The sequence below is a fragment of the Mus musculus genome, chromosome 4 (assembly GCF_000001635.26).
Source record: "Mus musculus strain C57BL/6J chromosome 4, GRCm38.p6 C57BL/6J".
NCBI lineage: Eukaryota > Metazoa > Chordata > Mammalia > Rodentia > Muridae > Mus > Mus musculus.
In genome coordinates, this window is record NC_000070.6 from 106,025,783 (window position 1) to 106,097,871 (window position 72,089).

The 72,089-nt window shown below is 45.1% G+C and overlaps 2 long non-coding RNA genes across 9 annotated transcripts; both read right to left on the reverse strand.

The window, feature by feature from the left end:
- Positions 1-11,532: 11,532 nt before the first annotated feature.
- Gm30266 lies at positions 11,533-23,014 on the reverse strand. 8 transcript variants are annotated; one of them, XR_867976.1, is made up of 7 exons: positions 22,815-23,014; positions 21,005-21,313; positions 18,780-20,054; positions 17,559-17,697; positions 16,759-16,954; positions 15,312-15,409; positions 14,154-14,291 (listed from the first exon to the last, which is right to left on the reverse strand). It is a non-coding gene; the product is annotated as a predicted gene, 30266 (long non-coding RNA). The 8 variants fall into 8 exon arrangements; XR_001784382.1 differs by lacking the exons at positions 14,154-14,291; positions 15,312-15,409 and adding an exon at positions 11,533-11,651; XR_001784383.1 differs by lacking the exon at positions 15,312-15,409.
- A 5,198-nt stretch (positions 23,015-28,212) lies between these two features.
- Positions 28,213-32,021, reverse strand: Gm30199. Its single transcript, XR_376494.2, has 2 exons — positions 29,121-32,021; positions 28,213-28,526 (listed from the first exon to the last, which is right to left on the reverse strand). It is a non-coding gene; the product is annotated as a predicted gene, 30199 (long non-coding RNA).
- Positions 32,022-72,089: the final 40,068 nt, after the last annotated feature.

Consider the following 72,089-nt stretch of genomic DNA (forward strand, 5'->3'; position numbering starts at 1 on the left):
TGTTGGAGATATTCGCTAGCAGGGTTTCAGTGCTCACACCCTATAAACAAAAGGTATCTGCCTAAGGTCAGTGGATGTGTGAGCTTGCTTGACGATAGCAACCACTTCTCTGTCACATCTGTGTATCAGAACATGCTGTCCACCCTAAATGTGAATAGCAAACGAGGATTTAGTAGCAAGTAGCCCCCGCCCCTGGTTTCTGGGGACAGGCTTGTTTATGAATCTTGGCACCTGGTTCGGTGTGCCGCAGCCTGAGTGTGTTCTCACAGCCCCTGCCTTGGAGTTGCTTTGAAATGAGTACTGTGCCGAGATGCAGAGACAGAGGAAGAGACAGGAGCGCAGCTGGAGGGGTGGGCCAAGAGGACAACATCTGCTTTCTATTCCCCAGGCTCAGGGCCAGGCGCCCTCTTGGTGTAGCGTTTCTCCATTCTGTATAAACAGAAAGGATGATTCTCATAATCTCGGCAACAGAATACGCAAGCATAAAAACGGGTCATATTTTACTTTAATGAGAGAAATGAGGGACGATTTCCTTCACACAGAGAAGCCTGGGTTGCTATAATTAACACCAAATGGTCCCGAGGCCAGTTGCAAACATGATGAAGAGGTTGTTGGGATTGGAAGAAACCTGGAGCTTCAGGAGCTGTTGAAACATTGCCAGCCTCCATTATACCATCCGCAGCCACCACTGCTCCAGCTGGCCAGTGCTAGCTCCCGAAAATAAGGGACAGGAATTAGCATTGTTAAGCACTTTCTATGTGTTTTACACACATACTTGTTCAACTAAGCGTCAGAACATGCATATACCACACAACACACTACACACACCATACCATACTCACACAATACACACATACCACACTCAGACACACACATGAGTCCCACATACACACATACTACATACAGTCACACACCACATGCACATATACATATATACCACACACACGCACACCATTATATATACCATATGCATACACACACAGTCACACTCACACACACACAGTGTCACAAAGAACATTTCAACTGGTTTTTCCAGGCCAGACACTAAGATTCAGAGAGAAAGAGTAACTTTAACAAAGATCCCACAGCCTGCAAGTTTCAGAGCCTTACCCACTGGCATGAATTTGACTTTCAAATCTCATCTGTGACCATAAGATATATATGTACAGTTTTCTAATTCAGTCACAGGGTACCTACCTATTCTCTCCCATTTACACTTGCCTCCATGTCTGTTCAGAGGCTGGCGTCTCAGGTTTAGACAGTCCACTCTAGCTATTTGGCTTGCCCTTCGAAACCCAGCTCACCAGTAAACAGCCATCTGGGAAGGAGCTCAGAGCACAGCCCTGAAGCCCAGGTGTGACTTTCCCAGGCCATATTCCAATCAAGTTTCCATCTGACTTGCCTTCTCTTTGAGCCGCAGTTGCCCATTTATGACATGAGAACCACTGAGGGCCAGGGAAAGAGAGGTGGAATGACCACACAATTCTTTTGTGTGCATTTGTATGGGGCTTGGCACAGAGTTTGCCTGTAGAAAAGCTGCATTGCCCATCATCAAGATCCAAACGTGAGTCTGCCCCCTCAGTCAGTGGTCCTCTCAGGAGATCACTGCCATCAGGAGCAGCTATCATGTGTCCCATTGTTCCCTCCCTGTGCCCCTGAAAACGTATTACCCCGGCATGTGTGTGTGTGCCTGCCAGTGATGGCAGACTTACAGTCAGCACCTGGGGCTAGCCTGCACTACTAAACTGAGATTTTTGGACCCTCCATTATAAGCACCACAAAAACCATGTTCAGCACCCATTCCACAAAATCCACTTTAAAGGAGGACTCAGGGAGACACCTGGGACCACAAATATTTCCAATTCTTTGCCTTCCAGCATGGGAGTAGCAGTGTTACTCCCCTTGCAGTTTTGTAGGGTCATATGACATCCTTTGGCCAATGTCACATGAATAAAGGCAAATGTATCACTTCAGAAATAGTTAAGGGTGGTAGCAGACTTTCTAGAACTTTCTCCTCTTGCTGTTGATTAGGAAGTTTGTGTTGACACACACAGTCAGTTTCACTAATGAGTCTGCTGAGACCAGTCACAAACTGTGCACACACAGAATGGAGCACTTGTATTTTGAAGCCCTTGACATTGCAAAGGGTGAAAGGTTGAGTCCTGCGAAGTAAATTGGCTGATTTCACAAACACAAAGCCAGAGGAAAAGTGTAGTCATTGTGAGAATAGGCTCTTGACGGTCCTGGCACATCCCCTTTGCCTGGAAAGAGAATCGGATACGACCTGCTGTTGCTGCTGCTGCTGCTGCTGCTGCTGCTGCTGAAGACAATGCTGAACCTTGTGAATGCAACGTGCATGTACCCATGCTCCAAACTAAGGAATTACAGGAAGAAGAACTCTTAAAAATGCAAACTAAATTAAAACAAGAGTCAAGGTGAGAAAGCTGGCGGGTATAAGAAAGAATCATGAGCAGTCAATCCTGTAGTGGTTTAGAGTTAAATGTAAGAGGCTGATGAATGCCGGGCTGGGAACGGTAATACAAGCGAAGTAAGGATTATGGAAACATGAGAGGTATATGGTAAGAAAACATCGGCTAATACGGCGACTGTTCTCTGTTTACTCAGCAAAACCCACGAGGCATATGTATGACGGAGAGAGATGTGAGTAGATTGTCAAGGGGAGATCCCACAAGAGAGTAGAAAAGTGAAGAAATTAAAACATTTAAATTCTTCATCACTGTGGAGAGCACAAAGCCAAACAAAACAAAACTGAGGGAGGAAAGCATTAGGAAGAGTTATTAAATTTTTATAGAGCAACAGAGAAGCATTTTACTGTAGAGATGGTTAACAGCTTCGATGATTGTGATATCCGCTGTTTATTAATAGATAGGTATTGGGGAGCAGGTCGTCCCAGGTATGTTTCAGAGAGCTGTAATTAGTTGCATCAGTGGGTAGGTCAGTGTGTAAAACTGATGGGTGCCTGCTCTCGCTTTCTAGAGGAAAACAGATGTGGGACAGATAAGCAAACCGGATGACTTCAGACACAATCGCCACCATTTCTGTTCCTTAGGAGAGACTAGAAATTAGCCATATTAAGATGAGGAGAGCATTCTAGGCACAAGTAAAAGCCACAAAATTCTAAGGTGGCCATAAACTTGGTATGTCTGAACATGGAAAAGAAGGTCAGAGTGGACAAGGATGCCTAAGGACCCACAAAACCCATTCATAGAGGTTTTATAGCTAAGAATGTGATATTCATGTCAGACGCCTTTGGGGGGGGGGTCTTGATTTTGTTTAGAGACCACAGAAGACATGTGGGAAAGGGGTATTAAGAGCAGAGAAAGGGTGAAGGTGGGACACCAACTGGAAGAGGAGGTGGCTGGAACAGGGGTAGAAGTGGGCATGGGGGCAGAGACAAGGTTGAGGTTCCTTCTCAAAGACAGTTTTGCTGATGGGTCCATGATCCTATATGAGGAGAAGGGATGGATCTGACTTGGATCTACTTAAGCAGTCGGGTAGATGTTAAACAAACACTGAGAGAAAATAAGGTGGAGGCTGGGAAGGCAGGTTATTATGAAATTACGTGTTGGGCAAGTTCAGATTGAGATAATTGAACATCTGGTGGAGAAATCAAGAGCATATTTGGACATATGAGCTGAGAAAGAAGTCATAGATGAACATAAACTTTCATTAAAGAAAAGGTTTCTAAAGCCAAGGGGGTTACTGAGCCTGCCATCCAAAGGGAGTACTAAGCTACAATAACAAAGCACCTGGTCTGAGTTTAACACCAGGTAAGTATCTAATTGCCTCCTTCCATTTGGGGGATGTCTGAAGGCGGTCTCCCAGTATGAACCTGGGCCAAGTTTCAAGACACTAGCTGTGATGGTCTGAATGAGAAAAGTCTCCCACCGTCTCACATTATTAAACACTTTGTCCCCAGTTGGTGACTCTATTTGGAAAGGTTATGGAAGAGACAGAACTCTTGCTAGAGGAAATGCATCTCTGTAGGAAAGGCTTTGAGGGACTATAGCTTCCCTCGCTTCCTGCTCACTGTCTCTGCTTCCTGTGTATGGATGGAAATGTGTTCAGCCAGTTCCCTACTCTGGCCACCTGCTTCCATGCCTCAATGCTGTTCTCCCTCTAGAACCGTAAGCCAAAATAAACGCTCTTTGGTAAATTGCTTTTGTTCATGGTACCACATCACAGTACAAAAATGTAACTAATGCTGAGTATCAGCCTTGACATGGGCAAGGCATAATACAGTCTTTTTGATCCCTAGTTTTACTATGAGAGAAAAAAAGCGGCAGATGAGTAGTGGTCACCTGGAAATGAGATGAGACTAGAAATGGAATGATTAGCCATGAAGCATGAGGAAACTTAGATGGAGATGGGCAGCCATTGTGTTGATAGCTCAAAGGTCATCTTAAACTGTCAAATTGTGTGCTTCAAGTAAATAGGTTCTTATATGTCAAGAATACCTCAGGAATGCTACTCACTATAAAAGGGATAATCTATTATTTTATTGGTGGTGGTGATTGGCAGGGGTTTTGTTTGATTGATTGGTTTCTTGGTCAGAATTTTTGAGTTTTGAAACAAAGTTCCTCTATACATCCTTGGCTGGTCTGGAACTCACTATGTAAACCAGGCTGGCCTCCTACTCACAGAGATATGCCAGCCTTTGCCTCCAGAGTACTAGGATTAAAAGTTTGCACTACAACACTAAGCTTATACTTCATTTATATGAGTAACTATACCCTTATGATTCAGATAATAATTAAGATACTTGAAACAGTAAAATTTAGACAATTAAATTGCATCCCATTTCCAGAGATGCTTGTTTCTCCTGAAATTGACACTGCCTTGAGAGTAAAATGGAAGGAAAATGTGAAAACTTTCCTTAAAATATAATAAGCCAGATAGGAAGAAGTCAATGCTAGCCAAGGTGATAGATAGATAGATAGATAGATAGATAGATAGATAGATAGATAGATAGATAGATAGACAGAAAAAATATGTTTTTCTACATAAATACAGACAGTGTGTGTGGAAGTTGCTCATCACTGTGAAAAAATGTCTTTCATAAATAATTTATAGGAGGAAGGATTTATTCTGCTCATGGTTTCAAAGGTTTCGGTCCATGGACACTTAGTCCCATGCACTTGAGTAGAACTGATGCAGGAGAAGAAAATAATGGAGTTCCTCCATCCAATGGTGGCAGGAAACAGGGAGAGAGCAGATGAAAACCAGATACAACCTTCAAAGGCATGCCCCAGTGACACACTTCCTCAATGAATCCCTACCTCCTAAACTTTCCACTACCTCCCAAAATAGTGCCACCAGCTCAGGACCAAGTGTTCAACACATGGGCTCATGGGAGACAACTCATATTCAGACTATTCAATAGACACAAAGAATCCAATCAATAGTTATTTAGTAAAGTAAAGGCTGAAATTTTTGGGGCTGACAAGTCTTATGCTCTGTTGTTGGCAGCCTAGAGACCAAGAGGAATGAATGGTGGTGTGGAGCCCGTGGTGTGTGATTCCAGTCCAAAGGCCTGGAGGCTCAAGAACCAGCTCAAGCCCAAGGGCAATAAAAGATAGTGATCAGATCAGGGAAACAAGAGGATCTCCTTCTTAGCCTCTTGTTCTACTGGGGCCTCCAAGCCAAGTGGCTTAGGCCCATACATATTGTAGAGGGACATTGGCTTGACTCTATCCACAGGCTCAAATGTTAACACCATCCATAGTCACACCAAGTACATGGTTGACCAATATCTAGGTACCTCATGATTCAGTCAAGCTGACACATCAATTAGTCATCATGGGGGCTATTGATTGGTGAACCTCAGATTATATCACAACCCAGTTGTTAGTAGTGTTTTACTGTGAGCACAAAAAGGTCAAGAAGGTCATATCATGTTCCCAGGAACAGAGAGCTGACAAAATGATAGAGAGCAACTTAAATTCCCTTTCATCGGAGAGTACTTTACTGAGCTTCTTGTCGTACTGTGAGTGAGAAATATCCCCCATAGGTTTGTGTACTTGGACAATTGGTCCCTAGCTAGTGGCCTTGTTTGGGAAGGAGGAGGATCCTTGCTAAAGGAAGTGAGTCACTATAGGTGAGGCTTGAGATTTTATGGGGGGTACTTCCTATAATCAGCTCGTCTCCTGCTCTTGGATCCATGCCATTCCATACTAGCAAGCATTCTCTGGAATTATAAGCCAGAACTTACTTCTTTCCTTAAGTTGGTTCTTGTCCAATATTTTGTTGCAGCAATAGAATTAGTGACTAACATATTCTCCTTAGAGTCTCAAACTGCAGAACAGAATGAGTCCCTTCCTTGGGGACTGTCACTAGAGACTGACAGCAATAAGGCCACATACTGAATGACTCAGGGTCCCCTTCCCTTCAGCCTAGTGCTCCCTCCTCCCCATTGCCCTGGGATTTTCTCTTTAATCGAAACCTAACCCATCTCTTACCATATTGGCTAGTACAAAAGCAGGTTGGAAAAGTCTACCCTAGGATCCTGTTCCAGTCTTAAGGTCTCAGAATGTGACCTTAAGGTTGACATAAAATAGAAGATTTCCATCCTGTCCTTTGGCCAGCTACAGTCTTTTCTGCCAGTTGCCGTGGTAAAATCTCAGCTAGTTCACAAGAACCAATGAACACCTTCTTCCTCTTCTCCTGGAAAAAAAATGATGCTCAGAGTTGAAATCAAAGGTGGGACCTGCCTGGCAGGGTCACTTCCTTGATAGAGAAAACTTGTTTCTTTAAGGCTATGAATACCTGGATGCTGGAATCCCCCTGAATGCCAGAGAAAATAAAAAGTAGAGAAGATAACAAGAGAGACACTTAAAGATGTCCTGACGAGGTAAAAACCTAGTGCAATGGAACTCATGGAATCTATGAAATTAACCCTAGTAATGGGGAACACAGAGACTGACCTGGCCATCTTCTGTAACCAGGCAAGATCTAAGGCCTCAAGTGGAGGGACTGGTTCACCAACACAGTCACAAAACATTTGACCCACGTCATCAAGAGCAGAGACACTACATCAGGCAACTGACGGGAGTAGATGCAGGTTCTTACAGCCAAACATTAGAAGAAGCTTGGGGAGTCCTGCAGAAGGAGGAGGGGAAGGGAGACTCAGAGGAAGCAGAGGGGTAGGGGACACCATGAGAGCATAGCCAGAGTCATCTGTCTGGTACTCACAGGCCTCACAGACATCAGGGAGCCTGTAGAGGGTCTAACCTAGGTCCTCTGCATGTATGTTATGCCTAAGTAGCTCATTGTTCTTATGGGATTTTTTGGTGATGTGAAGGAGGGATGTCTCTGGCTCTTTTGCCTGCATGTGGGACCCTTTTCCTTGTTTTGGGTTGCCTCATCCAGACCAACTCTAGGACTTGGGCATAGACATAAATTCAAACAGTAGGTTGCAATGTACATTTTCAAGCAATCTTATTAGAATTGCAAGATCAAGCTAAAGTTGACTATTTGCCTCGACTTCATGCTCTATAAGCAAGTTCAGTGGACAGAGACTCTAAATTATGTCTATCCAACAGATCAGTAGTAAACCAGAGAGATAATGGGTCTTTTTTTATTGGATATTTTCATTATTTACATTTCAAATCTTATCCCCTTTCCCAGGTTGCCTCCCTCCCAGAAACACCATCACATCCTCCTTCCCCCTGCTTCTATGAGGGTGTTCCTCTACCCACCCACACACTCCCACTCCCTGCCCTAAATTCCCCTACACTGTGGCATCTATTGAGCCTTCATAGGACCAAGGACCTCTTCTCCCATTGATGCATGACAAGGCCATCCTCTGCTACATATGCAGCTGGAGCCATGTGTACTCCTTTGTTGATGGCTTAGTCCCTGGGAGTTCTGGGGGTCTGGTTGGTTGATATTGTTGTTCTCCTACAGGGTTGCAAACCTCTTCAACTCCTTCAGTCCTTTCTCTAATTCAGTTGAAAATTATTTGTTTAGCTCTATACCCCATTTTTAATAAGGTTATTTGGTTCTCTGGAGTCTAACTTCTTGAGATCTTTGTATATGTTGGATATTAGCCCTCTATCAATGTAGGATTGGAAAAGATCTTTTTCCAATCTGTTGGTTGCCCTTTTGTCCTATTATTGTGTCCTTTGCCTTACAAAAGCTTTGCAATTTTATGAGGTCCCATTTGTCGAGTCTTGATCTTACAGCATAAGCCATTGGTGTTTTGTTCAGGAATTTTTCCCCTGTGCCCATGTGTTCAAGGCTCTTCCTCACTTTCTTCTCTATAAGTTTTAGCGTATCTGGTATGTGGTGGTCCTTGATCCACTTGGACTTGAGCTTTGTACATGGAGATAAGAATGGATTGATTTGCATTTTTCTACACGCTGACTGCCATTTGAACCAGCACCATTTGTTTAAAATGCTGTCTTTTTTTCCACTGGATAGTTTTAGCTCTTTTGTCAAAGATCAAGTGGCCATATGTGTGTGGGTTCATTTCTGGGTCTTCAATTCTATTCCATTGATCTTCCTTCCTGTCTCTCCACCAATACCATGCAGTTTTTATCATTATTGCTCTGTAGTACAGCTTGAGGTCAGGGATGGTGATTCCCCCAGAAGTTCTTTTATTGTTGAGAATAGTTTTCACTATCCTGGGTTTTCTTGATATTCCAAATGAATTTGCAAATTGCTCTAACTCTATGAAGAATTGATTTGGAATTTTGATGGGGATTGCATTTAATCTGTAGATTGCTTTCAGCAAGATGGCCATTTTTACTATATTACTCCTACCAACCCATGAGCATGGGAGATTTTTCCATCTTCTGAGATATTCTTCAATTTCTTTCTTCAGAGACTTGAAGTTCTGGTCATGTAGATCTTTCACTTGCTTGGTTAGAGTCATACCAAAGTATTTAATATTATTTGTGACTATTGTGAAAGGTGTTGTTTCCCTAATTTCTTTTTCAGCCTGTTTATCCTTTGATTAGAGGAAGGCTGCTGATTTGTTTGAGTTAATTTTATATCCAGCCACTTTGCTGAAGTTGTTTATCAGTTTTAGGAGTTCTCTGGTGGCATTTTTGGGATCACATAAGTATACTATCATATCATCTGCAAACAGTGATATTTTGACTTCTTCCTTTCCAATTGTATCCTTTTGATCTCCTTTTGTTGTCTAATTGCCCTAGCTAGAACTTCAAGTACTATGTTGAATAGATAGGGAGAGAGTGATCAGCCTTGTATAGTCCCCGATTTTGAGATAATGGTATCCTAACATCCCCCAAATATTTACTAACTAGTCACTTAAGGCAGGAATAATAACTATGTTAAGTTATAGCCTCCTGAATAACAAAAAACAAAAAACAAAAACAAGAAAACAACAACAACAGAAAGGTCACTGTCTTCTGTCATTGCCTATGTGCCCTGCTAACACAGAGCTTTCCCCTCCTGGAGGATGGGCCAACATTTTTGCCCTGTTCAGACCTTCAACTGATTGGAAAGACCCCACCCTACCCCCACCCATGTTAGACAGGGTGATATAAAGTTCTCATCTTATCAAACCAAAGTTAATCTAGTGCATAGCTATTGCCTCCAAATTGAAACATTCCTTCCTGAAGGGAGGAGGAAGTTCATAAGACTCAGGAAGCTAATGAACTTTACAAGGCAAACGTACAAGAGTCAGGAAGCTCAAAAAGTTACAAGACTCATGAGGCCCCTCCCCTCCATTAAAACCAGCAGTTACGAATTGCTCCAGGAGGGCAGACTCCAGTAGAGCTGCCTGAAAGGTGTTCAGAGGGCTCCGGGGAGGCAGCTTTCATTAGTGACCACCCATGCTGGATGGGATTTTCAGTGGTGCAGCGGTCTCTTGAGTCACCCATGGCCCTGTAAGTAGTCCCTAACCTGATACATTTATCGATTCACCAACACGCTGGCCTTGGATGGGATCACTTCTTTGGTCTGATATCACATAAGGGGAACAGACACTTTTATTCATATTGCTCTAGAAAAAGTTATATAAAATAATCTCATTAAGAACCCTCACAGACATACCCAAGACATTCGACATTATATATGAAATACTACAGACCAGCAAGACTCAGAGACAGCGACAATACAATCTGTTTTATTATTAATTTTAAATATTTATCATTTTTAACAACATAGTCAAGTATACAAAACCAAGTTACAGCACAATAAATGTTAAATATGGGTATATAGATGTGGTTATATGTAAGTAAAGGGGTAACTACCCTTTTAGTCGGGTTTAAACTACACCCTGCACCACAGAAGTCTCCCTAAAATCAGTGGTCACTATTATTCTGCCCTTCTTCACTGTGGATTCATTTTTCCAGGTTTAATCTTCACTTGAATAGAATGGTGTAATTTGTGGTTTTCTCTGTAAACAGTTGCCCAAGCTGCCTGCAGAAAAGCTTCAGATCAAGCCAAGGAATTAGCATCTCTGATACATGCAGGAGCCAACATGGCCTGCCTTAGTGGTCCTGAGAGAAACAGGCTCTTTGGGAAGGGCACCCTTAAGCAAAGTGGGTCATTGCAGCTAAGGACATTCTGGAAGGGGCTGACAGGCTGAAGGCTGTCTGTCAGGCAACACTCTTGCCAGTTTGAACAGCAGTTCCACCTTGAAAAGAATCAGGACAGCCTATTGATGACACCATCATCCGTTAGTGGGTTTATCTACTCCCCTGATGAGCATACAGGTGGATTCTAGTGTAGGTGATTAGCAACATTTCTGTGGACTTTTTTAAGGGTATATAATCATGGATATAACCACTCATCGCTGGTAGATATAGAATTCCATCATAGATTATATAGCAGTTCATATTCTCACTAACAGTACATGAGAATTTGGTTGTTTTAACTGAAAGGGACCTCAAAGTCAGCACAGAACACCCCAAGACCAAGGTTTTGACACAAAGAAGATTTATTTGCCCCAGAGGGACAAAAGGCAGGGGATAAGAACTAAAGTCAGAGTCAGGAGAAGGGAGAAGGGGAAAGGAACAGGGGAGAGGGGAATAGGGGTATCTGCCCCAGAAGGACAAAGGGCTTCCTATAGGGAGATGAATGCAACCTATAGGCAAATAGTGGTGTATAAAGGGGAAAGCCTGTGTTAGGACAAGTTGGTTTGTTTTAATTGGACATGTTAATTAGATGAGCTAAAGTGGGGCTTCGAATGCTGGACTTCAATACTTTGATAGCTGGATCCTGGAAGTCAGTTTCAGGAGGAAGAAGTCGCTAAATAAGGGAATGGATCTTGGTGGCTGGCTCAGAAGGAATGGAGGGAGGGCAAGGTTTGCCAGAGCCATGTTTGCTCTGCTTGGGCTGCCAGAGCCCTTTCCTCAACTTTTGAGGGTGAATATTTAGAGGCACTCATTAGATTTTCTATTTGTATTTATTTGACTGGTTAGACATCTGAGGGCAAATATCTGCCTAAACTCTTGTGTGTAGTCAAAGTGGAGCCAACGTTGAACTCAGGGTGGTCATTGCTGCTAAAGATGCTGTGCTTGCCCCTGTGCACCGTAGTTACTCCACGTTCCATGGTTCTGACAAGTGACTAATGAAAACTAACCTAAGAGCAGAAAGGTCTATTTTGGCTCAGCTTCAGAGAGTCGCTCTACTTTCAGCTGCCTCTGCTGCTTTTAGGCCTGTAGTGAGACAGAGAACATGTCAGAAAGGCATGTAGAAAGAAAGCAGCTCACCTCATGGTGGTCAGGAAGCAGAAAGACGGACCCCTGGTGACCTATTTCCTTCTAGCAAAGCCCTACTTCCAAATAGCCATTTAGCCCTAACCTCAACAGTGGGTGAATCTATTAGTGAAGCTAGTTACCACGTGATCTAAATCACCTCCCAACAGCCCCAGCAGCTGAGAATTCATCTTTGAACACCGGAGCCTTTGTGGGGACACAGACTTCATATCTAAACTACTAAGATCATGCTGTTCCTTGTGTACCAGAAGTGTCTGTAGCAAAGACTGAATTATTTCTGATACAGCCACTCATTGGGAACTAGTTCATCCCCATGGCCAGTGTTATGGCCAATGCAGAAACACAGCTGAGAATCCTGAGGCCAGTCCTCACTTCTTACTGTCACTCATATACTTTCCTGGTCACCTATGTAGTATCTACATCCTGGGAAGGAGGGTCCAGCACCAAAGGAAGCCAAGAAATGAGACGTGAGGATATGTTGGGGGCTGCTGAGAATCTTCTGGGGTTCTTTGATAACACTGAAAGCACTGAGCTAAAAGCCCTGGAACCTGCCTCAGTGACAAGTTGTGATAACTACTTTGATACAGCTCTTTCATCATTTAAGCGGTTTGAGTTCTAAACTTGTATTATTTACAGATAAAAATATCCTAACTCCCAAACTCTCCCAAACCTGAACTTGAACGGGCTGGAACTTTTGCTCCTAGCTCTTTGCTAGAAAATACAGAGATCTGGTGCTTAGATTGTTTCGATCTTATGCAAAGGAGAACTGGCTGCAGATGTGAGTGTTGGCTCCACCTTACAGACTGAAAATTCACGTGGTTGATCCTAAGACCTGTGGATGAAATGCTCTAAGTTCTACGCAGCAACCTCCTATTCAGAAACTCTCATCAAAACCTAGCAGAGGAAAGCATTCTGCTTGTGGTCGGATGCCAGTGCACTGAACTACTAAACGCTGGTGGACTCTGAAGTATGTACTCTTTTCTACAGATCTCTATGCAGATGGTTCTTGCCATAAGAAAAGAAAAATATTGCATTGTGCATTTTTAATAGGCTCATTGGAAAGCCACAGCACACCACTACCGCAGAATTTAACTGCTCTTTAAAGAGGACGATTTGCTCAAATGGATGCAAAACACCTCCCCCCCATGTCCCCATGTATCTTACAGAGGACAGATATGCTGACACCAAATAGAAAATAAAAGCAGCTCCTTGCCAAGACTCATAAAGTTAGCACCTTCACATCCATAGACAGTGTTTACTGAAGCTGAGAACTCACTGAAAGCTAGTAGGGCTGTGCAGAAGAAACGAGAGCTCTGCTCCCGCTCGCCTCCATCTCTCTGCCTCTAGGGCAGGTCAGATGAGACCAACTCCTTTGAAACAGCACATTTCAACAGTTCCATGGTCTCTGGAGAGCACCGAAGGGCCTTTCTCATGCTCTCAAGAGTCCAATTCTCCTGAAGTCCCTGTTCTTTTTTTTTTCCCAGAGTCCCAGAAACCAACCTGCTTCCGTCTCTTCTTTCAACACTACCAAGGTCCCCTCTCTCTGTGGGGTTCTGACCCTGCATCCTCCATGCTGCCTGCTAAGATGGCCTCAGCCTTCCAGGTCCACAGCTTCCTGCCAATTGCTGCCCTCAAGTGGAGTCTTTGGTTCTTCTGTTAGTTATTTAATGGAAAAGAGTTGGGATCTGAAATGTCCCCCAAAGGTTTATGTGTTAAAGGCTCAGCCACAGCTATCTCTGTGAGGTGACAGTATCATTAAGAGGGTCTAGTGGGAGGCCTCCTGGTCACTGGGAGTATTACTAAAGGAGATAGTGAGTGGCACTCTGCCACCACCTCATTCTCTTTGACTTCTCCCCCATGAAATGTATGTCTGCTCTGCCTCACACACCACACCATTGTGTGCTGGCTCACTGTGGGCCAAAATCTCCTAAACTGTGAGCTAAAGGAGCCATTCTTCTTCCCCACTGATTATCTTGGGTTTATCTTTGCAGCCATAGAAGGTCTGCATGGTGACTAAAGCAGCTTGACCTTAAAGAGAGAACAAGAAGAGAAGAGGCCGCTGCAGCTGAACAGAAATCAGGGGTAGGGACAGTCTGTGCACGGACCCACACAGCCCGTGCACGGACCCACACAGCCCGTGCACGGACCCACACAGCCCGTGCACCGACCCACACAGCCCGTGCACCGACCCACACAGCCCGTGCACGGACCCACACAGCCCGTGCACGGACCCACACAGCCCGTGCACGGACCCACACAGCCCGTGCACCGACCCACACAGCCCGTGCACGGACCCACACAGCCCGTGCACGGACCCACACAGCCAGTGCACCGACCCACACAGCCCGTGCATGGACCCACAAAGCTCGTGCATGGACCCACACAGCACCTTGCAGGTTCATGCAGAAGTGTGAAATTCTTATGAAAGCAAAGAAAAACCATTGAGTGATTTTATTTTTAAAGCAGAAATGCAAAAACATTCATGAAAGTCATTCTTAACGTCCAAATGGAAGATAAGTGAGGAGATTGAGAAACTGTGGCAATTATCTGGGCTGCTTTGTTAAGAAGGTAGCCCTGTCCCTGAAACAAGAAAACAGAGATAAAGATGCTGAGCAGAGGTGTCCCACAAAGACACAAAGTCAAAATAGTTCACTCCTGGGAGAGAATTTATCTGACCCAGAGTGATCTTCCCTCCTCTCAGGACTCCCAAGTCCAGGGCTTTGAAACAGAGGAGCATCAAGAACTAGAGGCCAGAGATGTGCATTCCCTGCATCCAAGCCTGACTGGGCTTCTGTCTCTGTGGCATGTTTGAGGTCCCCTGCTAGTGCTCTCCAGGGGGACAAGGGGCAGTTCCATTTTGTTGTGCAACAGCTCATAAATCCAGGAATCACAAACAAAAGGGATTCTGTTACAGGTAAATACAATTTGAAATCCAATCTCTGTGAGGACTTTATGTTTGTCATGAATTTATAAATTGTTGAAGTAATTAACAGGGCATAAAACAGGCTTCCTATCCCGTTGGGAAAGGCCTTCCTGAATGCCCCCATTGTCAGCTGTGCCCTGGGGATCTCGGGGCCGGTGCCCAGGGTGACGCTGGGTGTGGGAGAGGGCTGGGGGACTGAACGCTGGGGGAAAAACGCCTCCATTCATAGGAGGTCGTTTAATGGGCTTATTTTGGGTGGCTCAGAAAATGACACAAAGATTTACCTCCTTGGCCCTTCCCTCCATAAATTAGGCCCATGGCCTGGAGGACAATTAGGACCTTCCTCTGCCTTTAAAATCAGATGCTCTATGGGAACAGCTTTCTCATTTGCAGTAACTGCATGTGTTTGGGGCCCTTTCCCACTTGGTTTTTCCATTTGTTCTCTCTCTCTCTCTCTCTCTCTCTCTCTCTCTCTCTCTCTCTCTCTCTCTCTCTCTCTTTCTCTCTCTCTCTCTCTCATTCTCTCTCTCATTCTCTCTCTCTCTTTCTCTCTCAAACTTGTTGAACACCATATAGGAAATAAAGACCCCAATTCATGAACAGCAGTCTGCCTTCTTTCTGCCACATAATATTGTCTTGAAGTCTCACATGACTGTTGGAATTGATCTCTAACACACCAGTTCCTAGCACCCTGGGCAGGGTGCCTCCTTCCAGGGTTTGCAGGCCTCCCAGAGAGTCAATAAGCACCATTTCCTTGCTGCGTGCTTCTTCTGTGCTTTCAAATTAAGAAATACTTCAGGTGAGCAAAAATGTTTAACTAGTATAAATAATATACGGACCCACTCCCCAGCAGAAAAAGGCAGGACATTATAGGTCCAACTGAAGCTCCCCGCCGGCTCCCCTTCCAGTTTTGCAGACAGTAATGTGGTTAGAGCGAACTTTGACCTCTGTCTGGGCTGGAAGGACAAAAATCTGAACATGCAGGGCCCACAGTTGTAATCCTCCTGCTTCAGCCTCTCAGATGCTGGGATTCCAGCTACGTGTTAGCATGCCTGGCTAAGATGCACTTCTTCAGAAAGTCCCAGCTTCAGGCATTTTGAGCTATTACTAGTATTCTTGTCTTAGACCATGGATTAAGATAAGAAATGGAAGCAATAGTAATAAAAGAAGCATTTACTATGCAGATACTGTTTAAGTGCCAGGCACTGTTAAGATTATTTGTAAGTACTATCTCATTCTCATTGGCTTTCTCTACCACCCTATAAAAATTCAATTAACCCATTTTACTGTAAATTAAATCAAGGCCTACAGAAAATAATTAACTACTCCGCAGTTGTAGCTCTGGTAAATGATACAAGTAGAATATCAATTCCAAGGCCTGCGATCTTATTTTACACTTGACTCAAGATCAAATGTCCAAAAACTGAATAAATGTTGGCATTCAGTATTTTTAAATGATTTTTATTTTTTAAAATGATTTTTATTTTTAAATAATATTTATGAAAACTGCTTTTCATGGCCTAATAAAAAATAAAAAGTGAGCGGGGGTGGTGGCACACGCCTTTAATCCCAGCACTCTGGAGGCAGAGGCAGGCAGATTTCTGAGTTCGAGGCCAGCCTGGTATACAAAGTGAGTTCCAGGACAGCCCGGGCTATACAGAGAAACCCTGTCTCGAAAAACCAATAATAATAATAATAATAATAATAATAATAAATTAAAAAAATAAATAAAAAGTGGTTTAAAAGTATGACAACAATGATTATAAAAGTTATAAGCAGGTATACACACACTCCAAAAGAATATAAACTTACCTGTGTTTGCAATAACATAATTAGACCAGTGTCGTATTTTATTTTGGGTCTCTACTTTTCAGATGTTTTATAATTCTCATGGTAATTTTTAATATTAGGAGAAGTATATTTATTAAGAATAATTCTAGACTAAGAGCCTGTGTCCAGGGAGCTCATAGACCTGAGCCCCCACTCCTCATTATTTGGCTGAATGCATACAGCATCAAACTACCCTCAAAATAGATATCTCTCTACCCATAGGTTAGTGCATCTCTCAGACCACATCAGAGAAGCCTCCTTGTGCAGTGGGCAATGGTTAACTCAGAAACTTACCAGTGATCAAAGTGCAGAGGATAAGAGGATGTGGAGCACTCAGCCATAAATAAGACATCTGTATCACGTGCCTTCTCCCCAAGGCTCAGGGACCAATACAGAAGAGGAGGCAGGAAGAGGAAGGAGAGAAGTGTGTCATCTGGGTTTGACCTCTGCAACGATGAGTTCACAGCAGCTGCCGTGGCCCACACAGGACCTGCATAAGATCAAGCCAATCAGCATTCCCATGCAGAAGAGGGAGGGGCCTCAGGAGTCTCCACCCCCAAATGAGGAGCTATTGACAGTCAATGGCTGCTGAGGAAAGACAAGTCCTTTCTCTTTAAGGGTACTGTATTTGATAGACCCAGTAGATGGTCCCACACTCATGGGCAGCGCACTTTGGATTCAGTTGGAAAGGGTTGGGGGAGGAGGGAAGGATCCTGGAGCAGCTGGAGGGTGAATAGGATCAAAATACATTGTACATATATATGGAATTCTCAAAGGATTAATAAAGTATTTTGTTTAAAATAGCTCTAACAGGTATCCACCCTCAAATTAATCATCTGGACCATCTTCTAACAAAAACAGTCACCTGTGAGAACCGCAAAGAACTAATATTTCAGTCTTGCCGATAAAATCTCAGCCAAGAGAAAAGCACAATAGTGCGTTTACGGTTCATTCATTCTCATCGCTTGCCCTGTCTTGGCTTCAGCCTCTTCTCAAGATAAAACAGACCTGGAATCTCTGGTTTGGATGGATCCCTACAAATCTAACCAGTGCACTCAGTGCAGAAATCTCAGCCACATAGTCTTTGAGCCTACCTGGTGCTGGGAAGCAGTTGTCCAAGGCTCTCACACTTCTTGTAAACGGGCAGCCAGCACCTTTTCAATGGCAGAATAGTCAGTCTTGGGAGATAGCACCTTCCTTGAGAGCAGAGGGTTGTCTTGTTTGCAGCCATGTCTAGTAAAGATAGTGACTTTCCCTGGAGCCAAGGCCTTGTGGGTTAGCTTGCAATCAATTGTAAACTATCTGGGGTCTCTAAGCCAGATGTAGAGCAACCCCCTTACAAACAGCACCGACCTGGGCCACTTAATGTCACTTCATGGACTGGAAGGGCTGAGAAAAGCCAACATGAAATAAATGTGTGCTGTCTGCTCTGCATACGTGAGTAGAGAGCTGCTATCTGGGGGCAGAGTCACGCAGCCTCTTCCAGGAGCCTTGAAACTGTGTGGCTAACTTACTAGCTGGGGATCGGGGTGAACTCATGGAGTCTTCACAGCTCTTCCGTCCTTTGCTTTCCCATGTGTGCGTGTGCTATTTCTAGATGCCAAGCAAAGCTCCTTTCAACTCTGTATTATTGTTCTAAGAATAGATTTAAGCCAGAGGAGAGCACAAGTTTTAAGGACTTCCTTTGGCTGGATGGTGACCATATGAGCCGGAGTGCCCTGTACCACCGTTTCATTCGTGTCTGTTGTACCAACGCAACTATTAATAACACCCTTTTATTCTCAAAAGTGCCACATTTGAATAATGAGTTCTTACACGGGCATCCTAATTCAAGGGAGCTCTGGGGGCCTGTGTAGCAGCCGGAAGACAGGCCTAAGAGCTTGAGATTCTAGATCCCTGCAGTATTTTTCTGTCAGGACAATAGAGTACAAGGTAAGGCTTTATGGGCCAGTATGAAAACACTATGCCTTGGGCAAGTTATTCAAACAGTTATGTTTATTTCCTTATCTATAAAAGAGGAGACATGGATAGTATCTATATATATATATTAATTAAGTTATTATAAAGGTTAATGTAGTAATATGCATAAGTAATATGCATGCTATAACTGAACTCCAAGCTATCCAATGCTCTATCAAATGAACGATGACAACTCTTGGGTTGTCCTGGAGGGTGACTGAAGGACTTCCCACTACAGTTTCAGAGACCCATGCTATAGCAAGAATGAGTGTGTTAAAGCAAACTATTCCTACAACTTTGGAGCTGACTCACGTTCATGAACTGTCATCACTTTGTGTGAAGGTATATATACATACCTATGCTCCCTCAAGGGCTCTGTTCAAGCTTGCATAATAAATGGCTCTCCATAGCTCAGATGTTGAAGGCTTGGTCCCACCAGAACAGTGTTCAGAGTTGATGAGATGGCCTCACCAAGGGTTCATCCACTGGTAGATCCATAACTTAATGGTTACTGGGAGATAGTACAACCTGAGGAGGCAGGGCCTCATTTAAGGAAATTAATTCAGTGGGGTGTGCCCTTCAAGGCATCCTGAGAGCCTTGCTCCTTTTCCCCTTCTTGGACTCTTGGCCACCATAAATGGAGCAGAATTGCTTCAAACACAGCTCCCACCATAATATTCTGCCCCACCTCAGGCTCAGAAATTATGAGTATAAACCAAAATCTCTGAAATAGCTAAAGTCAAAACAACCATTTTTCTTTTGTTGTCTGGGGGATTTTTGGGGGGGGTGGTTTTGGGTGTTTTGGGGGTGCAAGTTGTCGCATGAATTCTCTTTTATCTGTTGAAGGATGAGTATTTGCACTCACAGGAAGAAGAAGAGGAGGAAGAGAAGGAAGAGGGTGAAGAGGAAGAAGAAAAGAAAAGAAGACATGAGCTAGATAGAAGCCTGAGTAGCAAATCAGGTCCCACAGCCATTACCCTACCCTTAACCTTGCTTTGAATGAAGCAAAAGCCAGCACTCAACTTGTCTGGTCTAACTTAAAGAATAAGAAAAAAAGCAATTTTAGAGCAATGCATTGTTCCACAAATCAGCTAGGACAAACACACAAGTCTGAGACCCTGAGCTAGCCTGAGCTAGCACACTTGTTCATACTGGTGTCTCAGCAGCCATATCTTCGGGGAGGGAGGAGATGCCCTCACTGCAACTTGCCAGGCCAAACAACTTCATAGCAGAGTTGCATTTTAGTTACAAATCAAGAGTACAAAACTTCACTGAGATCCTTTCCAACGCCAGTGAGTTGGTGGGCCCAGGAGTTCTGGGTCTGTGCTCTCTGTAAAAAGGAAGACATTTTTATGACCCTGGGGGATAATAAATGTTAAAACACCAAAGGTGGCAATATAACAAATATGCAAGCTATCCTGAAGGCTACTAAATCTCAGAGCAGGGCAGCTTGCATTTAGATCGTCTTCAAGTCCTGACAAATGTAATGAATTTTCCAATCTGCTCTGCACTCGGGCATCAGGAAAGATGTGCTGAGTAGAGCAGGCATGGAGTGTTGCTCTTCACGATGCTCTTGTTCCCCGGTGAAACTCAGCCTGCCTCCCTCATGCACTCCAAATGGGCAACTCCTACTGTGTAAAAAGGACAAGAACATTTGTAAACAGGGGTCAGCCCCTGGGGCCTTGATCTGCAGACCACAGTCACCTCAGAACATCTCTCCTCCCTGATAATTCTGGACAGATGAAAACTGATATTCTGTGAACATGTCATGTGGGGTTCCATTAACCATAGAGACTGCAGGCATTTCTCTCTCTCTCTCTCTCTCTCTCTCTCTCTCTCTCTCTCTCTCTCTCTCTCTTTCTAGTTTATTTATTTTACTTATATGAGTACACTGTAGCTGCCTTCAGACACACCAGAAGAGGACATCAGATCCCATCACAGATGGTTGTGAAGCCACCACGTGGTTGCTGGGATTTGAACTCAGGACCTCTGGAAGAGCAGTTAGTGCTCTCAACCAGTGAGCCGTCTCTCCAGCCCAGGCTTTTCTGAATCAGAAGCAGCACTGGCAGCAGTAATATCAGCATGGGAGAGCAGTTACTGGAAAGGCAACCACCCCGTGTGCCCCTCCTGTAGTTCCCCACTGCCTCTACCTGGCGGAGGTACCATGTGTTGGGAAGCAGTTGTAAATATGGCTTAAGGGCACAAGAAAGTGGGGAGGATGCTTGCGGAAGTTTAGAGGTCAAGTAGACAAAACAGGTCTCATAAACACAGGTAGACTGCTCTGATGCTTGGGGAAGCACCACGGGGAGAAAAAGGCGCTCCCTTGGAGCCTGTGAATAAGTCATCTCTTCCTGCTCCAATTCTCCCTTCATGATTTCCCCACTATTTGCTCAAAAAGCCATGGTCAAGGCAAATTCCTGGTGATACCCCCTGGTGCCTGTCACAATCTTGGTTTTCTGCTGACTCTCTGAGTACCTGAGCCCCCGAAATTTAGGTCTTCTTGTCATTCCAATATATGGTACCAATTCAGGACTCTTTCATTCCCCAGCCACTCAAGGAGGAAAATGAGCACAAGTCATACCTGTTATTTAAAGGTAAAGCTGAAAATGGGATCTAAGTAGGAGAGGTGGAGGCCGGGTGGGAGGAGTTCACTGTACTGGGGACAGAGAGGTGGAGGCAGGGGTGGGAGGAGTTCACTGTACTGGGGCCAGCACCGGCACAAGCTGGAGTTCCTCCATGAGCAAAGGCTCAGACCCCAGGTACCTCTGAGGCCTCCTTGGCTGCCGGTGACGAAGGATGGCATGCACTTGAGCGGTGGGTGATCTGCTCCACATGAGACTCTGGATACCCTCTGTCCTGATTCTGACGTCCGCACTGTGAGGCTCCCTGTCTGGGCAACAAAGAACAACCCAAGAGTATGACAGAGAATCATGCCATAGCAAGAATGAGTGTGTTAAAGCAAGCTATTCCTCCAACTTTGGAGCTGACTCACGTTCATGAGCTGTCACCACTTTGTGTGAAGGTATATATACACATTCTGACACACTCATTCTGACACACATGCTCTTACCCACTGACACTCTGATCCATTGACACTCTGACAGCTCCACTCTGACACACTCATGCTCTGACATACGGCACTTCCATCCACATCCTGTAAAGATACAGAAACATGAATGAATAGGGGATGTTAAACAGGCATAATTATTAATTAGTACAATGACATCAGGAAAACCAGTATATAGGGTGGGGTGCTAATCAGACTCCCATTATAACAAAATACCTGGGATAACTAACTTATAAAGAAAAAAAAACTGATTTTAAAAACTCATGGTTTTGGAGATTGCAGCCCATCACTGAACAGATCTGATGCTTTGGCCTTCTGTAGGCTTGCGCCAGACAGCACTGGTGGGAAGCATGGGATAGACCAAAAATGCTTATATCACAAACCGGGAAGCAGAATAAGAATAAATAGCTGGCATGCCTCCTTTGGTGGCATACCACAGTGACCTTAGAGGTCTCAGAGGTCCCACCACCTTCCATAGTGCCACTCTGAGACTTTAGAGAACATACAACATGCAAATCATAGCAAGAGGAAGGCATAGCAGAGGCATCGTGGGAAAGGTGCCCTGCGCTGGGCACTGTGCGAGGTTAGGAAGTCATTTGTCAATCACTGAGGTGCAGCTCCTGCTTTCACAGGGTTCAGTGTGTGGAGAAAATGACCCCATACTTTTGGAAGAGTTAAACTGACAGTCAAACGAAGTGGAGACCTTCATAATCTCCCAGGTTTCCTGCTTGAAGGAAACAGGCATACTGAATTCCCAAGCCATGCCAAGTGAATCAGGACTTCCTTAGACACATGCAAAACCAAAACACAAACACTACAGATATCCAGAATCAATGGGGTGGGCCCAAGAAAAGCCTTTGAAAACGCTAAGAAGAGTCTGCACTATCGCTGCATACTAACCAGATGGAGACCCTGGCTAAGCTTTCTGCGTGTATCCCTCCTTAATCCTCCCGCAGCTGATTTTCTTATCTGCACTTTAACTCCCCCGTGCCAACCATCTGGGGTCTTATTATCGTCTCTACTATACACGCCAGCAAAAATGAGGCAAGGAGCAGTTAAGCCACTTGCCAAAGTCACACAGTTAGGAAAGGAGTCCTCATTCAGCTGCCATGGTTTAGCTATCAAGTGTGTCCCCAACAACATTCTCGTGCTGAAGGAAGCTTGGTCTCCTGCTGTTGAGAGATGATTGGGTCATGTGGGCCTAACTTCACTAGCGTTTGAATCTATTGATGACTTCACAGCTAAGTGGGCAACTGGGAGGAGGGGACCGTTTGCAAGAGGCGGATGATGCCTTTGGAGGACATGTCTTGTCTCTGCTTCTTACCTATTACAAAGGGAGCTACCTTGCTCCTTCCTGTGCTCCTCACCGTGACTCTCCGCCTCAGCATTCACAAAGCCAGAAACAAGAGAGCCAAGTAGTGGCCGTGGAAGGAGACCTCCGGCACCATGAGCCGCAATAAGTCTTTCCTCCTCTATACTTGTCTTCTCCTATATCAGAGCAAGATGAATAAACTGCATGTGGGAAGGCCTTGGCCAGGAAAGAACTGGCCACTTAAGGGGAACATAAGACTAATAGAAGAAGTTCGATGATAAGGGCTTCAAGTCCAAATAAAAACAAAACAAATCTAACAGGCCATGCAATCGATCCAGTCCCAACAAGCTAACGCTTTGAACGCTAGCTCATCTGTTTTGACCTGCCTCGACACATGCCATTCTGTGTCCTGTGCCAAGGGAACTCAACCCTGCCTCAGCCAGTCACAACACGAAGATGGCTAAGAACTCAGCAAGAGGAAGTTGGCCATACTGCCAGAACTGCATCCCCCACCCCCTCCAGTCCCACAGACATCTAGCCTCCAGCCTCTGACGGCCAGCGCTTTGCCTAGCCTCCTCTTACAAACAGCAACCTGTGGTCAGAGCTCAGCTCGCTGTCTGCTCACCTGCCATCAAAATCCCTTTGTTCTGTGTCCTCATTCCTTTCACTGATCTATTGATGTGACTAATGAATTGTGCGACGAACTCACGTCTAGCAGTGGAAAATACATAATGAAATAGACCAAGCTTGTTTTGGGACAGAAAAAAAAAATGGAGTCAAGGTTTGGATCAGCTAATTTTTTTAAGCTCCTAGCCTTAGCTGTCCCATTTGAAAAATGAGATAAACCCTCGCCACCAGTATCTGAAGAAGTCAACTCCCCCATGCCTCTTTTGAGGGCAGAATTTTACTAAGTATCCCTAGCTAACCTGGAATTCTGTGTGTAGGCCACACTGGCCTTGAACTCACAGAGATCCACCTGCCTCTGCCTCTCAAGTGCTGGAATCAAATGTTTGTGCCACCCTTGTGTCACCATGCCTGGCACCTTCTTGTCATATGCTATCCATGGCTGTTAACACGTGCTTATTCTGTCTCCAGTAAGATGTTTACTTTTTTTTTTTTTTTTAAATCTGCTTCTGACGCTGATTCTACAGGTCTGTGGTTGAGGCTGAGATTCTGCCATTTGGCCAAGCTCCCTGTCGCTCCATCCTGAAGTCACACGACAAAGAGGGAGCTTACCCCACAGTACCCAGCTCTTTACAACCTGGGTTTTGTATATAGTTCCATCACCTTCTACTTCTTTTTGTTGTCAGTATCAAGCCATCAGGGAGCCCTTCCAGCAGGAAGCATTCCTTGACTGCTCAGGTCAGTCAGCCTTCGGCCTCAATTCTCACAAGCCTCTGTGAGTCCCTTTGTCACAAGGAAACAGGTGACTACACTACAGTGTGCTTTCTTCTCTGATCAACCTATGGGAGTCTGCTAATCTTATGCTCTTATCACACAATGTGAGGCGTGTAGAAGGTGCCTTAAAAAGTTGTATGGATAAGGTGTTGTGCAACCCACTTCCTTATTATAGTGGCCTGTTGGATGGGGAATGCAGAGTTCCCGGTGACCAGGAACAGTTAGAAAGACCCAGAACTGGATTCAAGTCCTTATCAGGAGGCATCCAGATGTAACTTTGGCTCTCTAAACCTGTTTGTAACTTTTCCTGTGAAATGAACTTTACAGTACATGCATCTTATATGTCCTCTGATTGTGGGATTAAGTCACGTGTCTGGCTCAGCAGCTGGCACACAGTAGGCAATGAATAAAAGATTTTTGCAGCTCACTGAGTGGCTTGTGGGGCCCTGGGCACTGCAAAGCTGTAAAAGAAACCAGGGCCTGGTTGGAAGAGGCCTTTGATCTGACAGACTAGAGTAGTTTATGACTCACTCAGCCTTCTGGCGAAGCCTTCAGCGTATCCTCCTCTGCTCACAGACTAGGCCTGACACAACATGAACACCAGTGGATGGCATTTGGCCTTCTCATTTCTGCCTCTCCTTTAGGCTAGTGCTATTTAGCTGTCCCTTTCCCAGCCTCCCCTCACCTGGCTGTGGAGGGTTTTTCTTCCTCCTCTTTTCCCATCCTGTCTTCCTGTATCCTTCAGCACTATCATCTGAGCCAAAGCTCCTCTTGATTCAATTGACGGGGTGTGTTAGAAAGAGCAGGGGAGTCAGATATGTGGATATCCGGTTCTTTCTGCCGCTCAGAATCTGCGTAGACTCAACTTACCCAAGCCTTGCTGTTCTTCACCTATTGCTAAATAACAAACAACTCCAAAGTTAGCAGCAATTTTTCAAACAAGCACTCACTGTCTCAGACTCCCTGAGCCCAGCAGAGCTATGCCAGGTGGGTCCAGCTCAGGATCGCTTGTGAGACTCCAGTTTTCAGAATCTTTGACTATGGCTGAAAGACCTGCCTTCCCAGTAGCTCTTAGCAGGAGACCTGTGGTCCTGGCAACATGAGTCTCCCAATATGGCAGCTGGCTTTCCCAAGAGGGAGTGTCTCACTGGGAAGCCAGGATAATGAGTGAGAAGCATAGACCTTCTGTAACCTCATGTTGGAAGTGACATACCACCACCATCCCTCCTGCTGTGCATTACTAGTCACACAGACCAGCTCTGGGACATTGCAGAAGGGACTGTACTTTGGAGTAAAGATCAGGAGACAGGATTATTGGTGTCTTCGTGAAGGCTACTTTCCTGCTATGTGCCCAGTCTCCAAAGTCATAGGTTGAAGATCTAATGTCTAGTACCTCCAAATGTGACCACACTTGAAGATTAGGCCTTTAAATGGGGTAAGATGAAGTCATCTGGGTGATTCCCAATCCAATGTGACTACCATTCTCCTAAGAACACACAGTTGGGTATATAGGGAAAAGACAGTCACTTATGAACAAAAGAGGAGAGTTTCAGAAGAAACTAACTCTGCCAATACCTTGATCTTGGGTATCTAACCTCCGGTACTGTGTGAAAACGTAATTTTAATTTTGATACTTCATTATAGCAACCAGAACAGGCATTCATTACCATTCATTACCATGTGGCTAACCACCATGTTAACCACAAGCAGCACTGTATCCTTGATGTATACAGCAAGGGCCTAGTACGTAGCTCAGACAACAGGTCTCCATGAATTGTCACATCCCATCTCCCTCTTTTCTTGCTTCTCCTCAACTATAAATGAGGTAGGATCCCACAACCTCAGAGGTCTCTGACTTGAGTAGATCTCATTTTGCCCCAATGGGATAATTCTAGTACTGGGCTTTGGAAGATAAGAATCAGGTCATAGGTAGCAGAGGACAGTCTTCTCTTAAGAGGCCATCTGGGCCTTCAGTCAGATCATGGGGTGAGACGTCCATTTTTTTTTTATGCTGGGGCAGAACAGAACTCCTTTTCTTAGGCTAACTCTTGGCAGGTGTTGTTGAGACCATTCACCCCCAATGAAGTTTAGGCATGACTGGCAATTTCTGTAACCTAAAAAAGGGCCAGATGCGACCTTGATTCTGTTAGGTCTCAAAGAAACCTGGGACAAATGGCAAACTGGGGTGTTTATTAAACATATCAAAGACAACGGGCACTGTCCACCAGCTTCTCTCAGTACCTGTTCTCTCAGTAATGGTTAGAGTCCTGGACACACACACACACACACACCAGCCCCCTACCCTAAACCTCTTCAGCCCCTGAACTTGACTTCCCTTCTCCAGCTTTTGATCCTTATATAACTGAGTCATTCCTGCCAAGTGCGCTCTCTCTCTCTCTCTCTCTCTCTCTCTCTCTCTCTCTCTCTCTCCTCTTGGCTTTCCTTGCCCTTAGTCCTTCTCCCACTCTTGGTCCCCTCTCTTGTCCCCCTCTCTTCTCTTCCTCTCTTGTCCCCCTCCCCATAGCCTGCTCCATTCTGCTGCCCAGGTTGAGTCTGAACCCTCCCAGTCATGCCCTCATTACCGTTCCCATTCCAGGTTTGCTTACTCTGGAGCATGACCTCTGACCCCAAAGCCATTGAAAGTGGGAGCAGCTTAGGCTGACTTGTGTTTGGAAGGATCATTCTGGCAAAGACCAGAGGTGTTTGGAAAAAGAAAAGCTAGAATAGTGGCTCCCAAAGCGTGGTCCCAGGGCAGGAGTCTCGGGTTCATCAGGAAGCTGTCACGTGCTTTCCAAAACCCAATTCAGAACCATTACTTTGAGAACACTAGGTGAGAGCGCAGAGATTTGCTTTAATAAGCCAGACCAGTGATGTCCCCACTGGACTGGAGTCCACATGACCAAGCTAGACTCTTGCTTACATACTCTGGAGAAAACAGCGTGAAAGCTTAAGCCAGAGCACAGCTCATACCTGAGTATTAGCCCTTACGTCCTATTTTTAAACTTTTATGTTAACCACGTACGATTATCAATCACAATCCTGCAGTCTACAGCCAAGGATTTCCGTTTTGAACGAGGTTTGAAGAAGAGCAGGTAATAAATCCACAAAATGATCTTCCAATTTTTTTATCCACATAGGGACATTTTGGGAAGAGGCAGCACTCACAAGTCACTACACAGGATCAGGTTAATAAGTCTGTACTTATTCACAAGACAAACAAGACAAGATATATATGTACTTATTATATGTACTTATTCACAAGACAAACCAGGACATATATGGCCAACCTTTATATCTAAAATGGGACAGAACTGGAGTCCAAATTCAGAAGCGGCGAATCTGCCTCTGCCCTCCTCGGAGCTACCTCCAGGAATCTGATTCCTTGCTCTAGCCTGGGGAACTGTGGAGAAAAGGTCTCTTCCAGATGAGGAGAAATAGTGTGCTCTTCCCTGTCTGTTTCTTGTCAGGGCTGGGCAGCTGATGTGTTTCTGCTTTGCCTCCAGTCCAGAGCATGGGTGACATGTCCTGGTTTTATTAGGACAGATTGCAAAAGCCAGAACCAAAAGGACCACATGAGGCTGCCTTGGGCTTCCTAGAACAGTCTTCCAGAGGTTCTGAGATCTTTTCTCCCACAGTGCACGGGCACCCAGAGCTCTCAAGACGCAGGTTGTTCCCACCCCCACTGGGCACTGTGAGCACACTGCAGAGTGCAAAACGCTTCCCTCAGCTGCTTCCTGTAGGCCTCACGCCCGCCCTGGAAGAAAGGACTGCAGGTAGCGCTGCTCACTGAACACATAAAGCGCTCGCGTTTGGAGCTGACAGGAACAGAGAAATTTACAGAGCCACCAGCCCAGCTTCTCTTTCTTGGCCCAGCCTCTCTTTCCTTTGTAACTACCCACTCTGCCATTTACAGATTTGGAAATAGAAAACCTTGCCAAATTGCTTCAAAAAAATCTGACCTCATAAAATCTCTTCTTCCATTTTTAAGAGAGGAAAATCGAGTCCTTAATGATTAGTTTAAGTCAATTTATTGAAGTACAAAAATGGAAAATCTGTCCAGTCCAGTTTTTTTTTCTGACTTCGAGGACATTGTTCAGCCTGGTGCTATGGCAGTGGTGGTGCTTAAGAAACCAGCAGTGGCATTGCTCGGGCATCTTCTGTGCTGCCTGATGACAGGTGACACCTCATCAGTCCCCAACTTCCAGATACAGAAACTGAAGCATTAAGGCGCAGTCGCTCTCCGGAGACGGCCCAAACTTCAAAGTCACTGTCAGAGAGTCCGTTTCAGCAGACACTTGTTCCTTCAGATTTCTTCTGTGCTGGGTCCTGTGCGAGGGATGAGAGGAAAACTGAGAATCGACCACACCTTTCCCTCCCCTCCAGTCTTCAGCACCTCCTGGCTTACGTAATCCTGGCCTATGGTTTTGTTTCTCTCCCTTGAGAACATTGATGCATCGGGAGATAGCTAAGAGATATCCAGCTCCCTCGATACTATCCTGTCTCATGCCTATGAGTCACGCTTTCCTCCTGTCACCAGAAATCATCCGTCCTGCTGCCACCTGCTGTCCTTTTCTTACAGGTGGCTCCTACTATCCCTTGTCAATGTAAAAGGGACATGCAAGGAACAATTGTTTCCTGGCTCCTCAAGAACTCCACTTCAGCATGTAACAGTCAACTCAGCAAGTCCCAAGCTCCTGGGCTCTCCACCCAGCCTCTCGGGGCACCTGCCTTCTCTGCTAAAGGCAGCTCTGCCTTTCCAGCCAGGCAAGAAGTGGCTTGATCCTTGGATTCTCTCTTTCCCTCATGTTCCTCATACAATGTATCTCCTCCTGGACTTAGCCAGAGCAGGTGTGAACTACAGACCTCTCAGGGTGAAGGGAACCCACTTGGAGAGATGGCTCAGCAGTTAAAAGTACTTACTGTTGCTGCAAAGGACATTCTCAGTGTTCTGCTCCCAGCACCCACATGGCAGCTCACAACTGTCTGTGACTTCAGTTCCAGGAAGTCTAATGTCCTCGTGTTCTCCTAGGCTCCAAACACACACACACACACACACACACACACACACACACACACACACACACACACACACACACGAGTATGCAGGCAACACACTTGTACACATAAAACAAATAAAAAAGAAACAACAATGTCATAACAGTGGTGGAAAGAGAGGTGGGAAAACTCATTACTAGATTAGGGGATAAGGCCAGGGAACTGTGGCCGAGAGTAATAATAAGTTATTGGTCTATTGGCCTAGCCATGGCACTGCTATTCCCTGGTCCACAGTAAAATCTTTCCCTAAGTCTGAACCTGAGCGAAAACTTGAAGCTAAGGAGGCGTCTTCTGGAATCTCCCTGGACAAGGATGTTTATCAATCATTCCATGAGCTCCCAGGGAGGAAAGTGTCAGTGATACTGAAGCAGGGTGACAGGTACAGTGGCTGTCTCTGCCATGACCACCAGCAACACAACCCAGTAGTGGCTTAGCTATCAAATGCCATGCAACAAATGTCACCAAATTTCAACAGCATAAGATAACAGGCATCCACCGCCCCACACAGCATCTGAAAGCCAGGAACACAAGAGCAGTTTAGCAGAGCGCTCTTGGCTTGTGATGTCAACTGTGAGTAAGGACCACAGTCGTCTGAAGGTTTGATTGGCAGTTCCACAGTATCTCACTCACATAGTTGCTAACGAGGGCTCTGGGTTGTAGATCTATCTTCATAGGGCATCATGAGGGACCTCACAGCAAACAGTTCAAGGGTAAGGGCCAGGAGAAGCTGTGAGACCATTCAAACCTTACCTTGAAAGTCCTACAGGGTAGGGGGGAGTAAACCTTTCCTATCAGAGACAGAGCAAGCAAGGAGTTTGTACATCTATTTCAAAAATCAGTCCCAGAGCCACACCCAGAATTGTTTCTGAACTACGGTGAAAATTAGAGGCATGAAACTTATATTGGGTAATGCAAAAGTGACCGTAATGGATGGATGCCACATCATACAGATTCAAAGTCATCTATCCAGCTCTTCTATTTTATATTTGGGAAAACTGAGGCCTATTGAAGAACCCTGACTCTCCAGCAATGCCCTGCCAGGTCCCTCATTGTCTATTTCCAGGGCAGAAGCACGTCCTGCTATCTACCAGGGCCAGTTCTCATGGGGTTACTACAGTTTGCATCTGAGATGTTTCCAAAGACCTTGAGGCCAAGGGCTTAGTTGCCTACCTGTGGTGATATTGGGAAGAAATGGAACCTGGAAAACAAGGGCCAAGTGAGATGGGAGTCAGTCATCAAGAGCGTTCCCACGAGGTAGCCCTCATATTAGAACACCTGCTTCTTCCTTTCTCTTTTCTTCTTGACTTCCATGATATGAGTGCTTCATGCCATTGACACCGTTATGTGTATCCTTACCATACACCCAAAGTGACAGTAATGGCTAATCTTGATTGTCAATGTGGTGGGGTTGAGTATCACTATTAAAACAAATCTCTGGGCACGTCTGAGGGGATGATCTAGAATAAGCTAATATGAATAAGTATCATGGGTGGCACCATTGCACAGGCTGGGGTCCCAGACTAGACAAAAAAGAGACCTGACTACAGATGCAATGTAATCAGCGGCCCTGTGTGCCCAACTCCATGACTTCCTTGCCATGGTAGTCTCTCTCCTCAAACTGTGAGTCAGAATAACCTTTACCCACTAATTTACTTTCGTCAGGTGTTTTGTCACAGCCCAGAAATAAATAATCAGCACAATGAAACAGTCACCCAACCAGGACAGGAACCTCTGAAACTGTGAGCCAAGGAATCTGTCCTTCTTTTAAGTTGTCTATCTTGAGGATTTTGTCTTAGCAGAGGAAATTCAACACAGAAACTTTCCCAAGACTAGGCCATGCCATCCTAAGAAGAAAATGAACTTGAGAGTGATGCAGGGGGATTAAATTAATTTCAGGGGCTCTCTGCAAATGCAACCAGGCCAGAGCCAGGTGCCTCTCTCAGTACAGCCAGGCTCAGACCTGACAGCCAGGCTCCAATGCCCATTGTGCTTCCTTCCCTTGATGCACCCAGCTGATGGTGTTCCTTGTGTTAACATGGGTATAAAGAATAAATGAGACAAGATAGAAAGAAATCTTCCAGCAGTGATATGCCCCACTTTCCATCCATTTAGTGGTCGACTTCCATTTACCAGTCTTGGTTGGAAGGTCTATGCTGTTCCTAGCATCCAGATGAGGACACAGGCATGAGCCACAGTGTTCTCTCACCTGTGCCCCTCCAACCAATGCTGATCTTCCCTCTGCTCCCTGCTTTGTGTCCTGTCTCTGTCCCCTCTCCTGCCTGAAAGATGCTCTGTCACAGCTCTATGTGAAGGACGCCTTCCTTAATTCTGCTTTGAGGTTCTGCTGGTATCACCTCCCCCAGGAAGTTGCCTCATCCTCTGTGATTCCTCAGATCATTCACCTTAGGCTATGGATCGGTGTGTACTCAGTGTTCCAGGCCATCCCTTATCTCTCAATAATACACAGCCTAAGGACAGAACCTCATCTTTGTTTGCCTTGGACCTACAATGCCCAATATAGGACTGGCTCATCACAAAGGCTCAACAAGCTGACTGGTTTCACGAATGAAATATGGTTTGTAAAGAGTCTTGTGATTTGATATAGTTTCTCTCGAACATACAGTCTGCTGGCCAGAGGGATCCTTTCCAACATATCTGTAGTAAAGGACTCCAGAGAGTTTCGCTTCCGGTCTCGTTCTGTGCTCATTCTTCTGTCCAGAGGAACCTTACAGGACCCCCAAAGCTCCTATTCCCATGAAAACCTCCCATCCTAGTCAGATCCACCCATCATCCCAGTTGGTCTGCCTGGGACACAGCCTGAAGAGGTGAGTGGCAGGTGATCCCCTAAGCACCATTGTCTAGTTCTGGGCTTGCTCTTCTAGCCAGGGAAGCCTTGAGGAACCCCAAGAGCATCCTGCTTCTCTGTAGAAACTGTCAGGGGGCCCAAGACTAACCAGCTTGGATCCCTGCCCTATCAATCCTATCACAGTAGAATCTGCCCACCATCCCAGTTGGGTCTGAGTAGGACACAGCCTGCAGAGTAGGGTCCTCCCCCAGACACAGCAGTAGAGTGGGGTCTGCCTGAGGCACAGCTAGCAAAGTCTGGTACTCTGCCCTCTATTGTCTAACCCATACCCCTACACACACCTTCCTGAGAAGTCCTGCTGCCATCAGGATCATCCAGCCAATGCCAGGGAAAACTAGATGCCTACAGGACAGTGTAAGAACACAATCAAGAAGAGCCAGGGCAACATAGCACTGCCAGAGCCCAGCTATCCTGCTACAACAACAAACCCTGGAGTGAAACTGAAACGTAAGAAGAGGATCTTAAATCCAATCTTATACAGATGATAGAGGCCTTTAAAGAGGACATAAATTCCATAAGGAAAATTCATTCAAACATGTAGAGGCATTTAAAGAGGAAGCAAATAAATATAAAGAAATAGAGGAAAATACAATGAAACAGGTAAAGGATGTGAATAAAACTGTCCAAGACCTGAAAGGGGACATAGATGCAAAACACTTTATACTCAAAAGAAAAATCCACGAAGAGGACATCTCAATTTTGAACATCTATGCCCCAAATGCAAGGGTGCCCACATTCATTTAAAAAAAAAAAACATTGCTAAAGCTTAAATCACACATTGAACCCCACACATTAATAGTGGGATTCCTCAATACCCCACCCTCACCAATGGACAGGTCATCAAGAGAGAAACTAAACAGAAAAATAACAAAACTAACAGAGGTTATGATTGAAATGGACCTAACAGATTATATACATAAACACACACACACACACCATTTTACCCATACAACATTTCACCTATACAAAAAAGAATATACCTTTTTCTCAGCACTTTATGGAACCTTCTCTAAAATAGACCACATTGGTCACAAAGCAAGCTTCAACAGATACAAGAATATTGAAATAACCTCATGTATCTTATCAGATCACCATGGATTAAAGCTGGATTTGAACAACAGAAACAACAGAAAATCTACATATTCATGGAAAGTGAACAATTCTCTACTCGATAATTGGGTCAGGGATAAAATAAAGAAATGTAAAGACTTTCCAGAATTCAATGAAAATGAGGACACAACATACCCAATCTTAGAGAACACTATGAAAGCTGTGCTAAGAAGAAAATTCATAGCACTAAGTACCCTCATTATGAAATTGTAGAGTTCTCATACTAACAAATTAAAAATACATCTGAAGGTGCAAAGCACACCTCGGAGGAGTAGAAAGTTAGAAACAAGCAAACTCGGGGCTAAAATCAATCAATTAGAAATGGAAGAGAACAATACAAAAAAATCAACAAAACCAAGATCTAGTTTTTTTAAGAAAAATCAACAAGATAGACAAACCCTTAGACAAACTAACTCAAAGGCAAAGAAACAAAGATAACAAAATTAGAAATGAAATGGACATTGATGAAATTCAAAGAATCATTAGGTCTTACTTCAAAAACCTGTACTCCACAAAATTGGAAAATCTAAATGAAACAGATGATTTTCTAGACAGATACCAATTAACAAAGCCAAATCAAGATCAGGTAAAATATCTGAATAGTCCTATAACCCCTAAAGAAATAAAAGCAACCATTAAAAGTCTCCCAACCAAAAAAAAGCTCTGGGCCAAATGGTTTAATGCAGAATTCTACCAGACCTTTAAGGAAGAGTGAATACCAATACTCCTCAAACTATTCCACAAAATAGAAACAGAAGGAACATTGCCAAACACATTCTATCAGGCCACAGTCACCCTGATACCTAAACCACACAAAACTCAACAAAGAAAATTTCCCACCAATTTCCCTTATGAACACTGATGCTAAAATACTAGCAAACTGACTCAAAGAACACATCAAAGACATCATCCACCATTTTCAAGTAGACTTTATTCCAGGGATGCAGGGATGGTTCATATATGACAATCTATCAACATAATCCACCGTATAAACAAACTGAAAGAAAAAAACACATGGTCATCTCTCTAGATGCTGAAAAAGTATTTGACAAAATCTTCATGATAAACGTCTTGGAGAGATCCAGGATACAAGGCACATACCAAAACATAATAAAAGCAATATACAGCAAACCAATAGCCAACATCAAATTAAATGGAGAGAAACTTAAAACATTTCCACTAAAATCAGGGACAAGACAAGGCTTGTCCACTCTCCCCCTATCTCTTCAATATAGTACCTGGAGTTCTAGCTAGAGCAATAAGTCAACTAAAGGAGATCAAGGGAATGCAAATTGGAAAGGAAGAAGTCAAAATATTGCCATTCGCAGATGATATGATTGTAAAAATAAGTGACCCCCAAAACATCTACCAGAATTCTTACAGATGATAAACACCTTAAACAAAGTGGCTGGGTACAAAATTAACTCAAAGAAACCACTATCCCTCTTTTTTTTCCTTTTTTATTAGGTATTTTCCTCATTTACATTTCCCAATGCTACCCCAAAAGTCCCCCATACCCACCCACCCCCACTCCTCTACGCACCCACTCCCCCTTTTTGACCCTGGCGTTCCCCTGTACTGGGCCATATAAAGTTTGCAAGTCCAATGGGCCTCTCTTTCCAGTGATGGCCAACTAGGCCATCTTTTGCCACTATCCCCTCTTTTATACAAATGATAAACAGGCAGAGAGAGAAATTAGGGAGACAGTATTCTTCACAATAGTCACATATAATATAAAATACCTTGGTGAAACTTTAACCAAACAGGTGAAAGACCTGTATGACAAGAACTTCAAATCTCTGAAGAAAGAAATTGAAGAAGATATCAGAAGACTGAAAGATTTCCCATGCTCATGGATAGACAGGATTCACACAGTGAAAATTATCATCTTACCAAAAGCAATCTACAGATAGGATGCAATCTCCATCAAAATTCCAATGCAGTTCTTTACAGACCTTGAAAAAACATTCTCAACTTCCTATGGAAAAACAAAAAAACACAGGATAGCTAAAATGATAAAACAATAAAAGGTGTTACCATCTGGAGATATCACCATCCTTGACTTCAAGCTATAGTAATAAACACTGCATGATATTGGTATAGAAACAGACAGTTTGATCAATGGGATCTAATAGAATGCCTAGAAATAAAAATAGGGGTGGGAGGGTGAGGAAGGTGGGGGTTGTGGCTGGGGGTGGGGAGGCCTGGGAGGAGAGGAAGGACTGATAATGGGTTATAAAGTGAATTTAAAAAAAAAAGAGTTTGGCTTCCTGGAATTTTGCCTATACTTTCCTTATAATCGCAACCCCATTGTTTCTTATTTGCTTGACAGCTCATAATCCCCTTCCTTTTTCCTTGACTAATAATGGCTTTCTTGGCTGTTATCCCCCAATCGCTGCTGTGAGATAGGTTAACGGGCTTGGCTTCTTCTCAGAAGATAAACTCCAGGAACAACATTTTCTGTTTGGGACAGTTTCCTCGACTTGCAGGATAGGCTTGGTCCTGGGCTGTGAGCTCTGTCATGCGTTTTTGCTCAATGAACCTGTTGCTTAACTTCCCAAAACCATAATTTCTTTACCTGTAAAATAAAAACATGCACGCCTTCTGTTGGATGTTGTGGGTTCAGGAGGTTATAAGTGGAGTGCTAGAATACAGCAGGTGCTCAATAAATGCTTTGGCCTTTCCTTCCCTATGCAGGTAAGATCTGTTGATCTTTTTTCCTGTGGTGTAATAAATGCATTGTCCAGAAGGCATGTGTGCAAAGCCTTGCTGTACACAGAGACAGAAAGCAAAGTTATCGAGAAGCAACAGAGCGTCTCTTTATGCTTCCCCACGCAGCCCTTTTCCCCAACACCATGTCTTTAAGTGGAAACCCACAAGACAGATCATGTTTCTCATGTGGCTGTGGCTCAGACCACCCTGCACTGCACTTCCCTGTTACACAGAAGCACACAGGATCAGCAAGTGCTATGAGAACGCACACCACACATGTGTGGAGAAAGAGGGAAGGACATTTCAGAAGGCACAGCAGGGAAGGGTAGCTTGCAGGGAGAAGCTAGCGGGGAACAGACAGACTTCCAGGACAAAAGAGGAGGCAGCCATAAGTAGAGACACAAAATCCAGCCCCACTTCAAGGGAAGAAATATATGACTGTAGAAAGAGAACTTGGAGTCAGAGCCAAGGGTGTGGCTTGACAGTGCTGCTATCCAGCGGATCGGCCTTGGGTAAATCTCTGTGCTCTCTCCTCATCTGTATAATGGGTTGGAAACCTCAGCTCATCCAGCACCAGAGCTTTGCATAAAAAGCACCCAAAGTAACCTATGTGGGCATAAAACTTACACCACAACATGGCATAGCCTGGGGAGGGGCTTTCATAATAATAAACTTGTAGGTTGATTTTAGTCTCCAAATGCCTGGCTTCTTTGCCAAAGCACTTGGCCAAGGGTTCTTTGAGATGTCATCTTAAACGGTTTGCCCAGCTCCAAAACTCCAGAAGGCTTTGGAAAGATTGGCAAGTCTCACTCATGCCCACCCAAGAGAATTTAATCCTTAGACAACTTTGCTGTTCCTTACAAATGGCTACACATGCAAGGCCAAGGAGAGAAAGAAATAAAATAATTAGTATGCTATGTAATTAACGTTCACTATCTCAAATTATTAACACTTCTAGTTAAACTACTGTCAAATTACCGTTGTCCCATCACTCCTGTCGCCACAAGGGCTGATAACGTGTTTTTTCTCATTTGGATGTGGTTCCCGACAGGTGGGGTCATGAGCAAACAAAGTTGCTCTCGAACATCCACACATGTTGCATACAGAACCTTGGAGCAGTGCCCAGGCGAGTCTTTCATGTGCTGCCATCCAAGAGGAGGCCTCATTTGAAAGCTCACAACTGATACTCCTTCACCGGTCAACGGTAAACAGAGCTGGGATCCGAGGATTCGCCAATGTGCATCTCTGGTGGGCATTAGCTGGTACTGAATAATTCATCATGAGCAGTGATCACAGGCCTGGAAAGGCTTCTCCTGCTCCCGGACCCTCAGAAGAAGAATAGGCATATGAGAAATAAAATCAATATAGACTCACAATAGTGAATGCTAACTATGTAGTGTGCTAATTATTTTATTTCTTTCTCCTTTTGGCCTTGCATTTGTAGTCATTTGTAAGGAACAGCAAAGGTGTCTAAGAATTAAATTCTCTTGGGTGAGCATGGGTGAGTCTTGTCAATCTTCCCAAAGACTTCTGGAGTTTTAGAGTCACCATATAGTCACAAATCTGTCTTTTACTCTGTCGGCATCACAAAATAGTTGTCCTTCTCCCCATTTTATGGGTGAGACTGGTGGTAAACTTGAAATGTGTTCTAAGTGTCTACCATGTGAAAGTCGCTTCTTTAAGAGTCTTCAGTCTCCTAACTTTATATAAATATGAGAAAACTGGGTTTGGTCATTTCCCTGTGGAGCTCACAGCTTAGAGGGACTTATTAGATCCCCAGTCACATTCTTTCCCAGCATGGGACAGAGGACATTGTGAGGTAGCACAGAACTGAAGGATTTGACCAGGTTCGGGGTGAATGAGGGGAGATAGGATGAGCGGTAGATATTCTCAGAGGAAACTGCCCATGGCCTGAGCCTTCAGAGACAAGACTAGACATGGAATGTTCAGAGTTCCAGTCAAGGGAAGTAGAAAGGACCACAGTGGCAGCAAGGGAGGCAGTAGCAGAAGTGAGTGGGGCAGAGCCAGGTCAAGATGCTCAGGAGCTAGGGCATCACCCTGAGGTTCAGATGGGCCTCCCTGAGGTCTGACATGGAAAAGACACCCGAGATTTGTACACCCCTGATGCTTCCCAGCTCCACCCATCCTGTTTGCTGCAGCCCCGACAGATATAGGATGATTCATTACAAGAAGGCTTGTGGTCCAATAAAAGGAAACTGGTGGCACAGATGCTGTTGACTGGGACACAGGGTGTGACAGTAGAGACGGGGAAGCATTGATAAGCCAAGGGACCTCCAAGGGCTCTGGAGCCAGGTAAATCCTAGCTGGCTACACTAGGGGTGTCAGGAATGTGAAGACTGCAGAGAAAGGAGCCAAGGGCTTCCTCAGAGAGGGTGTGAGACGCTATTGTTCCGTTTTCCTTCCTTCTCCTTTTCAATCATATGCATGGAGATATAAACTAAAGCATTCTCTTTTAAAAGTTTATATGGATCGTAACCCTGGTTTATATATGGGAAAAGGCTGACTCCCTGTGGGTTTTCTGTATTTTCATATTGCTGTAATTCAAACAATGTGATGAATCCACTCGCTGTAAATTCTGAAGCTGGGTTCAGAGAAGCTGAATTTTATGGGGACTTTATTGAACTGTGCCCCCAGGGTTGGGTGGCTGATTGTGGAGGAAAATGGCTTTTGGGGGTGGGGGGAAGAGGGGACTAACATTTATGGGGTACTCACTGTGTACCAGGCCATTCACCCCTTGGGAAATTAAAGTTAGTGGTGTTTGGTGCTTGAGAGGAACTTAAGGGTTAAGCGAGCTGCCCACAACAGCAGTTAAGTGGCCAGCCTGGCCAGCTCCAGCCAGGACCCTTCCACTAACAGCATCCCCATTCCCCTGGGGCAAAAGACACATCCAGCAGAACAGGCTACAAGGGAGGAAGGAGGCTTCCTGGTTATTGCCCCTGTCCTCCAGCTTTTCAGACTGCACTATGTAAACTGAACAAGTCCTCTCACTGTTAGGGGATAGGGGAAGGACTATCTAGGAAAGATACCCCTCCCCCAGCTGTATAAGGAGCAAGCAGGCACTTTTATATTCTGTCTCAGACTCCCCAGAGTGACAGATGAAGCCCATGCCTTTCAGCCCCAAGTCCAGTCCCAGTACTCAATCTCCTATCTCTAACTTCAGTGACAAACCCCACAGATGAACAAAAGAATTGTAGGTTCAATCTAGTTCTACCCACACCTCTTCAAGTTAGAGCCTCAAAGGCATTAAATCTTCCTCCTCTGGAGTGGGCCAGAATTTCCAGTTCCACTTTAAATAAAATGAAACTGAGAGTTGCTAAATTTGAGTAAGTGAGTAGTTAGTGGCTGTCGAATTTGAACCCCAATTTCACGTGCACATGCCTAGTGTGATCTTCAGCAGTGGTGGGGTTCAAATATGCTTGATTCCTGCTTGTTCCAAGCCCTCAGCTTGGTCTTGCTTCTTGCCTGAGACCTAGATACTCACTGTGCACCCAACAGTGACAGATGCCCGTCCCTGGGCATCACATGCACACAACTAAAGGTGTGCTGCAACTTCAAGGAATTAACAGGACCACGTGTGGCACAGAACCAAGAGTCTCACAAAGGAGCCTTCAAGGACTTTTCAGAGAACTACCCAGGAGTGATCCCTCCAACAGTACAGGGATGAAGGATGTGGGATGCAGAGCTGAGCAAGCCTGGGATATGGAGGAAGAGGAGCTCAGAAAAAGACAGCCTCACAGAGGGTGTAAGACCCAGCTGGGGCCTCTCACAGGCTAAAACCACTAGGGTTTCTCACCACCTCAGGCTGGTCTGCCCACTAGTGACTAGGGCTGGTCTAACCACTAGTTACCAGGGCTGGTCTGCCCACTGATCTGCCCACTAGTGGCTATGGGGATCTGAGATGTTCTAAAAGCAAGATGACAAGGAACAGGGACAGGAAGGGGAGGAAAGCATGGATTCTCTCAGCTGCTCGCCCAGCTCCTCTCTCTACCAGGCACCTGTGACTGGGTCCTCTGTGTCCTTCTAGTCCACGTACACTTAATACCAATGTGACTTCCTCGCTTCTCTGCCTAAGAAATGTGTAACCCATTTTGTCAGGTCCAAATCCCACCCCTCCTCTGTGAAGTCTTCCCTGGCTTGCTCACCATCTACTCACCCTCACGGCCATGGTCTCCACACCCTTAGGTGTTTGTCACATGCGGCTGGCCCAGAGGACAGCTTCATGACTTTAAGATTGTAGTCACTCTAGTACAGGTGGAACACGGCCACTGGCCACTGTGTAAATCTCCCTCTCTCTCTCTCTCTCTCTCTCTGTGTGTGTGTGTGTGTATGTGTGTGTGCGTGAGTGTGTGTGTGTGTGTGTGTGTGTGCGTGTGTGTGTGTGTGTGTGTGTGTGCGTGAGTGTGTGTGTGTGTGTGCGTGAGTGTGTGTGTGTGTGTGTGCGTGAGTGTGTGTGTGTGTGTGCGTGAGTGTGTGTGTGTGCATGTGTGTGTGTGTGTGTGTGTGTGTGTGCGTGAGTGTGTGTGTGTCCCTCTTTGTCTCTCTCACTGTCACTCTCTCTCCTTCTGCATGTGTCTATTAGTCTATCTCGCCTTCCTATCCCCCACTATTTTTATAGTCATTTTTACAAATTATGTCATTTCTATTTCATCACTATGCCCTAAGTTCAGTATTTGTTTCCCACTTTGAAAATGAGGAAATGGGATGAAGAGCTGGCTCAGTGAGTAAAGGCAGGCTCTTGCTGTCGAGCCCAGCAACCAGAGTTCAAACCTGGCCCCACACAGTGAAAGGAGAAAACTGACTCTCTAAAGTTGTCCTCTGACTGTCCATAGGCATGCCACAGTATTCCTGCATGTGGATACAACAGAGAGAAAGAAAGAGAGGGAGAGAGGGAGAGAGCGAGAGGGAGAGTAGATAGACAGACAGACAGACAGACAGACATGAGGCAATTGAGACGCCAATCACTGCTGTGTAAGACCTGGATCCCTCATATTCCCCAACAATAGAAGGTATTGAGCACAGTAGTAAATGTTGCCATCCACACTGACTGAAGAGGAGAAGAGGGCATCCATGCAAGGAGAGACTAAATATGGTGGTTTCATCTTCCTGCAGCTATCTCAGAATATCCCTGCACAAGTACAGAAGCAGACCCTAAAGATTTGAGGAGTTAATCACAGGGGCATGAAGACCTGTGGAAGGAGTGTGGGGCTAGCCTTTGGTACCCACACAGGTACATTTCCCTGACACTGGCGGGCATTCCTCTCCATACCCCTACCCCTGGCCCACTTTCTACCCTGCAACAGAAGTCTCTCTATCCATGTCCTCAGAGACAGAAGGAGCACCAAGCAAGCCTTGGCATTTCCTGGTTGTGCTCTCCCAATTAAGTCAAGAAGCCAACCGCAGCCTCCTTGAGCCAAACTAATTGCATCCTAGCAGGCTGCTGCCTGCCAGCTTTCGCCTAGAGTAAGATTTTATGGGCCACTTAGCCCCACGCCCAGGTTTACAGTGGAAACACTGACAAAGCTTCACTGATAAGACTACGGAGCACACAGGAGACCAGAAACCTAGTAATTTTCCAGATTCCAGATTCCAAATCCAGCCTGGATTCTAAGGTGCGGGCCAAGAGGGCCCTGGCGAGAACGGTGTGCTTCCCTTCCACCGTGCTCTGGAAAGGCAGCGTGGTACCTTGCTGGGGCTCTAATGAGTGTCTCCCTCAGCACCAGCTGGTACCCACTTAGCTCACTCATCCTTTGCACTGTCCAAAATTCATTTATTTGTCCAATCAATCAGCAAATGCTGAGCTCCTGTGTGGATTCTGCTGAATGCTGAGGAGAAAGACTACCCTGTTAAACTACAACCATTAGCTCGGTTCTTTCCACCTGGCATTCATTGAGTGACTGGATCCCTTCAAGCAAACCTCATGTTGTGCACAACTCTGAAGGCCAGCCATTCACATAGACTAAAACCACACCAAGGGTCTGCTAGTGGTGGGACAGGGAAAAATCAAAATAAGGAAGAGTGGGGAGGCGGTCTGGCAGTGACTAGCACTTGCTGCTTTTCCAGAGGACCTGAGTTTAAGTCCTGGGTCAGAGGGCTCATGAGCAACCACCTATCACTCCAGCTCCAGGAGATCAGTAGCCATGAATCTGGTACACATTCACACAGATGCACAACATGCATCTAAATAAAAATAAAACTTTAAAACACAAAATCAAGCAAAATGAACCAGGCATATCGGCATGGGAGCTAAGGCAGGAGGCTTTTTTGTTTTTTGTTTTTAAAAAGGCTATATAATAGATTCTGTCTGAGACAATCTAAGCAAACAAACAAGTGACCAAAACAGAGAGGGAAAATGCTAAATTATTGAGTCTGCTTTAGAAGAATAAACATTCAAAATAAATGAGGTAGTTGGAGCATTTAGCAGTTTGCCAGTTGTCTTGGGACAACTTCTAGTTTTCCTTTATCAAAACAAAAAATGAAAACGGATGTAGCAACACCACTGTCTAATTTAAAGCCTTATTCCTCGACCTTGATTCTGTTGGGGCTTTGCCTCTGTTGTAGGAGGCCTGGCTGAGCCGTGTGGGAAGCTCCCCAGTGTTCTTGACTTCTCCCCATAAGAGGTCAGTGGAGGCGACTTTCCAACCATTGTAACAACCGAAATGTGCAAAGAATTTGCCAAATGTCCTGGGGAGGTTAGGGTGAAGTGGGGGGGGGGCAGTAGAGAAGAGGAAACCCAGCCCTAGTTGACAGCCCTGGTTTAAAGCATGTCTCTCTCTTCTGCAGCTACAACCTTTCTTTGCTCAGTTGCGACCTTCCTTCAACTTCTAAGTGAAATCACAATACTGGTTTTCCCCTCATACGCTCACCATCTGACTACGCTTAGCTCCCATCTCTCCCAACTCCTTCACACCTTTACCCATGCACAGACATCACCCATGCAGGCATCACCCATGCAGGCATCACCCATACAGGCATCACCCATTTAGACATTACCCATAGAGACATCACCTCAGCTCCACCTACCATCTTGTCTCAAGACTCACTTGGAGATCTGGACTGACTCACCTCTACCCAAGCAATCCAGGCAGCACTTTCAAATGAACCTCTGAATCCTTTAGGCGTGTAGGAATATCAGTTCTAGTAAAATCATTAGTTTATATGTCTGTAGGAAATGTGGGGATAATAATGCTATCGCTTGGTACTTAAAGTCCTGGTCTAAGGACACCTGCTTGCCAATGGTTCCAGTGTGCTCAGGTTTAAATGAAGAATTGACCCATACAGTCAAGTAGCACCCTCACCTCCAGCTGAAGAGCTGTCGTTCTCCACTGCGTCCCTCGCCTGCCAGCTGAACTTTGAGTAGCAAATCCATCGCTCATCTCCATAGCTCTCTAAGTGTGTAAAGCGGGTGTCTCTTTGGTCTTTTCTTGCAGTTATTTTGAGACATGATAGAGTAATTATGTGAAGGTTCTCAAGAAACGGATTGATTCTTAAATTTATCTGAAGGGGAAACCTAGAGGCACAGATTGAAGTGAACTAAATAAACTTGAAGAATCCATTTTACCGTGTAAGGAAGCCTGGCCTTGTCTGGAACGTGAAGGACATTTTCTCCTTTTGGTTCTCTTTGTTTTCTTCCTCCTAAAAACAAGTCACTTATTTGGGAATTTTGACCCTACCCAGACTCTTAACATTTCAATTCAAGAATTTTACATTCCCACTATCATTGGAATTCAGAGTTCCTCTGATTTCTCTGAAGTGGCCAGGCCAATGGCCAGAGGACATTTTCCCCACTGCATGCAACCAGCAAATCTTGAATATAAAAGTGCTTGCAAAGTGGAAATGCTAAGGAGAGAGGTTCAGGAGAGGCACTGCTTCTAAAACAGCTCTCTCCTTTCAAAGAAAAAGCACATTACATTCGATTTGAAGAAATAAAATTAAAAGAAATCTCTTTAAGAGTTTAGCACTATCACAGATTGAACCAAGTCTCACAAAAAAAAATGTGTACAATTCTAATATCTGTACCTACTCATATAATCTTATTTGGAAATAAGATATGTGTCGATATTATCAAGTTGAGACAAAGTTGTACTGGAATTTAACGCAGCACAATGTGACCACTAGTGACAGGAACAGAAAAGATAATTGTGGTGAAGGCAGCCCTGTGCAGTCAGTAGAGACTGAGGTGTCACCTCAGCAAACTGAAGGTGGACATTCATCCTGGGCACCTGAGAGAAGACACCACTCCTGTCACCAAGATGGAGTCCAGACTTCCCAACTACAGAACTATGAGACAGGAAATACCCTTTGTTATGATCCCCTCACCTGTGGCCTGCGTGGAGCAGTCCTAGGAGGTAACACAAACAATCAGAGGTGAGAAGCGTGGACCGTTTCTTATGTGAAGTCTTCCTTTATTCTGCTCAGATGTTCCTGTCGCAGCCTCAGACCCACAGACAGAAAAGGACAACAGCAAGTGAGCCAGTTCCCAGAGAGAGCACATGTACAGGATAGCACCTGACTGGACCTCCTCTGCACCCGCAGCCCTGTGACCGGAACACAGAAAGAATTCGAGGCGATGCCAACCCAGGAGATGTATGGAACCCAGGACAGAAGATGGGCAAGAGGGAGTGTGTTAAACAACACCTGGCAATGGTATGCATTTGGGATGCTTACTACAGAAGCCTGCTGTGTTTTGGTGCCACACTATCTAATCCTTATTCCTATGTGAGAGCACTCTACCCACTAACTTAACATAAGAAATGTTCTACCAAGACATGTCCTGGAAGCCAAAAATGTAGACATGGAACCTATGGTCTTGAGGGTCTCTGCAGTAGAGCGCCTACCTGGCATGATCTAGGGCATGGGTTCAATCCCTAACACCGCCAACAAAACATAAAACGTATGTAATCTAGACTCCAGTCAGGTACACAAGCAAGGAATACAAGTTTAAGGAATGAATGGTTAGCACCACCACAAACAAGAAGAAACGTTAGCAGCTTATGTTTGCTCCTTAATGGAGCAAATCATGACCATATGCAATGATAAGATCTTCCTGTGGAAGTATCAGCAGATATCAGAAGACCTCTGCTTTCACCTGGAAGAAGCAACTACACATGGACTCTGCCTCAAGGAAACATCAGAACTCTTCATCTGTATCACACTTTAAGCCACAGAAGCCTTGACCGTTTTCCCATCCCTGGCCCCTTCGTCATTCCCTGCTGGCAGAACATTGGTCCCCAGTATTAACTGCATTGTGATACCAGAACCGAGCACAGTCAGTACCAAGTCCCATGGATGCTTTGGGTGAGGCACGTGGGAGCCAGGTGCAGGAGATAAACCTGACAAAGGTAGACTGGACTTCTGGGAATCTCATGAAAACCAGGACTTGAGGGCATGTTTCGACAGTTCCTCCAAAACTGAGTAACTTGGACCTTGGAGTGCAGCTCAGTGGAAGAATGCTTGCTTGCCTTGCATGCATGAGGTCCTGAGTTTAATCCTCAGCACCACTGAAGATCAGACACACAGTGACTATTTGCATTTGGTGCTTCTACTACTCGGAAAGGACAGAGATGGGTGGGCCTCAGAATTTTGAAGGCAACATATATTACATTTGAACATACCACATTAACCCATCTTGGTTTAAATAGCCAGCTTTGAGTGGGAAACACTGCAATAGATTAACCTTGAAACATCCCCCAGAGGCCCACATTTTATAGATGTGACCCCTAGTCTGCGGTGCTATTAGGTACCTTTAAGATAGAGACCCTATTTGAAGGAAGTTAACTCACTTCCTGTGATTCATCCTAGAAAGGATGTTGGGACGCTGACATCCCACCCAGCAGCCATGCTATAAGCATCTTGATCCAGAACACACTCCCCTCTATGGCTACTGGGCTGTCATGGGCCCTGAGGATGGGGAGCAAGATATTTTGGACTGAAACTTCTAACACTGCACCAAAATAAACTTTGCTCCTTTTCAAGATGACTTGCCTTTAGAACAGTGGCTCTCAACCTTCCTAGTGCTGCAACCCTTTAATACAGTTCCTCATGTTGTGATGACCCCCAACCATAAAATTATTTTCATTGCTACTTCATAACTGTAATTTTGCTACTGTTATGGATCCTAATGTAAATATCTATGTTTTCCGATGGTCTTAGGTGACCCCTGTCAAGAGGTCATTCCACCTCCGAAGGGTTTGCACAGCACAGGTTGAGAACCACAGGTCTAGTCTTCAGTATAACAGCTGAAAGATGACCACCGACAGACAATGAGGGTCTGGAGGACTCTCTGCCTGGTGAAGCCATGTCACAATCATTTCTACAGCTTCTCTGTGATACACCAGTAAAGGCAGCAATATTTATGGTGCCTCAGCCAGACTAGAACAATGGCTAGCACACCAGCAATCCTCCCCATGAAAGTCACAGTAATAAGACCTTGAAGTCTAGGGGCAAATCCAGGCCCTATATGTCAAGTCATTATGTTCCTTTAAAGAGCACCGTCTGAGTTGCTACTGGGCCCTGTTGGTGACTGAATGACTGAAAATCAGACTCCAAGATAAGCCCTGTCCTGAGCTGAGTCTCCCAGACTGTTAGCATAATCCAGCCCATAAAGTTGGCTATGCTCAACAACACTCAGTCACCCAGTAAAAACTAGCTCCTAGGGATCGTATGCAAAGTGTAAGTGGCTGCAGTAAGATGCCCCCACTCCCCAAATGCTGTTACAGCAATCCAACACCTATAAGTTTCAGGTCAACAGGATGAGGGAATACATCACTTCTCACAGGACGGGACACTCTCCTGAATATGGTGCTAAACATTTGGAGTAGGGAAGTAGTTTGCCATAGCCAGAACAAGATGTCCAGAGCCAAAGAGCAGAAGGCCTGTGTCTCATGCTGCACTCACCCCCATTCCCTCCACGTGCGCACAGCTCTGGGCTCTGCTAGTTGGGGGCTCTGTGGGACTGGTGATGCTTTGGAGAAGATTGCTCCAATGAGATGGCAAGGCAGTGATTGCAGTGAGTTGGGTTTCACAGGGCCCTCTGAGAATTCAGATCACTTACACTTCTGGAAACACAGACCAACAAGAGGGGCAGTCCCCACACTGGCCAGGATTCCTGGGGAAAAATGTGACCCGTATATTTGGGAGAAGATGAAATGGGAGAACTCCTCAGAAGGCTCTTACTTCTGCCTAGTATCATAGTTAGAGTTAGTGAAAACGTTCTGCAAGCTCTATTAAGAGCTCATATTCCTTAAAACTAAATGTTTGGCCCACCCACCAGGAGCCAGGGAAAGGGTGACTAAAGACAAAAGGCAGCAAAAGGAGAATGGAGTCATCAGAAGCCCAAGCAGCAGCCCCCTGAGACAAGGCTCGGCCTCCCATCTGCTCTCCTGTCCTTACATCGGAAGAACGTGTGTGCTTCACTGAAACATCCTCATCTTTCCTCTGCACCACTCCGTTCAGCCATTTGGTGGGAGGAACTGAATTTGCAATTAGCCCATGGGTTTCAAAAGTAACTGGAGGGGTGGTCTGGATGCAGCAACTAACTGACCTTTGGTTTTCTCTTTCGAGGAAAGCCATCGAAGTAATGAGGGTGTGTGTGTGTGTGTGTGTGTGTGTGTGTGTGTGTGTGTGTGTGTAGTTTGAATAGAGAAAGGCAGCCAAAGATAGGGACAAGGGACATTTGTTATTCTCAATACCATCATCATCGAGGACTTCCCTTATTCGGAGGGAAGCCGCAGTGAAGAGCAGCCCACCTCTCTGGGATCCTCTCTGGGCAAAGGGGAACTCACCATTTGTTCCCACTGTAAAGGAGGGTAGGGTCATTCTAGTGGTCCATTGTCCACATCGAGGCAGTGATGATGGTGTGACATGGCCTCTCCCAAAAAGTAAAGGTTTTCATTTTTGCCACATGTTCTCCCTGACAGTCAGGGCTCCCCTGACACGTGTGTTTCTAAAGTCTGGTCCTCTGCCTCTGTTTAGTCTGAGGCATCCAATCTCTCCTGATCCATTCAATACCCCAATTCTGTGGGGAAGCAAGTTCCACAGCTGATGGTCACTTGGAATAAAGAGCAGAGGTGATAGAGTTACTGAGTGTCTGAGGTTTCTTAAAGGCCCTTCAGTCACCAGATGGCAAGAGCTTTCAAGAGATGTCACATTCTCACCACCACAAGGAGTGTTCATCTCTTCATATGTACACAATTCCTAATTTTATCTACAACACTTTGAGGTCAGTATTATTCCTTTGAGATTTTAAAGATGAAAAAAAAATCATGACTGGCTGTGGGTGTGCATCTGGGTGATGGCATGTTCGGGTGGCATGATTGGCTCCTTGAGTTCAACCCCTAATGTTGCAAATAAGTAGAGAGTAGATAATAAAAATGAGAAAGCTGTGACTCAGAGAGGTTAAGTACCTTCCTCTGGTCATGGAAAGCATCAAGAACACACATGCAATTGTGTGAGAGAGAGTATGGGCCTAGAGGACACCTGACTCCGTGAAGGCTCCAGATCGCCATCTTACTGTCTCATCCGACCTGCACTCTCCTTACCTTCCTCTTGCACAGGCTTTCTCCAAACAACAGTTTCCATGGAAACACAAACATAAGGAACAGTGATCAGTTTGATCAAGCATTCTTCATGGTAGATCCTAAAAGGTCTTTCATCCTCCCAGATCTCATGGCCCTGAACACCCAACCTGCATATGGCTTCAGGCATTTCCCTATGAGAAATGCAACCCACCATCTCTGTATGGATTCTCCAGCACCTAAAACTACCACGTTCACCCCTGGACCTTTTCTCCCCAGCAGACAGATGAGGTGGCCTCCCTCAGCATCCTCAGGAGCCATTGGGGTTGACCTGCAGGAGAGGTGGAGAAAAGCCATGTATTCAGTTCCATTGAGTGTCGGGGCAGGGACATATGCAGGTCTTTAAGTCCAGCTCTGGGGTGGCAGCTCCCTGCCCCTGTGTGTCAGGAAGCCTGCCCAGGATTTTACAGCCCAGAGCTGATGCGGAGCCTCAAGGCTTCCCCAACTCTGCAGCTTGAATAGGAACCAAGAACTTCAAAGCTGCTCTCTCATCACCAATCTAACAGACTGGAAACATTTGGAACACCCAGGCTGAGCCACCAGATCTGTGATGCATCTGGAACTTTCTAGCATTTCCCAGCTTTATTGGATGTTTCCTCTCTACAAGTCCTCCCGAGGACTCTTGTTAAGTCAAGAGAACAGGCTCTGTCTGGATGCTACTTGCCCTTCAGTGCCCATCCCTGAGCCATCCCCATCTGCAGACTCCCTGATGCAATTTGAATACATGTCTCTCAAAGGCCTGTATGGCACTATTGGAGGAGACCTATCTCCTATCTTTTTAAGGAAGTTAAGATCATTGGATGTACCTTTAAAAGTGACACTGGGACTGCAGCTCCTCCTGTCTCTCTTTGCTCCTGTCTGCCATGAGACAGGCAGTTTTGTTCCAATACTGTGATGTGCCCTTTCTCCACAAGCCGCCAAACCATGGACCAGCCTCTCATGGACTCTTACACTATAAGCCAGAGTAAACATTTTTTTCCTTATAAGGTATTTATTTCAGGGATTTTGTCACAGTGATGGAAAGCTGACTGTCATACAGCTGGATGGGGGCCTTGCAGCACCTTTGCTCTCACCTCTAGCAGAGCACAGGAAGCTCATGTACCTACCCTGAGAGCCTGCAGACTTCCAAGCCAGTGGTTCTCAACAGAAGAGAACATGATCCTCCCCGCACCCCTGAATCTAGTCTTTGGTACTGTCTGAAGACAGTTTTGATTGTCACTGCTAAGAAGTACAACTAGTGTAGAGTGCATCTAGTGTATAGCAGCTATGGATGGTGCTAGACATCAAGCAATTCACACGAGTGTTCTACAGCACAAAATTACCCATCCCAAAATGTCGATAGCAGGCTGGCTTTCCAGTCACTCAGCCTGCTTGGCAACAGCACCCAGCTCTTAGAGGGGCTTTGCACTTAGTTCCTCCTCTCCTGTAGCCACTGGGAAAATCTTAGTAACTTGTGAGCAAGGAGAGGGCTAAGCTTTTTCACCTTGATCTGGCCACACACGCTGTGGGCAGCCCTAGTCAACAGTTTGGAGGCTGAGAAACCCTGTCTGTCCTTGGCAATGTGGATGTGTAACAGATACCATCACTGCCCTAGAAAGCCATGCTCCACAGGAGGAAGTAAATCCTGAGTTTCCTGGCCGTGGACTGTGGTAGAAGAAAGTGGGAGACAAGCCTAACCCAGCCCTGGGAATCAGGAAAGGCTATTCAAACCCAAGTGTCACTTCAGAAGTGGACTTCATAGAGGAGAGAGGACAGAAAGAGATCTCAACCAAGGAACAGCATGGCTCTCAGAAGGTAGGCTGTGTCCAAAACCCTGGGCCATTCTTTGTGTTCAGAAAACAGAATGAGAAGAGGCAAGAGCTGAGAGATGAGTCGGAGGCCGGGATGAGCCATGTCACAATCAGTTGAATCATCTCCAGGAAGGTTTTAAGCAAAATAATGGCATGATCACATTTCCCCTAGAAAGATGATCAGAGGTATTGTTACTTGACAAATGGATTGGTGGGACAGCAGCTCAGGGATGGGTCAATGTAAGAGCCCAGGGATGGCAGGAGCTGAATGAAGACAGACAGTGGCAGCACCATGCGTGGGGGCAGCACCATGCGTGGGAAAAACACACCCAAAAGCTGACGGCGTAGGGCAGGCTTTGGTGATAGCAGAGGATGTCAGGTGTTAGATGCATGTGTCTATTTTGAAAAAAGATGAATTTAAGGGGGAGGGCATTGTCTCTCTACGAGGCCATATAGTACTCTCTTCAGTGTCCTAAGAGTCCACCAGAGTGACTTAGAGCATGCACAGGCTGCCCGGGCCATGTGCCCTGCTAGTCTTATCTGGCCCTCATGTCATGTGGTCCTCTCCCAAAGTCCACGGGGATACATATTTAACCCCTTACTCCATCACACCAAGTTCATTATTTGTCATATAGAAGATTACTAACCAGGAGTAAGCTAAAAACAAGAAAAAAATGCCTTAGAAAGGTAAAAGGAAACATATTCTTTAATCAACCCAACTAAGAATCATAGAAATGCAAACTCAAGTCATGGTAAGGCCGTCTTTACTAGCAAGCTGGCTGGTGGAGATTTGGCAAACTGTCTCTAAAAAGACACAGAACGTATGATGTGACTTGAAAATGTCACACCATCCACTCACTAAGGAGCTGGGTATCTCCCTAAGAACCACAATAAAAACTTACAGGCAAAGATACGTGTATTCTAATTAATTAATTAATTTTTTAAATTTAAGGTGGGGGAGAAAAGAAAACAAGAGAGGGAAAAATTACAAAAAAAAAAAAAAACCTGGCAGGTAGATATAAATTTAAATAACAGAAACCACACCATCACCTAAATGCAAACGATATAATTTTAATGACATGGAAATGTATCGTACTATGACTCTAAATGTAAAAATAACTTTAAGTGAGCATCACTGTCCATAGGTCCCCATTTCACCTACAGAGTTCCCAGCTGGGGCTCCACCATCCTTACCCTTGGGAGAAAGATATGTCTGGAAATGCTGAAAGGAAAGATGGGACAGATCTAAAGAGATGACCTGGGGGACATGAGGAGCCATCATAGGGAAGGAAGACCTTATCCCAGGTATGGAGTCTCCAAAGCAGGCAGGATGAGGAGGCTCTTCTGAGGAGCCATGTGGCTCATGGAGGCTCAGAACACATCTGAGCCTGGGGCAGGCAGGTGAGGACTTGCTGTTTCTGTATATCAAAGTGCCCTGACATTCAGTGACTGCAAACGCCAGTTTATTCCTTTCTCTCGCAGTTCTGTGAGCTCACTTTTCTTATCCAGTATTCCATGTGGTTACTCATGTGACTAACCTGGAATCTTCTAATGCTGTCTGCTGATCCAAGAGGCACACTCAGTGTGGCTGGAGGATGCTGCCAGCTGTTTCCTCCGAAGGAATTGTCAACAGGAATCCATCCACATGAATTTTATATAAGGCTTCTCGTAGCCTTGTAATGTGATGGCCGGATTCTAAGAGGAAGTGGCCCAGGAAGGAGCCCCCAGGAGACCAGATAGAAGCAGGTAACCTTCTCAGGATAAAGTTTTTGAAGACACAGAATGTTCATCTGGATGCCTTGTGTTAGTAAAAGAGGTCACTGAGACCATCCCATGGTCAAAGGGTAGATAATTAGGGTCCAGCTCTCAATGTGGTGGGAGGCAGCAGGCATGCGCAGGAGAGGAGGAACTGATGGGAGCCATCCTTCAAGCTTACCCACCAGAGCTCTCCAAAACACCTCTCATAAGATCTAAAGCAGGCTTTGTGCATTCCAAAGCCTGACTCCCCAGCCTGGCTGGGATCAACTGTGCGTGGCTCTGTACCCAGAGAGAGGCTCTAAGGCAGCCAGAGGTGCAAAAGTGCTGGGCAGCTGTTAAAACTGCAAGCCAGACTTAAAACCGTAGCCAGAAGATGGTTTCATGGTGGGTCTTGGCAGCACTGGGGCACATTTACAGAGGTCTCTATTGTACACGTCAGTGTAAAGGCCACAGTTCTGAGAGCACAGAAAATACAGTCGTGGCTCTTAAGTTATTTAAAAACCTCCTAAGACATCTGAGAAGAATTGGGGGAGGGGTCTTTGTAAGCTAGGTGGAGACAGATGCCCTGTAATTCCCGATAGAGGAAAAGGCCAGTAAAATACAAGTTAACTATTAATGTTACACCTAGTTTTTCATGCCATCCTGTGTAAAAAACACAAGGTAACATGGCTTAAATACACAAAAGCTATGTGTCTAGGAACAGATGTGAGCATGCACAAAACATTGTACTCATAAAAATGACTGAAAGAAGTATCTCAAAATTCTAACAGTGTCTCTGTTATCTGTGATGCCAAGTATCTTTGAAATCATAATAATGTTTTCCAAATGACATTCTCCCGTATGTCCTAGATTTTGCTATAATAAATATATTATGCATGATTACAAATGAGTACAGTTTTTTAAAAGGAGAAGCACACACCCCATCTTTAATGATAGAGTTTGTTCAAATGAGATCACAAGAAAAGAGGTCTCCAGTGCCTAGGCCCTGAGAGTCTACTCATCTCTCATGGCTTCACCCTCAGAGGCACCCACAGGAGCCTAGCAGTTTAGGAGCCACTGGCTAAGGATGTCCAAACTGAATCCCAGGAGAATATCTGCTGTGCCTGCCGTCCCCAGGCCTCCTTCCACAGGCCCTGGGAAGTTGTTTTGTTTCCATTCACAGCCATTGGTCTTTGATTTCCATTCTTGTCTCACAACCCACACCTTAGAGGTTACAGAAGAACTATCTAACCCCATAGCAGTCAACAGCCCTTCTGCCCTCCAATCTGAAGGTGTTTCTTTTATCCATGGTTCTCTCTCTCTCTCTCTCTCTCTCTCTCTCTCTCTCTCTCTCTCTCTCTCTCTCTCTCTCTCTCCACTTATACTGGTGATTTGCCCACACCCAGGAACTCAGCCTGTGTCTTCATTGCCTTCTATAGAAATCCTCCCTGGGTAATTCGGCCCTGACCTGGAGTGACTGAGCACCTGCTATCCTGGTCCCGAGTCTACTCAAGCTCCCCTTCCGTATCCTCACGGCATCCTCCATTCGCTCACCCATTACTCACCAGGGCAAATGCCTTACAAATTCATCCCCACGCTCTCGGACGCAGAACTATGTGCTTGCTCACCTTCATTACCCTGCACACCCTGCCTCTTGCTTACACCAGAATTAGAGGGGGAACATGCATGTTTATGAGGAAGGAGCTGTGAACTGTTGAACAAGACAACAAGCTACCAAGACAGCTACAATCAGTTGCAGACTAAGAAGTGGAGGAGATCCTCTGACAATTTCTTCTCCCTGACCCTTACCCCTACCTCCCTAAGGAAGTTTCTAGAGAGACAGGAGCTTGCTATGGGTACTTGTATACAATGTCTCTGTTAATATCTGAGAGCCTCAACTGGAGGTCCAGCAAGTAAAGCGGTTCTTGGAAATACGCAGCAGTGAAAGCAGATTAGGACTGAGCAGCCTGCAAACCTGTGCCTTTTCCTCCACCCACAGGGGGATGGAGTTATCCCTGGGCCACATGTGTGGGCTTCAGGAAGACCTATGGTCTTTGTCCACATGGGAGGGGTGGAGGGAAGGAGACTCTAGTTCTAGAGAGCAGGGACCAGCTCCTTTGATTGTTGCTTCTCATCATGCCTGCTGCACACTGAACCACCCTCCCCTCCCAAGTTCATGTTTTGACACCATAGCCTTCAGGATAAAATCTGGACACTGGGCTTGGCTTCAGAAAAGACTCTGCAAGTTAAGTAAGACACGAAAAGATCCTAACTCGACAGACTGTTGTCCTATCAGAGGAAGAGACATCAGGTAGTTGTTAGCTAGCTGCAACACCTCCTCCCCTCCATACACAATACACACACACACACACACACACACACACACACACACACACACACACGGACTGATGGGGGTGGGTGACTTCTGTGTGAAGACAACGGAAGGAAAGAAGGAAGCCATAAGTAAACCAAGGAGAAAGGAGAGGACTCAGGAGACACCGACTGTGCTGACATCTTCTTCTTGAACCTTCGTCCCCCTGAACTATGACAACCAAAGTGCTGTTTGTTTAAAGCACCCAGCCTTTGGTGTTTGGATACACAACCATAGTAGACTAAGACTCTAACTCAACAGGAAGCTGACATTTGAACTCTCTCTGCTCTTGGTCCTCCTATGAAGGCAGGCATCAGAAAAACTAGAATTGGAGTAGGAAATCGGAGTGAACCTTGGGGAGAAGACCACATTCCTTCAGGATGGTACAGATTGAAGGTTTCTGCAGTGACTTCCTTTGGGTATGAGGAAGCCTCACACATGCAGGGGGTGGGCAGTTTCTCTACAGTAGGACCCAGGCTCTCACTAACCTGAATTCAACAGAGGAAAGCATACAAACTCGAAATGGCTGCTGGGCACTGGGTACCACCACCTTGATGGGCAACAATCCATTGGGGAAATCTAGCTCACCAGATACCTAGATACCTGAAAGGAAGAGGAGGACAGGGGAGAGAGATGGAGAAGGGAGGGAGTGGTGAGGAGAGCTTTGTTACAGGACTGCTCAGAGAGATGAACAAGGGACAGGGCAGAGTTAGCCCGAGCTGTGGAAAGCGCACGGGGGGGGGGGGGGTCTACCCAAGGATACAGATGATCAAAATCTTGAGAGGAGTGAGGAGGCAAGGCCACCCAATGTCTTTCCCTACCCACTGCCCAGCCTCCAGCTATAGCCTCTCATGTGCCAACCTACCTAAAGCCTTGCCCAGTCACACAATCACAGTGCTGACCTTGCATAACAAAGTGCAACATGTGGGAGGTAAGAAGATCAAAAAACAGATCTGATAGCATCAGAAAATTACCTCCACATACAGATACTATCAAAATAATGTTAGATATTTAGTCAACATGATCCAAATACCACTTTCCACTTTGTAGAATCGCCTAGATACAAGTCTGTTGGCTGCCAGGTCAAGGGCACAGCAAGTAGCAAGTGACAGGTGATGTACATTTTCCAAGTGCATGTGGGGGTTGGGAGGGGGTCAGAGGGTCTCCAAGAGACCTGGGAGCCATCCCGAATGATCCTTACACTGAAACACTGAACTGTAACTGAGCGCAGTCCTGGGCCTTTTCCTTGGCTGATGTGGGAAGAAAGAGCAGCCTGGAGCAGCCCTGTTGAGGGTATCTATCTTCCTGCACCAGACTGTGAGGCCTTAAAGCATTCCAGACATTCTGAGCGCCATTTTTGCATCCCCAGGACCACTACACTGCTTTAGAAGGCAAGCTGGAGAATGTCTAAAGGTTTAGACTCTGTCAGCTCTGCCTGGTTGTGAACCTGGGTTTGGATCTTGAGTCTGCCACTCCCTAAGTCTTTTTACTTAAATCTGTAAAGGGGAGCATGGGTATAGAAGCCATCTCCTTACTTGCTGCAAGAACCAACCCAAGTGATTCACCCTTGATGTTATTACTATGTGATCCTGTATTGGCAATCATCACTACTGTGAGCTGAAACAGCTCTAACAGAAGGAAGCAGTGAGTAGTTAGCTCCAAAGAGACCACGGGCAGGAGTTGGAGCTACATCTTGACAACCAAGTAGGTCCTCCAGGTAGAAGGAGAGCACAGGTAGGGCAGGGAGGTGGGAGGAACTTGGCCATTGGGGAACTCGTCCATATTTCAGTGTGATTGACATACAAATAGGATGGAATCCTGAGAGTAAGAAACTGGCTAGTGCAGGATAGGACCAGAGAAATAACCAGGAGCCTTCAACAAATCTGCCTGACTCTTTTAACATTCAAAGCAAGCATCTCTCACTCCTCCATCCCCACCCTCTCTAAATCTCAGTAATCCCCCTGCCTCTAAACCCTACAACCTTTATCTATTTTTTTAAATAATGTTAATCTCGGGATTACTAGTGGTTTTCCTTCAAAGCCCCTCTTTTGATTTTTGCATGTATTTATTAATACATGAAATTATCTCCTCCAGCTCTCTAGTTTTCATGTATTACTTTTGACAGATACTGCCCAGCTGTCTGTACTGAGGAACAAATTCCCCTACAGCCTGTGGTAAATGACAATCAAAGCTGTCCTTGGAGCTCCAGACTTCTAGTGACCAATCTTGAGACATGAGTCAGACAGGCTCTCTGCCACTTCTATGCATCACGACTCCCACCTTCACGAGTTTCCACACAGACACAATGGGCTGGGCGTGTAGTCTAGTGGTAGCGTATCGAGTACTGCTCCATCATGCATAAGGTCCTAGATTCAGTTCCTAGCATCAGAATTTAAAACAAGAAAAAGAAAAACCAGAGCTTCTCATTAGACAGACATACAATAACTAATAATATTTTTTTAAAATAAGTTTCTATCTGTGCCTATATGTGTGTGTCCTACATGTGTGCAGGTACCTATGGAGGCCAGAAGAGGTCACTGCAGGCCCTGGAGTAGAGTCACAGACAGTGAGCCATCTGAGGTGGGTGCTGGGGACCAAGCTCAGCTTCTCTGGAAGAACTACAGGTGCCCTTAACCATGGAGGCATCATTCTGGCCCCAATATTTTAATTTTTATTAGCACCTGCCTCACTTTAGGTTCTCAAGACATTGATCAGTCCCCATGACAGAGTGTCTCCTGACTTGATCTTCTTAAGCACCAAGATGGAAGTGTATAAAGATACAGACTCCTTCTCCTCTAACAAACTGCAAAGGCATGAGCCTGTGCAAATGTGACTATCTTGTAAGCATGAGGACCCGAGTTCAGGGCCTGTCTCCCTCATAAAAGCCTGGTGCATAAAAGCCCCAACATCTGTGCATCTGTAACCTCAACACTGACAGGAAAGACAGTGGAGACAAGATCTTGGGGTCTCATTGGCTAGTCCATCTAGCTAATCAGCCGATTGGTAAGCTCTAGTTCAGTAGCAGGCTCTGTCTCAAAAACCTAAGGTGGAGAGGAATTGATAAAAATTCTTGATGTTGACCTCTGGCAGAGAGAGAGAGAGAGAGAGAGAGAGAGAGAGAGAGAGAGAGAGAGAGAGAGAGAGAGAGAGAAGAGAAGAGAAGAGAAGAGAAGAGAAGAGAAGAGAAGAGAAGAGAAGAGAAGAGAAGAGAAGAGAAGAGAAGAGAAGAGAAGAGAAGAGAAGAGAAGAGAAGAGAGAAGAGAAGAAGAGGGAGAAAGAAAGGTATAGAAGAGAGAGGGGGAGAGAGAGAGAGAGAGAGAGAGAGAGAGAGAGAGAGAGAGAGAGAGAGAGAAGAGTGCTCTCTACTGGGAACTGGGAACTGTTTTGTTACTGGTCTCTGTAAGTGAAAAGAGTGGAGAGTGCTCTCTGTTGCTTTCTCTGTCAGCTGGCTCTCTGGTTCTAAGCAAAGCCCTGGACAACTGACAATCACTGAAGTCCAGCCCACATAGACTTTAGGTCAATGAAGGAGGACCAGAAGGAGGAGCCAGCCTCTTTAACTGAAAATAGCTCCTGCCATTTGGAGGTCAAGTGCTTTGCCTTAAGTACTTGTTACAGTCAGACAAGAAGCCATGGTTTTCCCCCCAAGAAAGTACTGATACTGGGAAAGAACAGGCCAGAATTAGAACATCTGCAACCTAATGTCACTATTTACAAAACCCCATAGCACTGGGAAACTGCTTACTGAAAGTTGATGCTTTCTGGGAAACAAGAGTTCAGAGACAGTTGACAGTGAATATTCTTTACAGAATGTAAGAAATTATCTACTCATATGTTTATTAATTCATAAATTTATATCATATATAGATGATTCTGATAGGAATATTCTGGGCTTCTCACTCCTAAAACCATAGTCCAGATCACCACAGTAACCTCTGACTGACCGGAATGTTCAGAGGTCTGGCCAGTCACCCTTTTTAGGCCACCAGCTCCAGGCTTCTCTCTCCAGGATCCCGTCTTAGCATTTGGCATCTGGTGTGAGAACATATGTCTTCTCTGCTTACTCCCAGCCAGGCAGCAAGCTCTATGCGTGCCACATAGACTTCGGTGACTCACTATGGACCTTCATGGTATAATGCATGTTGGTTAAATAACAAGCATTTGTCAAATGATTGGACAAAAAGCTGTTCAGTGAGCATTCACTCATTCATTGCTTCATTCAGCCTCAGACACCAGGAAAAGACCAATATCTGGAATTTCTATGAGGAAAATTGTAATAATGAGCAGAGAATAACTGATCTCACTCAGTTGAGTAGTGGATCCTCGTGCTTGGGAGATGGAGTCCAGATGAATGGTCAGGTAAACAGGCAGAACAAATGACAAAGACTTCTGACAAGACTAATCGTCTATTTCAGACAGGTGTGGGTGAGGGAATTCTCTCATCCTGCTTTGGTTTAGTGTGTGTGTATGTGTGTGTGTGTGTGTGTGTGTGTGTGTGTGTGTGTGTGTGTGTGTGTGATATGTGTGTGTGGACAAGCATTTTTGTATGGAGGTCAGAGGGTGCCATATGTAGTTTCTCAGACACCATACACCCACTTTGTTGTTGTTGTTGTTGTTGTTGTTGTTGTTGTTGTTGTTGTTGTTTGAGGCCGGGTCTCTCACTGGCCTGAAACTCATGATGTTGGTGGGGCTGGCTGGTCACTGAGCACTGAAGAACTCTTCTGTCTCCATTGCCCAAGTTCCTCACATCAAACACAGGCTTGTAAGGTTATTGCTTTACTAACTGAGCAGACACCTAACCTCTCTGCTCTCCTTAATATCCTCTTCTTTGTTTGGTTTGGTTTGGTTTGGTTTGGTTTGGTTTGGTTTGGTTTGGTTTGGTTTGGTTTGGTTTCTATTGTCTTAGGATGAAACCATCCCTCATGGTGAAGTCTCCTCCTCCATACACTGCAGTCTGTCTCTACCCACTAACTTGTCTAAGGTAGTCCTATAAAATCTGCCCCAAAGCCCTGAACATGCTGAACACTGAGGCAAACCAGTCCCATTGATGGGATTGCTCCCTGCCTCTTCAGCCAAGCCAGCAAACCAGATACTTCCAGTGAGTACTCCATTGCCCTAATCCCCTCCCAGCCTTTGACTAACATTCCAACTTTCTTTGGCCCTGATGACAGCACCCTAATTTCAGCAGGGAAGCAGTTACAGAAGAGAATATTTAGCACCTTATCCTCAGCAAAAGGTTTAAAGAGGTAAACAATTGAAGGGAATGAGGCAAGGGAAGGAATCTGAGGTATGAACAGGAGAGATTGACAGGCATCTGTCTAGAAACATGGAATCAAGCCAGCTGTTCCAAGTAGCATCCAGAGAGTGTGGGCCAAGGTTAATGGAAATGCGGTGAGCAATAGGGAAAACACGTTGAAACCTCCCCATGGTTAAGAGTTGTGTTTTGAAGTCATCCCTCCCTCCTGGTACAGAGAGGGAGACATCCTCACCAATGGCGATTTCTTTTATAAATGTGAGGTTTTTCTTCCAACATGTAACTCTCACTCTGTTTTTGAAGCTTCTCTAGTAGCTGTAGATTCTCCAGTTTTCTAGTTCAAGATAAGCCTTATACTGAAGAAGAATATTTTGGGAGGCCAGATGCTGGTCTCTTCCAGTCATATTTTGAGAAGTCATATTCTAGTCTTCTATATAACAAGCATGCTTTAAGAGACAAAATAGCATGCACATGCATACACACAAGCATGCACCCAAGACACATGAACACATGCTCATACATGACACACACATGACTCACACGACACACACATGACTCACACATGCACACACAGGACACACACATACACACATGACACTAAACAAACCATGACAAGAATCCCTTTTCTTTCTCATTGTGCTAGCTTGTCTTGTGTCAACTTGACACACAAACTAGAATTATCTGAAAAGAGGGGACCTCAATTGAGAAGATACCTCCCTAAGATCTGGCTATAAGGCATTTTCTTAATCAATTAATTTCTTAATTAATTAGATGTGGGAGGGCCAACCCCATCCCACTGTAGGTGGTGGTCTTGTGCTTTAAAGAAAAGCAGGTTGAGTAAGCCAGGGGAAGCAAGCCAGTAAGCAACATTCCTCCTTGACCTCTGCAACAGCTCCTGCCTCCAGGTCCCTGCCTTGTTTGAGTTCCTGTCCTGACTCCCTTTGATGATGAACAGCAATATGGAAGTGTAAGCCAAAGAAACCCTTCCCTCTCCAGCTTGATTTTTGGTTGGAAAAGGGCTGAAGACAGAAGATGGAGAGTGGATGTGGATATAAACAAGTTAGTAGATGGAAACAGAGACTGAAGTGGAAATACATTACAAATTTTTCTTTCACCCCAGATAATGAATGCTGAGACCCTATCAAAGACTTGACAGGGACACATAAGACAGGGGAGGAATGATAAGCCGGCCTCTCTGTTAGGCTTAAAAGCCATATTATAGTAAAGAAAAACTAAGACTCATTCTTATTTAAAAATAAATCTGTTTCTCAAGGATTGGGCTATGCCTCACCTGTAAGCTTAACGACAAATGGTTCTGTACTTCCTGTTCCAGGAAATGGCCACCATGTCTTTGTTTCAGGTTGTTACAACCAACTTGTCATATTTACGTTCTGCTTCTGTAACCTTGTCCATTTGCCTGCCAAATCTCCCATCTACATCAGCGCCAGTAATAAATACATCTCAGCCTAGCTTCACTAACAACTTTATTTGCTCCAATGTTTTCTGACGGTGGTAGTCATTGTTGACAATCTCCATCTCTAAGTTCTTCTCTAGGGTGATGATAGAATCACTAATCTATTCCAGCATCAATGCCTGAAAGAGATCAAGCATTATTATTGTGGGTGCCGGAGATACTGCTCAGGAAGGGACTAGAAGTCTCTTGAAAGTTTCGCATAGTTCTTAGATTAAGAGGGATGTGAGGCCAGCTAGCAGAGCAGAACTCCATAACAGCATGAAGTCCTCAGGACACCAAGGCTCACCCATGTGGCTTGGGTAACCCATGGGCTGCATTCCATGAGTTCTAAAGCCATTTGTCATCCCTCCTGCATGTCCTTCAGCACTACCACCCCTCAAACCTATCTCAGTGAACTCGGAGACCTGAAAGGGTTGTCACATGGGAAGGGAAGGATATGCTTAGGACATGGTGCAGGAAAGCCACGTGCTCAGTAGGGTTTTCATTATTCAGGAAACAGTTTCCCCACACCTGTTTAAATTTTTAATTTTTCTCTCTACAAATTAAACATCACAGCAGTTTGCACATTTTCTTGGTGCACTGGTTGATACACAGAATTTTAAAAGGGCACATTTGACATTAGCTGGAGGTTTCAGATGTTCTAGAATTTCTAAAACTCTAAGAAAGTTTTTTTTTTAATTTTTTATGTGCATTGGTATTTTGCCTGCATGTATGTCTGTGGGAGGGTGTCATATCCTCTCCACTGGAATTACAGACATCTGTGAGCTGCCGTGTGGATGCTGAGAATCTAACCTGGGTCCTCTGGAAGGGCAGTTGGTTCTCTAACCACTGAGCCATGCCCAAAGGAAGGTTATTTAAAAGTTAATATTATGCTTATTTGGATGAATCGATTTAGGATTTAGAATGCTAAAGGGCTGGAGAGTTGGCTTAGTGGTGAAGACCACTGTATGCTCTTAAAGAGGACTCTGGTTCAATTCCCAGCACCTACCCAACAACTCACAACTGATTGGAATTCCAGGTCCAGGGAACTCATTGCCTCCCTCTTAGTATGTATGGCATGCTCATGGTGCCAGGAAAACACCCATACACATAGAATAACAATTTTAAAAACTAAAAACAGTTTTAAAAAAAATGTATAATTCTGAACATAAGAGGAGGAAAGTCAGCCTGCCACAGACAGTTCTGAACGGAGAGGACTCATCTGTAGAAGTTCTGCCAGCCTCTATCTTCATCTATTTACTAGTTTCTCAAGGCCTCCGTTTCCTCATTTCTGGTGGTTGGTGTTTATTTCCTAGAGTGGCTGGGAAAGGAGGAGGAGGAGGAGGAGGAGGAGGAGGAAGAAGAAGAAGAAGAGGAGGAGGAGAAAGAAGGAGGAGGAGGAAGAAGGAGGGGGAGGAAGGAGGAGGAAGAAGGAGGAAGGGGAGGAAGGAAAGAAGACAGAGGCAGAAGGAGGGGGAGGAAGAGGAGGAGAAAAATAGGCACAACAAGTGAGAAGGAGAGCAGGACAAGTGTGTGCTCCCCGTCATGTGAAGTGCTCTCTATGGAGTGAGGGGAGGGTCCACAATCTCCTTCTTTCATTTCCACTCTCACTGCTTTCTCGTGACTCCACAATGGCCCCTTCTAAAGTGGACTTAGTAGTGATCTAAACTAGGTGGAAAGAGGATGAAGAGGCAGCTCTGGGAATGCCACCCTTGGTTGAAGGTTGCTGACTCCCAGAGAGTCCACAGGGTACACAGAAAACCAATTCCTGGAAACTGGACCCCATTTGCTCTAAAGATGAGGAGTTAATTATCATTGTGGCCAAAGTATTGCTTCCCCTTCAGTCTAAGAATTGTTGTTGTTTTTGTTGTTGTTGCTGCTGCTGTTGTTGTTGCTGCTGCTGTTGTTGTTGCTGTTGCTGTTGCTATTGTTGTTGCTGCTGCTGGTGGTGGTGGTGATTTTACAGCATCTGGAGGTTCTCAGATGTTTTGAAAGTTCTGAAACACTAAAGGAAGATTCTCTTTTTACTTACCTTTTATTAAATATACTAAATGATGGCTATAGCCACCTTCCTCTTCCTAAGTCTTCCACTGCTGCCCATAAGCTGCAGGTCACAATGCCAGCTTCTTTAGCAAACAAATTCCTCTGAGCTCATCTCCTCTGCTGCCCACTGTGATTTCAAACTATATGTAGCTTCTACATGAACCACTAAAAGTTCTAAAACACTTCTAATACTTTTAATTCCTCTTCATGCTGTTCCCTCTGCCTGGAAAACCTAGTTCAGTGCCTGGTAAGTTCCTCTTACTTTCCAAGGGTCAATTCAATCACCAGCTTCTTTGAGTGACTCCTTCAGGTCTAGATTGTCTGTCCCTCAGTGGTGCTCCCAAACACTACACTCAGCCAGCTCTGTTACCGTGATTACCCTTTGTGCCATGTTCGACTCTCATCTCACCAAAGGCAGAATCTTTTATCCGATGTGGAATCCCCTAGTGTTTTTGTAGAACCCTAACCTCAGCAGATGTTCCATACAGGTTATCAGACTGAATAAAACCTAGGCTCCAGAACATGTTCTCCTGACTAGAGATAACAGTCATGTTTGCCACCTCCCATCTGAAGTTGTTGCCATTGTGATGATGAGGGGTAGGACCTTTTGTTTGGCTTGTTTCTACTATGACGTGCTGAGTACTAACAAAGAATCAAAGCCAGAGGAGTATGTCCGGAGAAATGAAACAGTACAGGGTAAAGAAAACACAGGATTATATGCTGAGTGTTACTCTTTCTTTCCCTAGGGGTGTGTGTGTGTCTCTGTGTGTGTGTGTGTGTGTGTGTGTGTGTGTGTGTGTGTGTGTGTGTATGTGTGTGTGAAACGTATACATCTTCCTCTGTGTGTGTATGATGTATGTGTGGCGTGTACATCTTCCTGTAGGCACACATGTACATGAATGTGAACACATATGGAGGCCAGAGCTTAGCACTGGATGTCTTGCCTGATTGCTCTCTGATTTACTTTTGGAGACAAAGTTCCTCACTGAACCTAGAGCTCATCAATTCAGCTAAGCCAATGAACTCCTGGCATCCACCTCTCTTTGTCCCTAAAGCACTAAGGTGACTGGCATGCATGCCATCTTGCCCAGCTTACTGGGTGAGTGCTGGGGATTCCAACTCAGGTCTTTAGTCTTGTATGGCAGGCATCATACCAACTGATCTCTCTCACCATCACCACCACCACCACCACATGTGTGCTTTCAAGTCTCTTGTACAGAAGCTACCATAATCTACGTGTGTTTCTGGGTCCCTACAGCCCAAAACTCAACCCATACAGCCAGGGTGTGAGGAAGTTCTATTGTTACCTTTGTCCTACACGTGGGAGAAACTGTGGCACAAGAAGTTCAAGTAGCTCTGGGAAGAACACAGGCAAGTAAGTGAAAAACATTGTGAAGACTCAGAAACACAACAATATATTATTTTAAAAGCAAAATTAGTCAAGGGAGGGGGATAGTGGACAGGGTGAGAGAAGCATGGGCCAGGCCAAGCACCCTGGCCATTCACTGAGTCTTTCAATACTGGCATCAGGCATCTGTGTCTGTCTCCTGGATGGGCTTCTGAGGTTAGAGAGTTCACACCAGTGTTCAGTCCACAGGCTCATACTAATAATTTTGAGATTCATCAAAGTAAAAAGCAGTTCCAACATTTTGAGCCAAATTTGAAGCAAAGTTTCAATTAAATACTGGTCAAAATGGGCTTTGGTCAGGACCACTTCCTGGAATTACCAGCTGAGTGTCCCTGAGACACATTTTGCAGAGGCCTATAAAGACAAACCCATTGGCCACCATACTTTTCCATGAGGTTTTTGTTAATTTCCAAGAACTACAACTCCCAGCATTCCAGGAAGTTGCCTGTTCCTTGGACAGTAGGCTTACAGGTTAATTTCAGGTACTACAGTAGACAAATCAGGGACATAACCACATATTGGTGTAATTTTAAAGGGGTGATCCCTGCCCCACTCTAGCCTGTATTGCTCCCAAATAAAAGACACAGAGAGCTGGTATTTTGAATAACAAGCTGTTAACACTATGCTGGGTAGGTATTCTAACCTACATCCCAACCATAGGCCCTGTGTTACTTGTCTGAGTCTTGCTCTGTTTGCTCTGCTCCATGTGTGTCCTCAGGGTAATCTTCTATTGGCCATTTGCTCATGTCCATCATCATGGTCCACCCTGCCTCACAGCAACCTCCTTCCCCTACCTTATTCCTTCTCCTCATGGTCTCTACCTGAGACCCCTCCATCTCTCCTCTTTCTCCTGCCCAGTCACAGGCTCTAGCCTTCTGTTGACCAATAAGGGATTATTGGGGGACATTCTTTATAGCACACTGGTCAATACAATGCCCATGTCCATTCTGCAACCTGATCTTGGATCACAGAACTCAGCATCTGAATACACAGTGCACAAAACCAACCCCAACAACCACACACCCTGAAAAGTACCAGAAGGGACAAATCTATGGCACTATGAACCTGAATAGAAGCAAGTAGCTAAAAATCAGGTTCAGGAAGTGTCCTTTGTGCTGGAACCAAAGGATGAGTTAATTTAAAAGAACAGGGAAAAGAGTCAATCAAGATGAGGTCGATGGCTGGGCAGTGGTGGCACACGCCTTTAATCCCAGCACTTGGGAGGCAGAGGCAGGCGGATTTCTGAGTTTGAGGCCAGCCTGGTCTACAGAGTGAGCTCCAAGACAGCCAGGGCCACACAGAGAAACCCTGTCTCGAAAAACCAAAAAAAAAAAAAAGGATGAGGCCAATGGAGAAGGACCTGTATGGAAGATGAATACAAAGTCATGCTGCCAAGATAGTCATATAAGCCAATGGCTCAGACTTTGAAACAAAAGCATTCAGGGAGGAAAATGATAGGGAAGGGAAACAGGTCCAATGCAGATCTTCCATGAAGGCCTTCAACTTCTTTGTTTTATCTTTGCAGCTCAGCAGAGCCAAGACAAGGCCTTGTGCCTATCACTTCAGAGAAGAAAAATAAAAGCAACCCAAACTGTATGTGTTGGGTGGTGGGAGGTTAGGAGGATAGGGTGAAATGTTCAGGGGAACAACAACAGCCAAATGGTCTCAGTTTGCAAACAGTTAACCCCTTCCTGTCCTTGATATCTTCATCAGCCAGGCCCAGGCGCCCGGCAAAATAACAAGCCGCCATTTATCAGTGTTCTGCAAGGTAGCACTTAAAACTGAACTCGGGCAATAAATCAGGCACATATAATTTGAGCCCTGAAGTATAGTAATTCTTCTTTTAATGCAACATCTGGTATAGATAACAGAGTTTGCAGGGGAGAGGGAGGGGGAACACTATGCCCAACTCTTGTGATTGTACATGCTGAGTTTGAGGCCCCAACCCCATCCCACCCCCATTGCCCCCCACCCCCACCCCCACACCTTCTCAGCAAGCCTGCAGACTTGAAAAGGAATGTTCCTTACTGTAACTCCCTCAGCTGGCCGAGAGGGGAGTGAGTTAATTATAGACCTGTTTGTTGGTTATTAATTAGACTCGCCTAAACATGAAATCACGGGGGAAGCGCCATTTCCCTGCTCCCTGCCTTCAGCCTCAGGGAGCCTTGGACTTGTCTCTCCTGTCTCTGCTGCCCACCGGGTCCATTCTACTTCCTCTGCAAAATTTCTCAGGAGGGTCCCAGAGCCCTTGCCCTGTAGGCAAACAAAATCTTTGTTTAGCTGGAGAGGAGCACAGGGTTGAGAGGAGAGATGGGGAGGAAACTCCAGACACCAAGTGCTCAGAAACAACAGGGCTGGCAAGGGGCTGCCCCCTCCTGCTGCTCGGCTCCCAGGTCCTCTGTAGGATATCTCAACTATCTCAACCTCTCCTCACACTTCCTAGGAGGCAGCTCCAAGACAAGTGGTAATGATTAGAAGGGCAAGTTCTATGCCTGAGGGAAAATCGGGTGACACCAGAGATGACAGTGTGTCCCATTTTCTATAGCCAGCCGTGACATCGTTCCCTTGTGTCGGGTGCCTGCCAACACCCATCATCCAGGCACGTGATGGGCATTAAAGGAGATGAGTTTTGTCAAGGACTCAGCAGGGGTCCAGTATATGGTTGTTTCTAAATATTAGTTTCTTTTTCCTCTGTCTTCCATAACTCCAGCACAACAGGCTTCGTGTGTGTATCTCCCACTTGGATAACCCGTTCTAGAAGGTACAACCTTGGTGCATCTCAGCATGCTTTTTAACTGCAATTGTTCACACTTTTAAAGTGGGAGACCAGAGGCCACCAAGGAAGATCCTTGTACAATTTAAATTACCAGAGCAAGCAATAAATTCATAATTGTCAGAGACCGAATTCTCTAGAAACTGTCCTCATTGTAACTGCAGAAGGGGTTATGGGAGATAGTAAAGTATCTGGAGAGATGGCTCAGAGGTTAAGAGCACTGCCTGCTATAGCAGAGAACCTGGATCCAATTCTCAGAGTTCACATGGTGATTCACAACTGTCTCTAACTCTAGTCCCAGGGGATTTGATGCCCTCTTCTGACCTCTATGGGTATTACACATACATGGTATACAGACAACACATGTAGGCAAAATACATACAAAGGGGAAAGAAAGAAGAAGGGAGGGAGGGAAGGGAAGGAGGGAGGGAGGGGGGTCAGCGAGAGAGAGAATATGAGTGCATCCCATAGCTATTATGCAAAGTCATGCTAGTTTGTCAGTTTTCCTTGCAAAGTCTAGCTAGACTATCAATTTGGCCTCCTCTAAATCCTCCAGTGCACATGTTATGTCCTTGTTGAGAAAGAGCAGTGGTCACTCCTGTCTGGCTAACAACCAGACTGTGTAGAGAACATGAAGAGCCAGTGACAGAATTCTGATGACAAATGCTTGCCAAAACAAAACAAAGCAGAAAACAAACAACAAGAACAACAAAAACACCAGGATTTTTCGGTGTTGCTAGTCACGTGAAAGAAACAAAAAAAATCTTCCAAGGAAACACAAATTAACCTTGTAAGAATCATGCCTGCACGTGCCTTATAACCCCCAAGCACTGTATTCTATACACATCCTTGTATTGAGAATTAAAGCTTACAGTCAGCATGAAGATGGCTCAGTCTGCCATTAAAGCAGGCATGTCAGAGCCTAGAACAGCACAGCCTTGCAACTTGAGTTTGTACTGTGCGATTCCATTCAGCATGTCTCCCTTTTCATTGCTTTTGTTACATCATTTCTACTTTCCACATCCTTGGGTTGCATTAATCTACTAAGATTCCTAAGACACAGAGATAAAGTGATGAGGAAGATCTACGTCAAACCCAAGAGGCAGAAACTAAATATAGAATGACAGAGTTACTTTGTTGCAATTTTAGTAAGCACGGGCTACAAAAAGAACTTACAAACAAAGAACCAAGCTGTAATGTCCTGGTTTGTTTCCTTGAACTCTGCCCATAAACACTCTACAAACTGTTGCACCCATTTTGAGAGTAAAGGAGACTAAAAACAAAACAAACAAACAAACAAACAAAAACAACAACAAAACACAAAACAAACAAAAAACGCAGCACTTGTAGAAGGAAGAAAGGGGGTGGGGGGGGGAAGGAAGAGGCAAGATGTACCAGTTGTAAAGTGTTGTAGCAGAAAAGGTTGTGGCAATTTCCACACCTGTGGCCTGGGATACAGGGCTTGAAGAATGTGTCACCATGGCATTTCCTTCTTATTTTCCTTTCCCTTGTTTTCTGTACCACGGGAAGGGGAGGGGAGGGAGAAGTGGAGGTCTACGCCCTTTTGCTTGCCAAGAAAAAAATCTTCATCCGCCAATGGGTAACTTGAAAACATCACTCTCTCTCAAACTGGTCTCCTAGTTTGCAAGATGGAAATAAGAACCATGAAAACTGTCTGCATTATATGAAACAGCACTGCATTTACATGTACATGCACACATACGCATACCTGTACACGTACGTGCACACCCATGCTAGGTATTTGCGCAATAAGTTTCTCCTCTTAGTTCTCCCCACTTTCCTTTTCCTTGCAATCTCTTGTTTTCCTTGCCTTCTTTGCCCGCTCTCTAGAGAGCTCTTCGTTTCATAAGAAGATGAATCAGCATTCTAATACCCTTGGCAGGAGGTTGCTGTCAGGGGCGTACCCTGCCCTGTCAGTCTGTGGCTTTAGCTTTAGCTCTAGGGACTTAATTTTTTTTTAACAAAATAACTAGCATGCCCCTTACTCCTGATTTTCCACTTGTTGTTCATGCTTTACCCATTGTAGGAAGGGTGGAGTGCTTCTAAGCCAACGGAAGTGGGGGATCGGATGGGAAGAGGAACATGGGAGGGAGTCATGGTTTTTATTTGCAGCCCTGAGAGCTTGTGAATTGTTTAATGAGAACATACCTTCTCCCCATTCCCCAAGAGTTGAGCAATGAGGCCCTTGCAGCTCTCCTTCAACACAGAAAAGCTTGGGGCAAGCATCCAAAGTGGGACTTGACTGTGGCATGCCAGCATTTTAAAGATCCAAAGTCTACAGAACCGCATGCGTCTCCTGGGACCTCCACATGTGAAACAGATTGTGAGATTGACTCTAGACGTTTTGCTTCCCCCGAAGACCTGAGATGCTTCCTCTAACAATGAGGAAAGTGTGCCCAATCCCTACCCTAGATCTGGGTTTGGGTTACATGCCTGGAGGCTGGAGACAGAGCAAATAAGGCAGTGGCAAGCTTGTCCATGCAGCTCTGAGAGGACCCTCTGTAGATTAGGTTTGTGGATCAAAATGTAGAAAAACTGCAGAGCAAGAAGCAAACCTACCCATGGGAGCAGTGCTTATTATTAAGCAGCCTTGAGTCCTGAGGGGTGAGGGTCACAATAGAGGATCATCACATTCATTGTGTATCTGGTCTTTCCAATGATGTGAGGAGGGAACTGGACTTTCCAGACACAATCAGTGACAGTTCACTTGGATGCATACTCCACACAAAGACACTGGAGCCCAGTGGACAGAAGAGTAGAGCCAGAATCTGCATGTAGCTCTGACACCAGAATCCATTCCTGGCTGGCTGTCATACAATACCCACAAAGAATGAAGAAATGCAGGGGGTCGAGGGGAGAGAATGAATACAATTATTAAAGAAGACAGAAGAACTCAAAATCCACAGCACAGATGAGGAAATGCATTATTCGTACAAATAGCACCTTACTTTTCTTAATTTATAGCCTGGTGAATTAATGGTTCTTGTGTCCTCAAGAAAAGGTTAGAGAATGGGCAGCCTCACCCACTGCAACGGGCAAGGAGCGTGTAATTAGTTTTAGAAGGCCTTCCATGCAAAATGATTAAATCAAGTTTTGGCACATGAAAGGGTAAGCTTTGGTTATTGGAAAATGTACTTAGGTGACACAGCTCATTTCCTGGTGAAGCCAGATTAATGGGACATTACCGACCCTAATTCCTCTACAAGTAAATGACTCACCTCTTCTCCTGCTGGGATGCCTGGAGCTGTGTGTGAGCTTGGCTTCCTTTCATGAAAACCCAAGAACTGGGATGGGGAATTCAGCTGGTGGGGGGAAGTAAACAAGTCAACCCCACTTGGATCTCTGATTCTCCACTAATTGGGTCTTAAACTTGCTGTATCTGAAGAGCCAGACCAGAGCCCTTCCAACTGGTTTCAGAGCTGACTGGGGAGGCCTGCAGTGGTCCCAATGGCCAATATGGACAGGGCCTCGGAAAGAACAAGAGTGAAGGACAAACACTGTGGAGGAGGCGTGATAGAGGACCTTTTAGAATATTGGGCATGGGGCACAGAGCTATTCGAGTTTGTGCAGAAGTTCACAAATCATCCACTGCAACACGATACTCAGAAATCAAATGATCCATGTGCCCTACTGTGTGTCATACTTCCCCAGACAACTTCAGGCTTGCTCAATAGAGAAAGATTAACAATACTGTGAAAGATAAGCTTAGGTGAGATTGAATAGGAGTCTGAGTCACTATTCAACCTACACCAGCACAGATCCACGCTGACCCTGTGGTCTACACCACTTCCAGGGAGCACAGTCAGCCAACGATCTAGTCAGAACCCTGAAATCTTTGGGAATGAAGAACTACTACCCTGACTGGATGGGATTTCATCGTGTGTTTGGGGTTAACTTCCCTACCTACAATAGTTCTGACAACTCCACTGTCTTAGATTGCTTCCTACTATTAAAATAAAGGCCATGATCAAAAGTAACATGGGGAGAGAAGGGGTCAGTTGCCTTATACATCTCAATTACAGTTCATTGAAGGGAGGCAATGCAGGAACTGGAGGGCGGCAGGAACCTTGAGGCAGGGACTGAAGCAGAGACCATGGAGGAGTGCTGCTTGTTGAACTTGCATTCCATGGTTCACACAGCTACACTAGGACTAGCTGCCTAGGGGTGGTACACATGCAATCATTAATCAAGAGAATTGCCCATGGGCTTGCCTACAGGCTAATCTGATGGAGGCTTTGTCTCAATTGAGGTTTTTTCCTACCCAGATATCTCTAGCTTGTGTCAATTTGACATAAAACTAATCAGCAACAACCGAAGCTGTAGATAAAAAGCATACCATAATCTCCTTCCCACTTTGCCTTAGACTGAGGAACCTATTTAACTGGAAAAAGTATGACAGTTAGCTCATTCCCAACCATGATGAGTTTCAGCATGATGTTTTATCATTGAGGAATAGTCTACTAGAAGAGTGAGATGCCCTATGTTCTTCCTGGATGAATACTTTCTAGGTTGGGCTACTACACTACAAAGTGCAATATGTGTTCTGAATTACTGGTTTACACTTGATATTGTCTTATTGCCACAATTCTTCAGTGTGAGTCCAACATATGAGAGGAACTTCATTCGTCATATGCTGCTTCAATCCATTCACAAAATGTTTTAACCCCAACCTGAAAATTGTAGCTGTAATGATTGACAGGTCCTTG